General features: G+C 43.6%; 2 protein-coding genes across 4 annotated transcripts; both read right to left on the reverse strand.

Annotated features, from left to right (window-relative positions):
* Positions 1-4,789: 4,789 nt before the first annotated feature.
* KCNE5 (potassium voltage-gated channel subfamily E regulatory subunit 5) lies at positions 4,790-6,693 on the reverse strand (the record flags this gene model as incomplete). Its single annotated transcript, XM_083371840.1, is given in 4 exon segments — positions 4,790-4,931; positions 5,647-5,714; positions 6,335-6,403; positions 6,406-6,693. Coding segments are annotated over 4 exon segments (567 nt in total).
* Positions 6,694-10,245: 3,552 nt separating this feature from the next.
* Positions 10,246-57,363, reverse strand: ACSL4 (acyl-CoA synthetase long chain family member 4). 3 transcript variants are annotated; one of them, XM_083372025.1, is made up of 16 exons: positions 57,278-57,363; positions 34,329-34,402; positions 31,637-31,876; positions 30,432-30,609; positions 28,985-29,094; positions 28,213-28,351; positions 27,092-27,242; positions 23,446-23,569; positions 22,834-22,905; positions 21,149-21,288; positions 20,214-20,386; positions 18,925-18,999; positions 17,478-17,669; positions 17,007-17,121; positions 16,129-16,286; positions 10,246-12,313 (listed from the first exon to the last, which is right to left on the reverse strand). In XM_083372025.1, exons 3-16 carry the CDS (start codon positions 31,862-31,864, stop codon positions 12,156-12,158), a joined length of 2,013 nt encoding a protein of 670 aa, XP_083228151.1. In that variant the 5' UTR covers positions 31,865-31,876; positions 34,329-34,402; positions 57,278-57,363; the 3' UTR covers positions 10,246-12,155. The 3 variants fall into 3 exon arrangements, with proteins under 3 accessions (XP_083228151.1, XP_083228152.1, XP_083228150.1); XM_083372026.1 differs by lacking the exon at positions 57,278-57,363 and adding an exon at positions 43,593-43,609; XM_083372024.1 differs by lacking the exons at positions 34,329-34,402; positions 57,278-57,363 and having other exon boundaries at positions 31,637-32,343.
* Between the last annotated feature and the right edge of the window lie 14,726 nt (positions 57,364-72,089).

A 72,089-nucleotide genomic window follows, 5' to 3' on the forward strand; every position in this document is an offset into this window, starting at 1 on the left:
TGCCGGGCAAAGGGGGAGCACAAATGCAGGTGTGCAGAGGCAGGAGACACACCAGCCCATGGGAAGGAAAGGTGTGCAGTGCAGTGGGAGCCCTGGTGGCGCAGTATTGCAGTATTGCAGGCTGACTCTGCCCGCTGCCAGGTGTTCAATCCTGATGGAGCTCAAGGTTGACTCAGGCTTCTATCCTTCCAAGGTCTGTAAATGGACTTAAATGGACTCCAGAAGATGGTAGAGGACAGGAAGGCCTGGAGGAGCGTTGTCCATAGGGTTGCGATGGGTCGGACACAACTTCACAACAACAACAAAGGTCGGTAAAATGTGGAACCAGATTGCTTGCATTGTAAACCACCCAGAGAGTGGTATAACACACTATGGGACAGAATGAAAGTCTAAATGCTGTTGCTATTACATAAGATCCAGAGGTAGTAAATAGAAATTCTGTCATCAGATTTGAGATGAGCTTGGATTCCAAGGAGAATCTGCCATGTTTTACTTACTCAAAAGTAATAGGAAAAAAATAACTTTCCCAGGGCAATAAATACCTAACTATCATTATATACAATTACTCCAAAGCTTTATTGATAGGAAAGTGCATTGAAAGATTTCTGAAACCAGTCTGTAAGAGCTCCAGGGGAGATTCCGGCATGTCCTGGATGTTGGTATAAACCACTAAGCTATTTATTACCAATGGATTCCATTCTGTCCATGAAGAGATCTTTGTAGGCACATTTTAAGGTTTTATTTTCAGTGTGTAGCTTCTTTTTAACTATGACAAGCTTCTCCCCTCCATATGTTCCTACACTTATGTAGAAAATGTATTGTACCCCTCTGAATGCTTTTGAAGGTACAAGAAGAAAGCATCCTTACGAAGATTAAAACGAAACAAGTCTAAAGAAGGCAAAAGTCTTGGAAAAACAAACATGTTCTGAGCCACCTGCTCAACTGTGAAGGGGTTTGCTTCCCTCCAGTGGAAATTTATTCTGTAATATTGGGACTGATCAATGCTGAAGCAAGACATTTAGAAGGGGGAGTAGCCTATCCAGTGTTGTTGGGATGTCATGATGGAGAATGTACCGTTCCAATAAATATCCACACCTAAGGGCATTGCAATAGGGATGCGGTGGCTCACTGGGTTAAGACGCTGAGCTTGTTGATCAGAAGGTCGGCAGTTTGGCGGGTCGAATCCCGAGTGCCGCGTAACAGAGTGAGTGCCTGTTACTCGTCCCAGCTTCTGCCAACCTAGCAGTTCGAAAGCACGTAAAAATGCAAGTAGAAAAATAGGGACCACTGCGGTGGGAAGGTAACAGCGTTCCGTGCGCCTTTGGCGTCTAGTCATGCCGGCCACATGACCACGGAGACGTCCTCGGACAAGCGCTGGCTCTTCGGCTTTGAAACGGAGATGAGCACCGGCCCCTAGAGTTGGAAACGACTAGCATGCATGTGCGGGGGAAACCTTTACTTTTAAGGGCATTGCAAAAGAAATTTAGTTGACGAATGTGAAATTTGTACGAGAATATTAGGGCCCTTTGTTGATGGATGAAAATGGGATCTGCCTCCCAGAAGACCATTAAAATCATGATGGGTCCTTGGTGCTCTCTGAGCTTGCTTGTTTTCTTGCAGATGTTTCATTACTCAGACTAGGTAACATCAGTGCTAGCGATGAAAAGTCACTCGGCACTTGAGCAAAGCACGTGGTCACCACTAAAAACTGCACAAATATATTTTAAGACTGCAAAACACAGCTGCCAGTTCTTTAGCCGGTGTTGCTGTGATGCACATCAAGTCCTTCCCAAGAGCCTGGGATGTCGCAATGCAGGGGTCTCCAACCGTGGCCATTTTAAGACTGCCTGAGGAATTCTGGGAGTTGAAGTCCACAAGTCTTAAAAGCTGCCAAGGTTGGAGACCCCTGTCGTAATGTGTCGGCATCGGTTCACTGCACCCTAGAAAGCAGAACTGTTCATTTCCAGATGCTCATGTAAATGTTATTTTATTTATCCTGGAAATCTACCTCTCAAAAATCATTAAAACATGGAAAGTCTTTTCATTAGCCCTAGTTAACAAATTCATAGCATTTACCATTTAATTTACACCAAAGACAACCCCTTTGCTAAATTAAAACAGCAAGAGATTTCTGTCCGTTTGCTTAAAATTGGTTCATTAACAGAAATGGCCTCTCCACTGAAATACTGCTTTTTAGGATTTGAGGATCATCAGAAAAGTTGTTGTTTTTTGTTTTTTTAAAAATAATGTTGACTGAAAAATAACCAAGAAGAAAATCAGCATCTCCCAAAACAGAAGTGGGCAGGGGGTCTGGAGTAACTCGCCACGGCCACCTCGCCATGGGACAAGATTTGCACTCATATTGAAGGAATGGTGGGATAGAATCATTAAAAGATGCAAAAGAAGGGACAACGTGTAATGTGAATGACAAAAAAAAAGTTTTTAAATGATGAAATTGAATTGTTGGATTGTCCCACAGCACGTTGTCCCATTCTGGTAGACAGGACCCCTTTCAGACTATGAATGATTGAGGACAGAACGTTAAGGTGAGATGTGAACCCCCACTCACTGTGTCCTTTTTTTTCTCTCGCTCTCTGGATTTTATTTTCCACTAAGGCAGGCATAATGTTAGGGGGGAAACAGTGAAAGTCTACTTTGCAATTCACTTGGTGTCAAACTCTCAAATGAATTTGGCTCTATCTGATTATCTGAAATGCTGATAAGTTGGGTGGAGTCCCTTTAGGTGTAAGGCTAATAAATGCATCAAAACAATTCTGCAAAATAGATTGGAAATACTTTAGGACAGGGGTCCCCAACCCCCGGTCTGTGGACCAGTACTAGCCCGCGGCATGCCAGCAACCGGGCCACGCAAACAAGCAAAGCCCCATCTGTGGGATGCAGGCAGCACACAAAGCCACGCCCCCTCCGGTCCGTGGAAAAACCTCCCTCCACGGAACCGGTCCCTGGTGCCCAAAAGGTTGGGGATTTTAGGGCACTGTTTCTCAATCTCCTGCTGGCCAGAGAGAATTCTGGGAGTTTGAAGACCAAACATCTTAAATGATGCCTGTTGGGGAATTCTGGGTCTTGGAAGTTCATTTATCTTAAAGCATGCCGTCTGGGAGAATTGTAAGAGCTGAAATCCACAATTCTTAAAGCAAGCTGGGTGGGAAATTCTGGGAGTTGAAGTCCACACATTTCAATGGCGTCGAGGTTGAAAAACACTCAAAAACACCTAGGGGGTTAAAAGTTTCAGCCCTTGCTTAAAATGCACACCTGCACACCCCACCGTCTCATAATATGGACACGAAATGAATCTCTTAAATAGCCAATTCCAAAACAGAAGATCCAGAGGTGAAAAGACCCCCTTCCTCCATGGGACGTGACTTTTAACAGAGACCTGGTAGGGAAGCAATTGGCCTAGGGCAGGGGTAGGCAACCTTGGCTCTTTTATGACTCGTGGACTTCAACTCCCAGAATTCCTGAGCCAGCCGTGCTGAGGGGAAAGAGAGGTTTCCAAGCTGAGCCATGCTGGTTCAGGAATTCTGGGAGTTGATGTCCACGAGTCATAAAAGAGCCAAGGTGGCCTACCCCTGGCATAGGGCAAAAGGCTTTTTCTGAATGTCCCGTCGTAGTAACAACAACTTGCACCTAAACATCAGCAAGACGAAAGAGATGGTGTTAGACTTCCGGAGAAAAAAAGAGGAACCTGCCCCACTTTACATCGGGGAGGACTGTGTGGAGAGAGTTCCCTCCTTTAAATTTCTGGGAGTCTACCTCTGTGAAGATCTCACCTGGAAAGTTAACGCAACCCAGGTGGCTAGAAAGGCCCAACAGAGGCTTCACTTTCTTAGGGTCTTGTGGAAGAACAGGGTAGAACAACGGCTAATGACCCTCTTTTACCGGTCTACCATAGAGAGCGTCCTCTCATATGGTATTGTGGTTTGGTATGTCGGTCTGACAGCCGCGGATAGGAAAGTATTACAGAGGGTAGTGAGCACAGCACAAGACATTGTGGGCTGTTCCCTGACACCACTGGATGACCTTGCCAGGGCTCTTTGCCTTGGAAGAGTGAGGAAGATTCTCAGGGATGACTCACACCCTGGACGGTATCTCTTTACTCTCCTACCATCCGGTAGGAGATATAGGAATATAGCCAGCCGTACGAACAGGCTGAAGAACAGCTTTTATCCGTGGGCTGTTAGGCTTTTGAATGGGACATAATCTTATGCAGAATTGACTTGGGAGGCCGGTGTGTGGTGTAGTTGGTTCACGTAGTGTGGTGGGATGGAGGGTTTGTTGTCACTGTGTGTTGGGGGGAGAGAGCAGGGGGGGGAGGCTCAGCTAATCTCAATGTACACATGTTGTACTTTGACAATAAAGGTTTATTATTATTATTTATTATTATTATTTAAGTTGGGCAGAGAAAAGGACTAGGAGCCAGCAATATCTTTAGGTCAATTCCCCTTCCCCTCTGTACTTCCCCAATGCCCTAGAGTAGACCTATCTGCTGGGAATTGTAGTCACCACCCAGGTTGGGGAATACGGGTTTGAAGCACAACTAAGCACTGCCAACTACACAAAATACTAAAGGCTTTGGACCAGCCCTACTGTTCAAAGAGATCCTTCCATCTTCTCATACCTATATTTGTTCTCCCATGCCTACATTTTCCTTTGAAAAACTTTTTAAAAAAAAGCGAGAGAAAGACGCCAACTAAACCCAGCAGGAGAATTTTGGATGAGGCTTGAGGCCGCTCTTAAACCACACTCGACAGTCCTGCTTTTTTAGTCTTTATCTTGAGGACTTGAGGATGTCCTTTCCTGATGATTTGGGAGCAATCGGAGGCTTGAGTTTCCTGAGGTCCAGCGTCACAGTGCGGTCTTGAAAACCGGAGCTGGCCACTTCTTGCCTTAAACAGATGTTGAGCTGCATTCTGTGCCAGAGACACACAGCCTCTTGGCTTTGCGATTGTGAAAGCCAGGAAAATAACGGCACCCTTTGGAAACACCCTTTGCATTTTCAGGTCAGTCTCTGGATGCGGCTGCCGCCCCTTTTCCACCTCCTTTGACAAAATCCAGCCATGGCAGCTGCCGGGAGGGAGGAAGAAACGCCAGCCACTGCACCGGGCGCCGACTTCCAGGCTAGCATTTTCTCCAAAGTCCATGGCAGAATACATTTGGCAGCCAAGCCGCCTGGAGGAGCAGGGGGAGCTGGCTGGAGAACTCACCTATTTTGCAGAGCCGGGCCAGGCGAAGCAGCCAGGTGGGGTTGGAAGCAGTCAAATTAAAAATAAAAAATAAGTTTGTAAGCCGCCCTGAGTCTTCGGAGAAGGGCGGGATATAAATGGAATTTTTAAAAAAAATAAAAAAATAAAAAAAAAATCCATGAGGCTTTTTTTTTCCTCTTTCCAAGGCGCCCACGATTTGGGGCACGGTAGGGTGAAGCGGGACCAAAAGAGCGAAATTCAACTCAACCCGTCCGCCTTTCTTGCACACAGTCACTTTCGTGCTGCTTCTCCGCTGTGGACCGTTGCAATTCATTGGGGTGGTGGTGGTGTTAAACAGAGGGTGGGGGGCTTCGGAAGCCAGTGGCCTGCCTTCCCCAGGCCGAAGAGGAGTCCTGTTGAATCCTGAAGCCCCCCACCCCACCTCCCCATGAGTCGGGGGTCCCAGGACGTCTTGCCCTGTTGGGTGGGGGCTTGAGAAGGGAGTGGGGGCTTGAGAAGGGGGTGGGGGCTTGAGAAGGGAGGGGGGGCTTGAGAAGGGAGGGGGGGCTTGAGAAGGGAGGGGGGGCTTGAGAAGGGGGTGGGGGCTTGAGAAGGGAGTGGGGGCTTGAGAAGGGAGGTGGGGGCTTGAGAAGGGAGGTGGGGGCTTGAGAAGGGAGGGGGGGCTTGAGAACGGAGGGGGGGCTTGAGAAGGGAGGTGGGGGCTTGAGAAGGGGGGGGCTTGAGAAGGGGGGGCTTGAGAATGGAGGTGGGGGCTTGAGAAGGGAGGTGGGGGCTTGAGAAGGGAGGTGGGGGCTTGAGAAGGGAGGGGGGGCTTGAGAATGGAGGTGGGGGCTTGAGAAGGGAGGTGGGGGCTTGAGAAGGGGGGGCTTGAGAAGGGGGGGCTTGAGAAGGGAGGGGGGGCTTGAGAAGGGGGTGGGGGCTTGAGAAGGGGGTGGGGGCTTGAGAAGGGAGGGGGGGCTTGAGAAGGGAGGTGGGGGCTTGAGAAGGGGGTGGGGGCTTGAGAAGGGAGTTGGGGGCTTGAGAAGGGGGTGGGGGCTTGAGAAGGGGGTGGGGGGGCTTGAGAAGGGAGGGGGGTGTCTGGGCTCGCTGCCTCCCCCAGCCCCCCTCACAGAGGCTCGCTCTCTCCGCTGCTGCTGCTGCGCTCGCCCGGGCTGGCGGCGACCCCCTTGCCCGCCGCCGCCCAATCGCTCTGGATGTAGAGGTGGTAGGGGTCGTGCTTGGACTCCAGCTTGCGCGAGCGCGTGTAAGCCAGGATCAGCCCGCCGGCCAGACAGCCGTAGAAGATCATGATCAGCAGGATGTACAGGTAGGCGTCGTCCTCGCCCGGCGGGCGTGCGGCCGGCCTGGAAGCAGCAGAAGCGCTGGGGACGGGACCCCCGCCGCCCCCGCCGCGCAGCTCCTGCCACAGCCGGCCCAGGAGACGCTGCAGCCGCCGGCTCTCGCTGCAATTCGCTCCCGGCTCTTGCATGGCTCCTGTTGCGCGCCCGGGGCTCCCTCCGTCTGGCTGGCTAGCCTGCCGGGCAGAGAGAGACAAAGGCTGCAGCTGCTGCGCTTGCCGGCTTTGCAAGGGGCCGGGGGAGCCTTCTCTCCCCCCCTACTCCGCCTTTCCTCCGGGTTAGGAGGAGGAGGGGAGGGGAGGGGGGGTCGAGCCAGACTTTCTCCGCCTCCCGGAGGCGCCTTTGTTCCTTAATGGGAAGTCCTGAAGCCCGAGCTGGTTTGGGAGGGATTTTGGCCTGTCCCCCCCCCCCCACACACACACCCAGCCCCCAGGAATTGGAAGGAAAGCTGGGGAAGTCCAGCAAGCCGCTTGGACCCTCGCGGGGCGTTTTCAGGGAGGGCGCAGCCTTTCTCTTCCGCCTGGCGGATCTAAAGCAGGGTTTTCCAACCTTGGCAATGTTAAGACAACTGGACTTCAACTCCCAGAATTCCCCAGCCAGCATGGCTGGCTGGGGAATTCTGGGAGTTGAAGTCCAGTTGTCTTAACATTGCCGAGGTTGGGAAACTCTGATCTAAAGAAACGAACCAGAGGGTTGATCTTGGCTGGATTGGATGGAGCAGGGGGTCTTCAAACTCGGCCCTTTTATGACTCATGGACTTCAGCTCCCAGAATTCCTCAGCCAGCATGCCTGGCTGAGGAATTCTGGGAGCTGAAGTCCATGAGTCATAAAAGGGCCGAGTTTGAAGACCCCTGGCGATGGAGGAACCGTGCAGAAACTCCAGATCTGATTGATTAGACGCCCTCAAAGGTGGCTCTCGACTTTTTTTTAAAATAGGGGCCAGGTCGATTTTCTCCACGCTGATCCAACCTTCAGGGTCTTCCAAGGGTGCATTCACTGCTTCCTTTGCCGCTGATGGTCCTTTTCTTCTTTTTCCTTGCTATTAGACATAGTAAGGATTGTGCTTCACGTTTATCCGTTTTATTGATAGCCATCAAAATTATGTCAGGGCTGTTTCACGTACCGCCTATTTAGTCATGGTTAGATGGGAACCTGCAGACCAGCTCTGACGCAGGGATATTGAGAGTTGTAGGCCTGCCCTAATATAACCAGAGAGCAATAAAAGTTGGAGACGGCTGCCTGGAGTTGAGAAACAATGCAGGGAAAGCCACCAAACCTTTGGATGACGTTACTCTTCAACAGAAAATAGTGGCTTTCATTTTACAGATGTAAATGTGTAATATCCCCATTATTTTCTTTGGGAAACTTTTTTTTTTTTTTGGACCTGTCTGTGGGTAGATGGGAGCTGGAATTTTGAGCACATGATAAAAGAAAAACAGGTCAGCTTGATCTGCTCTCCATCAACCAGTTCAGAGTTCAAAACAAGTAACCCAGAATGACCAAAAAAGGCCTAGGCTGCAAACATGCTGGAATCTGTTTCTTGTAAGGAACCACATTATTTCTTGAGCCAAATCAGGACACGTAATGGTGGGGTTTTTATTTTGTCCGGCTTGCAAAACAGCAACCGCGCCTGAAGCGGTTTCCACATTGGGTGATGGAGATGGATGATGCTTCAATGCCAGAATTGGCTCAGCAGGCTTCTAGGTATTTTTCAACTCTGGATGCCTTAGGTGCAGGCAGGATTGCGTCATTAGCTGTAGATTTTAGAGATGAGACCTTGTTTACAGCAAAAATAGACGTGAGCCAAGGACATGTTGACAAAAGTTGAAGGCAAGCAAGGAAATCTTACTTTAGATGCTTCAGGCATAGTTCTTTGGGAGGAGTGAGGCTTCTGAAACATTAAATACCCTCATTTCCACTTTTATTTTTATTCCAACGTTGCGCCGCTGAAAACTCAATGCTGCCATTTTCCACAGCACAATTACAGAGAGCTTTAAAAGCCCTTGGTTTATTTTTCGTCTTTGGTGAATCAAAAGGTATGAGCCGTCTGTTAAGATGGCCCCAGAAAGTTACTTTTGGGCCTTTAAGATGATCTTAGATCCGTTGTGTTTTCTGTTTTAGTCAAGTTGCAGAGTACCAGGTCTGATTCTGGTCTAACTGTATATTTTAAAACTCTGCATATGAAGAAAATAGCACTTAGATTTATATACTGCTTCATAGTGCTTCACAGTCCTCTCTTAAGTGGTCAGAATATTTGCCCACAACAATCTGGATCCTCATTTTACCGACTTCAGAAGGATGGAAGGTTGAATCAACCTTGAGCCTGTCAGGATCGAACTGTTGGCGGCCAGCAGTTAGCCTGCAATACTGCCTTCTAACCACTGTGCCTCCACAGCTCTTATAAAGTTGGTGTTTGGGATAATGGTGGCATCAAAATAAAAAGTATGGCCAGTGGAATCATTTCTGCCAGGCTTAGTGAATCTGAGCAAATAAGTTTATTGCTGTGCCCATCATTTTAGAATTACAAATGTCTACATATTATAGTTAGATCCTTATTCCTGCTTACCCGAGAAACTAGTTAAGGGAGGAGACATCCAACAAACTTCCTTAAGATACGGTGCTTTGTTGACCTTGCTGAAAAATGGAGGAGTTCTAACTTGGCTTCCAAGTTGAAATCCGTTCTGGCTTCCCTAGAAGACCACTTCCTCGTTCTATTTGTCTCTTAGCATCTCTAGATAAGAGAGTGTAATATTAATTTGTTCTGATACGAGGGTGAAAGGCAAGCCTCGTGGTGTGCAGAGATGTGTTTCCCAGTTCTAGAAAAACGTCTCCATAGTAAGGAGTAACTTATTCACGGGACAGCAATATAGGGTACTCTCACTTACGAACAATACACACTTAGGCTTGGAAAAATCCTGGAAAATTACAGCCTTAACGACCATGTGAATGAAGAGAAGGGAAAAAAAATGTTTTGTTGACCTTCTGCAGCAAGTTCAGTCATCTGCCATCTTGGAAAGTTTGTTACAAGAGCACCTCCATCTCCTCTGACACCGGAAAAGGTCTCACGGGTCAGAGGTAGACTTAATGCATATCGAGCAGGGGTCTTCAAACTTGGCCCTTTGATGACTTGTGGACTTCAACCCCCAGAATTCCTCAGCCAGGCACGCGTGCCTGGCTGAGGAATTCTGGGAGTTGAAGTCCACAAGTCATCAAAGGGCCAAGTTTGAAGACCCCTGCTATAAAGTAACTGTGAGTGGCTAAAATCACACATTAGGCGTTTCCTTCCTGTGCATATGGGCAGATTAACCTTTCGTTATGTTTTCAATCAAAATATCTTTGTACATCGGAGTTTTACCCCCATCTGAAAAACTCCTACAGCATTTGTTGTTTCTGTAAATAAGGATTTGTGTTTGTGCTCTTAAGAGGCATTTTTCTGGGCCCATGACTATATTTACTTGCTGTTCAGCCAAACTGTTTTCAATCATTCTATTTTCAGTCAATAGGAGGGGATAAGCATGCCCAGAAGCTACGTCAGAAATATTCCCCACGGCTTAAAACTTGGTCCACACGCACAGCCGATTCTGATTAGGCAGTAAGAATAAACCAGGACTTAATAATCTGTTGCTGCTCTAGAAACTGGCTCACCCACACACATAGCTCGCAAAAGGAAAACCTTTCCCAAGTTGTGTTTTAAAATCGTTGTGTATTGGACATCGTATACAAAACTCCTTCGTTCTCCAAACAATATCCAATTATTTTTTCTTTTTAACCGTAATATACACATGAAAGTATAACGAATAAAAGAAAATCTATTTCATAAATACTCTGGAGCCACCAAAAGGTTAACACAATGCAACCGAGAGCCACATCTGTACAAAAATGGAAGCCACATACAGAAACAGATCAAAAGTGCACAGGAGAACAGCATCCCAGAGTTGCCACGTTCTTCTCAAGTTTTCATTTCAAGTGTGAACTACTAGGAGGAGTAGTGCACAAAAGACGTTCTGTGGAATAATGCCCACACCAATGCAGAGGAGACTGCTGCTCCCTCCCACCCTCCGTACATTGAGGATTTCCAGTTTTTAAATAAAAATAGCAGACAAAAAAGCTTTCCCTTTGCAAGCATTTTAAAACACAAAGTTCCCGAGGCCACGTCCATCACTCGCCTAGAAGAGAAACTCGTTTTAAGATTTTGTTTTATGTGATAATAGTCAAAAATAAATTAAAATGTCCCTTTTAAAATTTAAAAAACAACAACAACCAACAATAACCAAATATTTTATCTGTGGTGTGGGTGTGCTTAGAGGAAAGCGGTGCATATATTCCGAAAAGCAGAACACTCTGCAAAAGCAGACAGGACATAGAGAGTAGCCACAGGATTTCTTTTGTTCCGCTGATAGATATATATTTTAAAGGTAGTGAGTGCAAAATAAATGATCGGAAAAGAGGCCGGCATAATCGTGACAGTAATGCCAGCGTTCTTCGTACAAGCCAAACTGATGCTAGACATGGCCAAAGTCATCCACTTGTCTTCTTCCAAAAGACGGCTTGAAATGTTTTGATTGGAATGTCTTAATTTACCTCTGCTCGGCTGTGAGGATAAGTTTCTTTCTCTTTTCTTTTTTTAGGCACCCTAAATGTTTTCATCCTACCAACCATCTCTTTCCTCTTTCTGTATGGAACACAACAATTTGAGAGAGAGAGAAAAAAATAAATAAATACAAGAGAATCCATCCGGGCTCACCAACTGGCAGTGAAAGCGGGTTTCTCGCCCCCCTTCTTCTTCTTTTCAATGCAGCAGCAAATGTGACTTTTACAAGTACCAGGGGTTTTCTCTTGAGCAGTGGAAACTACGGCCAACTGCCTATGGCGCCTTTTTGCGGAATGAGCAATTTAAAAATAAAAATCAGAAAATGCAAGGAATAATTTCATGGCAGAGACAGGCAGGATGGTGCCGCTGAGCACTGAACTGCAAGGAAAAGGAATAACTTGGCACATCGGGCGTTATTTGTTGCGTTGGGAGTGTCAGTTTACGGCTGGGTGAGAGTACCGTTTTCACAAGAGAAACCCCTCCTCATCTTTTTGTGCCACCGAGGACGAGTCGCCTTCAATCGAGCAATTTTGCAAAGGACCTGAGAGAGAGCCATTTCTGGAGCAGCGTTCTGGAGAGACTCGGTTCTAGCCCACCACCCTTACAACGCCTCTTCCGTGTTGCCTTCTCAACCAGCTAGCTTTCATCCGTTTCGAAAACATCGCCCTGGACTCAGCCCAGATGATCTAACTGCTTCCGAATCAGAGAGGAAGCCGGAATAGAAAGATAGAAATATTGGTTTATCCAGTGAGGGAGATTCCATACGAACACAGCCATTTGGAACTGGAAATGCTCTAATGAAACCCTGGCAGTGGGTCAAGTCTTTTCGACAGCATCTTGGAAAACTGCAGGGCAGAAAGCCAGCGCAGCCGTTCCTTCTGGGTAACCGGGAGCAAATGTTGCAACTGTTGTGTGAAACGCCGTTTTCGTTTGGAAACGCAACCGCTCGACTCCAGAAGAAACGACGCACGCTTTCTGACGCAGGGAGGTTGGGGGGGGGGCTTATTTCCCTCCGTACATCCGCTCGATGTCATTGAGGTAATGGTTCTTCAACTCCTTCCTTTTCAGCTTGAAAGCATCGGTGACTAAGCCTGTCTCGGGAGTCCAGGGCTCCGGACTCAGACGGACTTTGATGGGCACTTCAAATCTTTCCAGCTTCACTGAAAAAGCAAGGGAGGAGGGTGAGGGGTGGAGGAGAAGAAAACAGAGATCAGAACTGGAAGAGAGAGAGGAGCCAGGCAGATGGACACAACCTACAAGCGTCATTCATTTATACGTGAATGCAGCAGGCCTGGGTTGTTGGTTTTTTTCCTGTTCAAAAAGGGTTTTTTTAGCCACAAAGAAGGGGGTCAATGAAGAGTGGGGGGGGGAATCAACCTATTCTCCAAAGCACCTGAAGGCAGGAGAAGAAGCAATGAAGGGAAACTACACAAGGAGAGAAGCAATCTTGAAGCACGGGAGAAATTTTCAAACGGTGAGACCAATGAACCAACGGAACAACTTGACTCTGGAAGTTGTGAATGCTCCAACCCTGGAGGTTTTTAAGAAGAGTTTGGACAACCCTTTGTCTGAGCAGGGGTGGGGGGTGGGGGCTGGACTAGAAGACCTCCAAGATCTCTTCCAACTTTGTTCTTCTAGTCTAATTTGACAGGAACAGTTCTGCAGGACTCCTACTGGCTAGGGACCATCCAGATCTCCCTTGGAAAGGACGACTTAAAACATCCAGAATCCAGAACTCCGCGATTACCTTTCATTGCCAGATGGGCAGAGATAGTGAGCCATTGAGACCTAAACTCTGAAGAGTCTCGTTTTTCTGTTACAGGGACTCCCCAACTTACAACCCCTCGTTCAGTGACTGCTCAAAGTTACGATGGTGACTTACTACTTGGTCCTCACAATTCCAACCATCATGGGATCCCTGCGGTGCCAAGATCGCCATTCAGGCCTTTGGCCACCATCATGCCTTTACGACAGCTGCAACGTCCTGAGGTCATGTGATCACCCTTTGCAAGCAAAGCCACATGGGGAAGGCGGCAGGGAAGACCACAGATCTCAGTCGAGCGTTATCTTGCTTCGTGTTCACAGAAAAAAGGTCCTAAAATTGGGTGGGGATTATGTGATGCCTCACTTAACGACTGCACCACTCAATGCCAAAAAAAATTTTTTGGGTCCTTACTGTAGTCGTAAGTTGAGGAGTACCTGTATTTCTAGGCACGCTTCCACCGCTACTGAAGCCTACTGGACTTCTTCTAGCCAGAAAACATTTCAAATAAAGATACAAGGCAGGGGTCCTCAAACTTGGCCAGTTTAAGACTTGTGGACTTCAACCAGTCATGACTGGTTGGCTGGGGAATTCTGGGAGTTGAAGTCCACAAGTCTTCAAGCGGCCAGGTTTGAGGATCCCTGATAATAAGGCTATCTGTATGCCTGGCAGAGATGTCACACCAACACAACGTGCACGCTCCAAATCAAGTGAGCGCTGATGATGGCACCTAGTTTGGGTAATGAAAGGCCTGCAGGAAAACAACCCAGCTTGGAGAGCACGGAGGACCCCCCCCCTCACACTTCACAGCTAAATACAGGCAGCCCTCGACTTGCAGCCATGATGGAGCCCAACATTTCTGTTGCTAAGTGAGACAGTTGTTAAATGAATTTGGGCCCGTTTTACCATCTTTCTTGCCACAGTTGTTAAGGGAATCGCTCCGCGGTTTGTTAACTTGGTAACACGCTTGCTAGTGTGAATCTGGCTTCCTCACTGACTTTGCTTGTCAGAGAAGGGGATCCCGTTGCCAGAGTCTGGGACCCTGCAACCGTCATAAATGTGAGTCAAGTTGCCCAGCATCTGAATTTTTCATCACGTGACCACGGGGAGGGCTGCGACGGTTGCAAATGTGAAAAACAGGCATAAATCACTTTTTTCTTAACGACGTCGTCCCCTTGAACAGTCGCTAAATGAACCGTGGTCGGCTCCAAGAGGATTCTTCCCGATGGCCAGCAGATGGCAGAAGAACAAATGCAGCTTCACAAGGCCATTTCCTATCCAGGAAAACACTTCCCTGAATCTGTTCTAGGGTTGCCTGTCTTTTGAGTCCTCAATACATGGCAAATATTTCCTTAATACTTGGGGAGGGGGTGGGGGCTTAAATTGGTCAGAATCTTTTTTTTTTGTGTTATTGGAAAAAAAATCTGTTTGTTTTGCGATAAGTCTCATCTCCTTTTCTTTCACAGCACCAGGCTTTGTACAGAGGTCACGTACGAAGAAGCTCAGCGAGCTTGCTCAACGAAGCTACAGTACGTAGCTCGTCAGGCCCAGGTGCTACAGCAGTGTTTCCCAACCTCGGCTACTCCTAAGAGGTGTGTGTGTGTGTGTGTGTGTGTGTGTGTGTGTAACTTCATCTCCCTAAATTCCTAGCCAGCTTGGCAATTCTGAGGTCGAGAAACGCTGTGCTATGGCATACCATTCCATACAAAGCAGGCTGGGCCCTGTGCAGTTAATCTTCTCGAAGGCCGTCACAAAAGGGCCCGCCCTGCTCTTTCTAAGAAATGGAACGCTGTAGCGACAGGGACCGGTATGGTACGTAAGAGGCAAGATCCTGGGCACTGAACCTGTTTTTTTTCCCCCCTCTTCATTTGGGGATCAGAAGGCGGCTCGCTTTGTTCGTAAAATTACGCTGAAACTATTTCAGGACTCCTCACTGAGTTTTTATGGGTCTCCTACTTCAAAGCAACAAGGCTGTACCCCGTCAATTTTAGCAACAGCCGTAGTGCAAAAGGAGAGGCGGTTGGAAATTGCACAGGGGAGTCATAGCTTTATCCCTCTTACAAATTAGAAGTAGCAAGAAGCAGGGCCTGACTGTCCCCTTGAAAGAGTAATTAGATACGTTTGGAATTAGAATTGTTAAGTTATTTGTCACCCACGAACAACCAGGCCACATGTGCAAAGTGTGAACTAACTACTTCATTAGGTTCTGCCTATAATACAGGAATCTCCCCAGTCTAGCAGCCTTTTCTTGGAAACAATGAGATAAAAACTCCAAAGAATTCAGGGAGGGCTGGTTTTACTGTTGCGCGGAGATCCTAGAGTAGCTCCGACTGATCCCTCCTTGGGTGCTTCCCAACTTTAATTCCACTTGGTTTGCAATCTTTAAATCGCTCGCTTTTCTAGACAACATAGATTGGAAATACAGCTGTCGTTCACATCCAGGCACTTCTGATCTAACCATACAGTTCTTGGCTTGACACTGTGTACAAAAATGCTTGTACTGATTAACAAAATTAATCAACATTTTCATGTACCTTCAAGGAAAGTAAAGGGCAGTAGGATGAGACTTGATAGAACAGTCTTGTGCAAGAACAATTGCCAAAACTGAAGTGGGCTAAATAAATACAGACCGATTTCTATGTCTCCATCTTTGGGAAGCAAGAAATTTTGAAAATGGATGAGAAAGTAGTCTGGGCAGTGGAATTATACATTTTTGAATTCTCTTATTTGGGTGTCCGCAGGGGATAATTGATATGGGTTGTACTGTTTTGGTACACGCTCTTGTGATATATGTATGGGAGGCTTTCATATAAGGTATACTGACATGATGTCACTGCTCATGGGAATGCAATCTCAGTTTGCTGCAGATAGCCATGATTCCATTGAACTTTCCCTATCTTTAAAGGGAAAAGGAATGGAACAGGACTTTTGGAATGGCAGCTATCAACACATGGTCAAAACCCAGCCAGGATGAAACTTTGATCAAGTGCCTTCAGCCATCTTTCTGACAATTCTTCTTGCCTTACAGATACTCTTAGGGAGATTGAAAAAAGGGGGAAAATGCAGTGAAAGGGAACTGGCTTGCAAAAGCTCTTAACAATTTCTGCTATCATTAGTAAGATACTGCGTGATACTCGAGCAGAGTACCTGCTGCAGATAAGATTATGAGTTGCAACCACTCTACGGTTCACAAAAGCATCTTCATTTGCTTACTTTTGTTAGCCATGTCTTTAATCTCTTTCAGAACTTCTGACTCCATGATAGGATTGTTACAGAGGTTGATCCAGCTGTCAGACATACCCCTCTGTTCGGCAAGTGCCGTTAGTTTCTTCTGATTGGGAACCACAAAACTGATGACGTAAGACTGGTTGCTAGATTGAAACACAAGAAAACACTATTTAGTTTTTAGTGACATTCGACTAAGCAAAATGTTTTACCCTAGTCTAGCCCAACCTTTTTTCAACTGGGGTTCTGTGAGAAACTGTCTTTGGGGAAAAAAAATATTTTCAATTTATTTCCTTCAAAACAAAAACGGAAATTGAGAAATGTTGCTCCAGCCATGTTCTCACAGTGGCCATCCTTTACTATGGCACGCAGTTCAGCACCATCTGAAGGCTGGTCAGCTCCCTCACTCAAGATATAGGGCAGGGGTCCTCAAACCTGGCCCTTTTATGACTTGTGGACTTAGACTCCCAGAATTCCTCAGCTGGCTGAGGAATTCTGGGAGTCGAAGTCCACAAGTCATAAAAGGGCCAAGTTTGAAGACCTCTGATATAAGGCAACCTTCTCTTGGCTACTTTATAGCACCCAATGCTTCCCAACCTGAGCAAGATACTTGAACTTCAACTCCCAGAATCCCTCAGCTGCAGAGGTTGGGAAGCCCTGAGTTATGTGCGTCACGCCTGCTGGGAGGGGCCTACCTAATTCCAGCCGTTTGAATCCTGCTGGAGCAACGGTGTTGGAAAAGTGGAGTGCGAGATTCTTAGTTCCCAACCTGTTCGATGTTAACTTGATGATTTTGTGTTTTTGTTTTTTTTAAAAAAAAACATCCCACAAACTTGTGTGAAAGATCACATATATGTAAAACTCACCTTTTCGCATATGCACAGATATTGTCAATCAGGGGGCAGTTTTTCAAGGCTGCCTCAACTTTGCCAAGAGAGACGTACTCTCCGGCTTGCAACTTCACCAAGTCTTTTTTACGATCTGGGGAAACAACCAAACACAGTTTGGGGTTTGAGAGAACCGTCCTCCTCCGACGGAACACCCCTTCCCTCAGAAGGCACCCTCAGCGGAGCCAGAGACTGGGCAGTGACAAGCCAGCATTCCCCAGACATTCTATTTAAGAGACCACGATGCCAGTTCTCACGCAAAACCAATTGCTGAGATGACATCTTTTACCTTTGCAAATGTGTGTTACAAAAAGAGAAGACCGTTTACACAAACAAGGCAACTTGTTTTAGATGGCTGTGAGGCGTATAATTCACGGCATGCTTGGAAGAGCTTACTAATATAAAAACAGGGCCAGGTTTCTTTCTGAGCAAACAAAGTATTGTGCCTACCTATGATTTGCAGGCACCCGTCAGAATGAAATTCCCCAATGTCTCCAGTGCAGAACCATCTCTGGCCATTGCCATCGACAATGAAATCTTCGGCTGTTTTTTCATCATGTCTGAAGTATCCCATAGAGACATTGGGCCCTCCAATTATAATCTCTCCCCTAGGGTGTGGCAAGTCTCTTGTTGTGTAACCTCCTGGGGGGGGGAAGCAGAAAGAAAGAACAAACCAGTGGCTACACGATTCCTTTAAATCTGACCAAAATGGTCATCAAGAAAGAAAAGCAGGGTAGTGCTGATTAATTATGTTAGGTCACTAAATTCATACGGGCAGTAAAATGCAACGATGCATTAGGTCCAACCAGGATCACAAAGTTTCGGGACCAAAAAGCCTTTGAATCGAGAACCGGTGCGTCCAACCTTGGCAATGTTAAGACTTGTGGACTTCAACTCCCTAGCCAGCATGGGGCTGGAAGCAAGCATGGGAGCTGAAGTCCACAAGTCTCAAAAGTTGCCACGGTTGAAATATCTCTGATCTACAACATACAGAGGCATGTATGGGACACAAACAATTCTAACTCTTTCAAGTTGGTTCGGAGGTAAATCCCACGAAATTGAGGGGGCTTTTTCCCAGAGCCAAGCGAATACTGGATCGCCGCTTCTCTCAGCAGATTTATGCAATTTATTAGGAAATGGATTCACCCAATAGATCAGAAGGGTTTTTCAGTATTGGCAACTTTACGTGGTGTGGACTTCAACTCCCAGACTTCTCATGCTGCCTGTGTTATTCTGGGAGTTGAAGTCCACATCTTGTAAAAGTTGCCAATGTTAAAAAAAACACACTGGTTTAACCAAAGCAAGTTAAATGTATCTCTAGCCATCAGCCTCTTAAGCCAAGGGATTTTAAAGGTACGTGATTTTCTATGGGGAGATCTCCCTGGATATGATTCGTCTCACAAGTACACCACAAGGGCAAAAGAGTTTCGGAACTGGGAGATCCTGGACCAAAAATAATCAGTTTTCCCAGATGGGGCTGTTAGGTAAGATAAGATAATCTTTATTGTCATTTTTTTTACTGTGGGCACAATGGCACACATCAAAAATGACATTTAGTTGCCCGCTCTCAAAGTGAAACACATACACGACACACCTAAAACATACTATTAACAACGTATGTATAGACCCACACCCCTACATATACATAACAATAAAATATTAAATACTGTCCATCTTGAATATGGAAGCCTGAACCATAGCTGGCTCAGGAATTCTGGGAGTTGAAGTCCACGAGTCATAAAAGAGCTGAGGTTGCCGACCCCTGGTATAGGGTCTCCTGCTCGAGCAGTGGGCTGGACTAGAAGACCTCCAAGGTCCCTTCCAACTCTGATATTCTACTCCTATTTCAGCCATGGAAACAGATTAAAGTCTATTAGAATAATGGGATTTTTCTCACCTTCTTTCCAGTCCCTGAGTTTAATCTCACAGCAGATAAGAGGAGCTCCTACTCTCCCGGTACTGTAGTCAGTTACTAGGGAGAAAACATCAAGAAACAAGGAGTGAGAAAGGAACCAAATCGTAAGAGAAGAGCAGGCAGAGCGGAGGGCCGAGTTAAGCATGTCATCAGCTTAGAGCAGGAGTCTTCAAACTTGGCCAGGCAGGCTGGCTGAAAAATTCTGGGAGTTTGACATCCACAAGTCATAAAAGGGCCAAGTTTGTAGACCCCTGGCTTAGAGTTATTACGTGGCCACAAACGCTGACCCTTATTTGGCACCAATTTAGTCTTCAAAGTTTAGATTTTTCTGTCTCGGCTTGAGCGATAAATCTTGAGCGGCAACTTAATGTGTGGTCCTGATCCTTTGCAGACTAAATTAACGTCAGGCACAAAAGAGCAGGACCATGTTGTAATTCAGGGTCAGCCTGTGGGTTTGGCAGTTGGGTTGGACGACTCAGAGGAGGAGGAGGGGGGTGTTGAAGACCTTGCTGAGGGGGTTGAAGATCTTGCTGATGAGAGCCCTCAGCCAGGCCCCTCCCACTTGGTCACCACGGAGACCCAGCTGTGTGAGCCTGACAGCGTGGATGAAGATGACCCACAGCTGGCCCTGTTCAAGGACGCCCGACGCAGTAGGCAGTCAATCAGGAGTAAACAGAGGAAGGCAATGGGGCTCCTCAGAAGGAGGCAGAGAGAAGCCACGCCCTGAACTCTATATAAGGGGAATGTCTGGGAGGGCTGGTTTGCTGAAGGCAACCGCTTGGATAGTTCATGTTTCTTAAAGCTCCTGTTTCTTGGTTTGTCTTGTTCCGTTTGTTTTTGTGGTAATAAATTTGGCAGGCGTAATTCCAGCCTCTTGCCTTCTTGTAAAAGGGGTTGTCCCTGCCTTTTCTGCAGGGCCGGTAGCAGGCTGGTACAGAACAGACCATACATCAAGTTGCAGTTCGGAAAATCGATCACTCGAGGAATCTGGTCCACTAAAGTTCAAATCTGAATCGGCGCCAGATAAGGGTCAGTGGAATTTAAGCGGTGGGGCGGGGTTTGAACTTCCCACTGTTTTTGGCAGCGTAAGGACTCTGAGCCGATGAGGTGCTTATCTCCACGCCCCAGCTTTGCCTGCTCTTCTATACAAATGCTTTTCAAGTTCTTTTAATGTAAGTGCAGACTAGATTAAAGACGGCCCTGCAGGCTGTTTTCCGAGGGCTCCGCACAAAACACCTTTACGGTAGAAAAAGCGAATCATAAACCCTTACCTTCAGTAATGGTGCCCGCTCCACAGGTTTCCGTCAGGCCGTAGCCTTGGCCAACAGGGCAGCAGAAGCAGATGTTCATGAACCTCTGGGTTTGAGGTGAGAGAGGGGCCCCTCCAGAAAGCATCATACGTATGTTCCCTCCCAGCAGAGCCTTCACTTTTTTAAACAGCAGTCTTAAAAGGAGAAGAATCCACAATGATAACAATGAAAGGGCACAATAAGAGGATTTATAAACAGCCGTTACCGGCCCCTCCCTGTAATACCCATTAATCCACCTGTTGTGGATTCAGCCCAATGTTACAGGTCAGACTGGCTTTCTGCTCTGTTCAGAAGTGAACAGGAACCAGTTTTTTTCCAACCTCCAGGCCCCAGATTTACCTGATTCATTGAAATGACTAACCCTCCCCCCCAAAAATGACAGACATGGCTATCCTTCAGATCAGAGAACTCTAGTTCAAATCTGATTTTGTACAAGTCAGGGTGATTTCAACATACCCATCAGAGGTTCCAGGATTTTTTTTAAAGGATTAGATATTCTACAATCACCCAAGGGTTTGTTGAGTGGCAAAATTCAAGGATAAACCTGAGGCCCTCCAGATAACCTGGACTGCAACTTTCAGAATCCCCTCATGGCATGGTAATTGATCAGGGATTCTGGGAGTTGGTGCTTAATATATTAACGATAGCAGTCTGGCAAAGGTTACCTTAGAAAAACCCCTAAGATAAGTGATGTCACTGCAGCAGTTTAAAAAGCAGTTCAACAACCTACACTTAAGAGCCACTGATTTCCATGATGAATGAATGTACTCCTGAAGGGAAGGTTAGGATTTAGACAAAAGTTTATCCAAACTGGTTGAACCAGGGCTCCCCCCACCCTCAAATTTAATCCTCAGCTATGTCTGCCACAAATATTAAAATACGTCAACTGTACTTACAAGTTACAGAGAGGTGCGTCGTAACCTCTTTTTATTTGTTCCAATTTATAGTCATATCCTATCTTGAACAAAGTTTTCTGGAAATAGTTCATCTCCTGAACTTTACTCATGACGTTCTTATAAATTCGATCCATGATTTCCTACGAACAATTGAAAGGAAACAGCTAAGAGACATTTTATTCCTGAACTGGCTTATACCAGCCCAGACCAGTGACAAGAAAGGAGCAATTCATTCCATGTCAAAAAGCTATTTCCTTAGTTGTATAACCCTTAATATGTAATCAGGCTAATCTATTGGCAGTCAATTTTAGCTGGGGGTTATTTGCGTAGGCACTCGGTGGAAAGCAAGGGAAATATTGAACACCCTTCTCGTTTTGAGCTATTTTAATGAGGAGCTGTCAGAATAAAAAATAATTCTGTGGCCATATTTAACCAGCCGAATGACGATCTGACGCTACTTTCAACCTATGCCAAAGTTACATTTAGATGATGTATGGATGATTATAATGTAGCATGGCCAGCTTTATTGAAACCGTTGTATAGCGTCATGCCCACGTATGAGAATTTTTGTTTTTGCTTGTTTCTTCTCTATTTAATTAAACAAATAAAAGCTATTTTAGAAAATGATTGTGAATGTTTTGTTCCCCCCCCCAAAAAAAATCATGTGAGCAAAAGGGTGGCAGGAATCTATCGCATGGGTCAAAAGTCTGGGGTTCTCAGGGCAAAACTGAGATATTTTAAAGATCTGTGGTCTTGCCAAATTATATTTTATTTATTTATTTATTTATTTATTTATTTATTTATTTATTTATTTATTTATTTATTTATTTATTTATTTTAATTCCATTTATATCCCGCCCTTCTCCGAAGACTCAGGGCGGCTTACAAGCTTAGCAGTAGCCTTCATTCTATGTACATGCCTGCTTATTAGGGCTTTCACACACACCCCAAGCGGCATTATTACAAAGTCAGCTTATTGCCCCCAACAATCTGGGTCCTCGTTTTACCTACCTCGGAAGGATGGAAGGCTGAGTCAACCTTGAGCCTGGTGGGATGCGAACCTGCACTAATGGCAGGCAGCTGGTGTTACTTAAGGAGGCATTAGCCCACTGCTCCACCAAGGCTAGATTTCCCCCACCCACCCACCAATAAATTAAAATTTTTGCAGCCAATTGCATTTTGTCTAACTACTGGGTGCGCTTAATAGGGTTTGATGAGGGAAGGTGTACAGAAAGAAAGACAGATTTCCAAAATATATATTCTGAAACATGAGCAACATGTTTCAAGCAAACAAAGCTGTAGATATAGGCATATCTGCAACTGGTTTTATAAGATCCAAGACGTAAAGGGTTGCTTTTTTTTTTTTTTTTTTTTTTTTTACACTTGTGAGGCTAAGATGGGTGATCTATATCAGCGTTTCCCAACCTTAGGAACTTGAAGATGCGTGGACTTCAACTCCCAGAATTCCCCAGCCAGCATAGCTGGCTGGGGAATTCTGGGAGTTGAAGTCCACGCATCTTCAAGTTCCTAAGGTTGGGAAACGCTGATCTATGTAAACCAATTGGGAAAAATAAGTTACTGTACTTTTTGAAGTTTAAAAGTCAACATTTAAACCATTTTTAATAAACTTCCAGTGTGAAATACACCAAGAGTTTCACAAGCATCTCGTCCTTACTGATACTTACTGGCACAGCTGCCATCAAAGTGGGCTTCAGAACACTGCAATCTCCTTTGCTTCCCTTTTTAATTTTGCTTGACTGAAAGAAGGGGTTAAAAAAAAAAGAGAGCGAGAGACCAATTTTAATTTCAATTATTTTCACAGAAGAATAAAACCATGGAAAGATGCTTAGGGCTACTGAATTTTGCAAACTGAAATAATAGGCCAAAAGGAATGAAAGGTAGAGCGTTTGTCATATTTTACTGCCCGAGGGTCAAAGAGCTGATCAGATTTTAAGGCTGAGGGGAAAAAACAGAACACCCGCAATCGAGAAAATACTTCAGGAGCGTATTTTTAAGATGTCCTTATTTGTGAACGTCACTTTGGCTCTAAGACTACTTCTCACCGTAAGGCTACACAATAATATTTTAATCTGTGTAGTTTTTAATGTTTTAACATTAAAACATTTTAATAATTTTTTATAACTTTGTTTTGTAACGTTGAAACTGGGCAGAGTCACCTGGTAGGGGATAAAAAATTGATGAATAAACAAACACACAAAGTTCTATCCAACGTTTGCCATTAACTGAACACTTTCCCCCTTAAACAATTTACAAAGCAGCTCCATCCATTGGCTTACCTGGTCTGACAAGGTGAGCGGAGAGGAATATCCAATCCTGCAGCCGTAGGTAATACAGGAAATTTCTGCCGTCAGCTCTAATACATGAGCCAAAGGCAAGTAGCCAATATACGTGTCGTTGGGTCTAAGGGAGAAAAATGAAAATGGTTTCAATGTGGCAGTCAGGATAGCTTGGTCTAAACCAGGGGTAGGCAACCTCGGCTCTTTTATGACTCATGGAGTTCAACTCCCAGAATTCCTGAGTCAGCTATGCTGACTCAGGAATTCTGGGAGTTGAAGTCCATGAGTCATAAAAGAGCTGAGGTTGCCTACCCCTGGTCTAAACAAACAAAGAACATGGTTTGGGTTTTTGTCTCTTAACCGGGGAGAACTGAATCCTTGTAGTTTAATGCAGGGGACCCTCCAACCTTGGCAACTTTATGGCTTGTGGACTTCAATTCCCAGAATTCCTCAGCCAGCCTAGTTGAGGCTGAGGAATTCTGGCAGTTGAAGTCTACCAGTCGTAAAGCTGCCAAGGTTGGAAGTCTAATGGAGACCCTTCGTCTAACGTACATTCAAGCTGATAAAACGTCACCTCAGACTGACTTGAGTTAAAATGCAGCTTCGGCTAAACTTGAGTGGCCTCCGGAGGTAAAGATCTCAACTTGCTCGTGCTAGGTAGAGAATTCTGGGAGCTGACATCCACACAGCTGGAGAACTCCCAGACTGGAGAAGCCTGCTTTGGTAGATCTTATACCCAGTGGTGGGATTCAAATAGGAGAACCACCGGTTCTCTGCGTGGATGCCGCTTCCGGAAGTCCATTCTGGGCCTGGGCAACAAAAATAATTACCTACCGGTTCTGCCGAAGGGGTGCGAACACCGGCTGAATCCCACCACTGCTTAGACCTGTCCTTTCTAGTTACTATGGTGCTTACAGAAATGTTACCTTCTACACAGAATGGCCTTTCAAGAGCGGTTTGCTTAGGGTTTATCCTTCCAGATACTTGAGATACACCTGGCTGTTCTGACATGTTAACATCCCACATTATTCTGTGGCCAGGCTTGACTATGATTCATTATCAACCCTAATGCTCATTTTATTTTTGGTTTTAAACTTCTATAGATTATACGTTAAGCAATTCTGTGCCATGCTTAAAGACATGACGCTACCAGGTAATCCAGAAACAAGTTGTGCACAAACATATTAATTCGCTCCAGCCTCCAAGTTGTAGCGGTCAGGAACATCAGTGCTTTTTCTGCTGGACTTTTGGACAGCTAACGGGCCTAAGAAAAACTTGAAAGGCCACTGTGGATTTGCTTGAATCGAACAATAAAAGTAGAGTACAGCTCTGAAGCATTTGTTCCGCTCCTTGAGCAGTGTAACTGCATATTTCTGTTTCACTTGCAGCAGCAGAAACACAGGACTTATCTTTACCCTATAAAGATTAACCTTATTGTTTTGATTGCTCAATTAGTGGAAAACCATCTTGGGAAGCATATCATCAAGAAGAGCGTAAGCTATAACGTTTCCAAAGCCAGAAAACCATATTATCTCTTTGAGATAAATCTATTTATTTCTAATTATACATATAAGCAGATTATATAATTTATAAATATAAATATAACTATACATCTGTTTATTTCTAATCTCGATGACTAATCTCTTTAAGTTTATGGCTGGCTCAGGAATTCCGGGAGTTGAAGTCCACGAGTCATAAAAGACCAAGGTTGCCTACCCCTGTTATAGACCAATGGTTAAGGTACAGGTCATTGATTCTGAACAAGCTGAATATATTCTTCATAGCTATGATGAGCACCATTACATTTCTAGCATGAGTTGGATAAAATACAATAGCGATGTGTATATAAGGAAGGAAGGAAGGGCTAGATGGTAACATGGATGGATCATTGCTAAGGCTCCAATAAAGGAGAATATTTGTAACTGTCAGGACCCACCCCAAACCACGTCTTAGGAAGACAAAACTCTTGGAGCCAAATCTAGTCCAAAACGAATCTTTACTATGACATGCTTGGCTGTAGGAATACAAGACAGGACTTAATATTGTTCCACGAACTAAACCCTTATAAAGAGTTCCCGGTTTAACCCCCCCTTAACCCCATTTGGTCAGTCCCCCATCACTTACCTCGTATCATCCCTCTCGTGGGAAAAAGGAACTTAGGACCTTTTATGTTTATTGCTCTCTTCCGTGACACAAGCCAGATGGTAGGCCCCCCCCTTTGTTTCCCCAGTTCAAAAGGCTTCTCTTTTCCTTTGAAATGCCTAATACCGGTTCAATACACATCCGTTCCCTCCTCTTCGGGAGATGGCAGAATCCATGGAATAATGTTTTAAACATACATTTATGAATATGATATAAATGGATTCTGACAGTAACTCAGGATTGAAATGAGGGATCCTTGGTGCTCTCTGAGCTTGCTTTTTTCCTTGCAGAGGTTTTGTTACCCAAACTAAGGAACATCATCAGCACTGAAGTTACCTAGGTTTAGGTAATGAAACGTCTGCAAGAAAACAAGCAAGCTCACAGAGCACCAAGGACCCCACAGTCTTTCTTCTCTTTCATCTCCACAAACCTCACTCCCTTCTAGCACTGATGATGTTACCTAGTTGGGTAATGAAACGTCTGCAAAAAAACAAGCAAACTCAAAGAGCACCAAGGACCCCACAGTCCTTCTCTGCCCTCCTTTCTAGCACTGATGATGTTACTTAATTTGGGTAATGAGCAAGCTCAGAGAGCACCAAGGGCCCCTAAATGCTAAGGCTATTGCAATTAGGATCGCAAGGTCTTAATCCAGAAATACATAATTCTCCTAGTACCCGATGTTATTGTGTCCTAACCACAATCCAAGCCCGTTTCCCCAAAATCTCAAAATTATGCAAGTTGGGCAAATATCTCAGAAGATCTGGCAACTATAGGATAAGATCTTGCACGAGACACAATGTTTGGGACGTTACCACGCCAAACCAATGGGAAAGGGAGGACTGATGGCATTCTTACGGGTCCAACAGATTCCTGGGAACGTGGCAATATCCATCCCTGATTTAATCTCTTAACATAAACAGCTGTTACTACCAAAAATCAAGGAAGGATGATAAAAGAACTGGGCCAGCTCAAAATCTGTGTCTTCATTCTGTTTACAGACTCATCTGTAGCTGGAGACGGCAGCACACAAAAGGGAAGATTTACCAAGGAATGGAAGGTCTTGGGTTTCTCATCTGGTGGACCGTCAGCTGCTGTCCCAAAGGTGCTTTTTCCAAAAGGCAACTAACTAGACTGTTTTTTTTTTCTTTGAAAACGTTTTGCTTCTAATCCAAGAAGCTTCTTCAGTTTCAACTACTAACTTCTTGGTTGAGAAGTGAAATATTTTCAAAGGAAAAAAAACACACACAAGAAAATCCAGTTGCCTTTTAGAAAAAGCATCTTTGGGACAACCATGTCCTGGATGATTGAGAATCTCCATGGACACGTTGCCTCTATGTCAGCCCACCTGCCCTGTTAGTGGAAAGAACCGAATTATTTATTTATTTTAATTCCATTTATATCCTGCCCTTCTCTGAAGACTCAGGGCGGCTTACAAGCTTAGCAGTAACAAGTGCATGTATTTAAAGGCAGGAAGTGCATGTATTTAAAGGCAGGAATTGCTTACCCCAGGCCAGGTATTCGCTCACACTGTCCAGTCATTCCAGCTATCAAGTTTTTATGGACCATCATGACCCCTTTTGGCCTCCCTGTGGAACCGCTGGTATACATTACTAGGGCCATGTCTGTAGGAACAGGGCGGCAGGGAGGGATGCTTACTAGACAAAGATAAGAAGGCAAAACGGTCAGATTACAACATTGAGGAGAAAATAAAACTTGAGTCTAAAACTAATAAAATGTTTTATACTGTGAAAAAACTGGTAAAAGTGCGTTAAGTGCATATAGACTTGCAAACCAAGCAGGGATAAGCCTTGCGGGCTACATTGTACTAAAATGTTGGCAACAGGGGGAAAAATTCTGATCGCTTTTGAGAAAGGAAGATGTAGGCCTAGCTAATCAAGGCACTGCAACGATGGCCGTGCAGTCATGACACCATTATGCCAATTACCTCATTCTGGTTTGTGTTGGACAGCAACTGTGACGGTGGAGAAAAATGCTTAAGATTCTTCCCTAACTTTTTCACCTATGAAAAATCTGCAATGATGAAAGCCAAGACATTATTATTATTATTATTATTTTAAACTGTATTTGGCACTTCTACTGCTAGCAAATGAGCTCATGATGTTGGCGGTGGTGATGCACCTTGTTTTAAGAACCCTCTAATTCCAGAAAGTCTCAAAACACAATGATAATATATATTCCCTCGTGGCACAGCCTCGTGCACAATTTAAGCTGCTGATTAAGATCTCTTCTCTTGCTCATCGGAAGGCTAGTAGCCACACTGGACTTTCTTTCTCAACAGAGATTTGAGATGGAATTTCCAAAGCCACAGCTACTCTTCCTGTGAGTTATGACATTCTCTCCTCATCACAGCAGCAAACAGAACAGGCCCTTTTGACTGGTTCAGCTCCCTTTCAAGTCCAGAGCATACTTTTAGAGAAGCGAACTTATTGTGAAGCAAGAAGAAGCAGTCTTGAAGATTGCTCAAAGTCGAAAGGAGTGTGCTCTTGTGCCGAATTAAAGATGAGCTTATTCAAATGATTTAGAATGTTGCTTGTCATATAAGAAAAAGGGAAAAAAAACCCACGTAACATGATTGTGGTAAAGGATTTCAGCCGGTCTACTTACAATGTTCTGGTTTGGCTCCAAGTTCTTCTACTGCTTGCATGTTATAAATCTCCAGCCCTTTAGGATAGTCTGATTTATTGATGGTCTTATTATCTACATAAATGATGTGTTTGAGGCAGGGAATTTTTGACAGTACATTCTGAGGAACAAAAACAGTTGAGAGTTGATTGTATAAACCCAAGCAAAAGTTTGCAATGTATGACATATGCTAGCATCTACTTCTTGTGATTGTGAAAGTCCGTTGTTGTAATAATGTTTTAAAAATATATTCTTCCTATTTCTGACTATTCAAAAACCACCAAAATATGGGGAAATCTTATTTATAGAGTTTTTCTGTTTCTGTTACAGCTACAGCATTTCCAAAACAAAGAAGTTTCATGCAAACGAAAATGGCTGGTTTTCAAAGTTTAGTATGGAAATTATGTCTGTGATGATTAATTTCTGACAATTTTCTGATAATTGTTATGACCACACACATTTTATAGTCTCATTGCAAATTACCACTGACTACAGCTTTCCACTATACTCAAAGTTCAGCCTAGTAAACTTTAGAATGTCAATCTTTAGTCAATACAGTACAAATACCAGTACATCAAAATAATATACTATATGTTTCACAACAAAATATAAAAAATCCACCTAGTGTAGGGATTGTTTCCTTACCAATTAAATTATGTTAGGCCCCATTAGTATTCCCCAGTATCTTTTAGAAAGTCAGTTTTGATCTTAGAAATTTATTTAATTTTACTATTGTGTTGACGAAAAGATTTACCTTTAGTTTGCCTTCCAAAAGATCTAAGCTGGTGATTAAAAATGATGCTTCAGATTCATTTAATCCATAGGTTACTGCCTCTTCTCCAAGGGTTGCGTATAGTGTAACAACTATTTAAAAGGCAAGAAGTTAGTAAGTAGCTCAATAACTAATTCAGCTGAAGCAGTAACTATTCCATCTTCATTTTATATTTCGTATATAGGTAGGCCTCAACTTACCACAGCTTACTTAGTGAACATTCAAAGTTATGACAGTGAAAAAAAGTCGCTTATGACAATTTTTCACACTTAACGACCGTTGCAGCTTCCCCACGGTCACGTGAGCAAACTTCAGATGCTAGGCAACTGACTCATATTTATGACAGTTGCAGCATCCCAGGGTCATGTGACACCCCCCCCCCCCTTTTGCAACCTTCTGTCAAGCAAAGGCAATGTGGGAAGCCAGATTCACTTAACAACTATGTTACTAACTTAACAGCTGCAAGGATCCCCTTCACAACTGTGGCAACAACGGTTTAAAATGAGGCAAAATTCAATTAGCAACCGTCTTAACAGAAATTATGGACTCAGTTGTGGTTATAAGTCAAGGACTGCCTGTATACCAACTACTGTAAGATGAACAATGTATTTCGAATAGAATAGAGCTGGAAGGGACCTTGGAGGTCTTCTAGTCCAGCCCTCTGCTCAAGCAGGAGAACCCATACCATCTCAGACAGGTGAATGTCCAGTCTCCTCTTGAAAATCTCCAGTGATGTAGCACCCACAATTTCTGGAGGCAAGCTGTTCCACTAGTTCAGGGGTAGGCAACCTCGGCTCTTTTATGACTCATGGACTTCAACTCCCAGAATTCCTGAGTCAGCTATGCTATGCTGGCTATGCTGACTCAGGAATTCTGGAAGTTGAAGTCCATGAGTCATAAAAGAGCCGAGGTTGCCTACCCCTGCACCAGTTGATTGTCCTCACTGTCAGGAAGTTTCTCCTTAATTCCAGGTTGCTTCTCTCTTTGATCACTTTCCAACCACTGTTTCTTGTCATGCCCTCTGATGCTTTGGTGAGCAACCTGGTCCCCTCTGCCTTGTGGCAGCCCCTCAGGTGCTGGAACACTAATATCATGTCTCCCCTATTTCTCCCTTTCTTTAGACTAGCCAAACCCCAATTTTAAAAAGTAGGCAACTACTTTGTCAGGGCTATTATTTAAAGGCATAAAGATTTTTGCCCTAATAAAGTCACTGGTCTTAAAACAAATCATTTCATTATTTTATGTTGCATATATCTGAACCAGGGGTACAAATGTTGCCACTAATTCATCACAGGCACTGGCTTCCAAGGCACCTTTGTGCTGGACATTTGCACTTGAGGGCAAACATCATTTAGGAGTGATGACACCCTGCAGAGAACCAGGACTACGGCCCTCGTTGATGTAGGCGGAACCTGGCACAGATACTCACGAGGGAAGTTGTACCGGAAGCAAGACTGGGTGGCGATGAACCACTCAGCCCGGGTCTCGCAGAACACGGCCACGATGCTCTTGGGCTGCAATCCGAGCGCCACTAACCCGCTGCCAAAGTGCTTTACTTTCTGGCTGGTCTCTTCGTAGTTCAGCCATCTATAGTTTCCTAGGATTAACTGGCCAAGATTAAACACTTGATCAGTGAGCGTTAAAAGCAAGGAGATCAAAACAAGACTTTATATATATATATATATATATATATATATATATATATATATATATATATATATATATATATATATATATATATATATATATATACATACGGTTCAACGACTGCTGACGTAAATCCATTTACACTGGATCGGTTTATTGTTTTAAGAAACTGTCCAAGCCACACTAGATTTCCCTGTTCCGTGAATGGCTCACTTGGTTCAATAAAAGGGGTTCCCTCTGAAGCCCCTAACCCTCTGATCATATAATCGCCCTTTTCCAATCTATAGGACAACAGCATGCGTGATTAAATGCATTGTGTCTGTATCAGCAAAGTAACTACGAAAAGGGCCATCCGGAATCCCTATTTTCATGATGGCCAATGTGGAGCAAACGGGAGAGTTTGAAAGGAAATGGGACAAGTAAGATATAGTACTAGCAGTCTTCAACATACAATCGTTCACTCAGTGACTGTTTGCACTTACAACAGCACTGGGAAAAGTGACTTATGACCGTTTTTCACGCTTACCACCACTGCACCATCCCCATGGTCAAAACTGATGAAAATTCAGACGCTTGGCAACCGACTCATATTTATGACGGCGGCAGTGTCTCCCGGGACTACGTGATCCCGTTTTGCGACCTTCTGACAAGCTGATTCAATAGGGAAATCGGATTCGCTTAACCACCGTGTTGCTAACTTAAAAAATGCAGCGATTCTCTTTAACGACTCTGACAAGGAAGGTCGGAAAAGGGGGCAAAATTCACTGAACGACCATCTCGCTGGGCAACAGAAATTATGGGCTGCTTCGTGGTCATACCTCGAGGACTGCCTGTGCCTCTCTTTCAGAACTGACTTTAGAGCTTTCGCCTCGTCCTGTTGGAAATCGAGACTTCTTATCTTTTCACACCTCCTGAAGATCTTTTGGGAAGGATGATTTTTTTTAAAAAAACAAAACAAAACAAAACACGTGCTCAAAAGTCATTTACCTTTTTGAATACTTTTCCGTTTGGCTGCATTTCGTTCTCTTCGCTCAGGACCTCTCTTGTTCCAAGACAGTCTTTCTTCCCAAACTTGGTCACAGCAAGGTCAAACAATTTGTCCAGTGTGTCCGCTCCAGGGAAGTCTATATTGGCTAGTGATTCCATATGTGAAACGGACCGATACGGACCTCCGGGGCTGTCGGAGACGGCCTTAGCTTTTAAGCGCTTCGCCATAGCTTTTTTCTTCTTCACATTTGTAAGAAAATACCAGGGTATGAATACGAGCGCGCTGTACACGTTTATCAAAAAATACAGGGGGAACCACACAAGGGTCCAGAGTCTTTGTTTAAGATTCATAATGGACAGCTTTCTTTTTTTAAAAAAAAAAATCTGTCACCTGTCCTTTTGGGGAATCCAAGTTTCTTAAGGTTGTTTTTTTTTTCCCCCCTCAAGGACAAAGCAGCAGCAGGAGCAGCAGGCAAAAGCAGAAACGAAGGCTTTAGGTGATTGAAGTTTAGAAGAATCACTAAAAGGTTAGAAACCATCAGCAACAATCAGCAATAGCAGCAGCAAATTATTTGAAGATCACGGCTAATCAGAGAGCAGTAGGGAAGAGAGAGAAAAAAAACAGCAATAATTTGTTAGCTTCGGTCCTTGATTGGCTTCATTTCAACAGGCAGCTGGACCCTGGACATCGAAGGAGCTGCTCTAACATTTGGCAAACAGTGTCACGGAATTTAAATCACTGCATCGGAAGGAAGCGGATCTGTTCAACGGATCTTTGCCCCCACTCTAAATATTTGGGAGGTTTAGGTAAACACTTTGCTCTTAAAATGTCATGCTTTTAATCCAATTGAGCAAGATGACCATTACATCATCGTGGCCAAAAGTCCATGGATTTTCCCCACCCACCCAAATGTAGAAGGGCTAAGAAAGATTTAGTAAGGCGGTTTATGATTCTGACAAGCATTTCTCTTTGTCCTTTATTGAACAGGTTGATTTGTAGGATTTTTGTTATTGTAAAGGAAACTGATGTGTTGTAAACTGTTAATTATTACATAAATTCTTTAGAAAGTTAACTTCAGCAGACTTTTTTTTTTAATTAATTGCCCCCTTCCAAGTAAATGTTCAAGCTAGCTCAAACTAAAAGATGAAAGTTAATAAAAAGGCAGGAAGAGAAAAAAAACAAAGACGAGACAAGGGGTAGGGTTAGGAGCATTGAAATCAATGTCAACATTTAGAATTTCAATCCGATCTATTTTCAGCCCTCTGCTAATGATCAGAGGGCTTCATGTTGCCAATATTCAGAAGAGGAAGGCCTCTGAAACAAAGGACGTGTTTTCTAGAACTTTCCCCTAAACCTGGCATTCAAATGGACAGGGGGAAAAAAGGGGAAAGAAATTATTTGTCAACTGTTTCTTCAGTCTAATGCCCTCCAAAGGTTTTGGACTGCAATGTTCATAATTTGCAAGGGCGAGGCAAAATATTTGGAGGGCACGTATGGCAGGAAGGCAGTTCCAGGGGGAAACTGTTAATGACGTCGTAGCCTTCAAGCACCGTCTTAAAGTCTAGGCCAGTGTTTCCCAACCTTAGGAACTTGAAGATGCGTGGACTTCAACTCCCAGAATTCCCCAGCCAGCATAGCTGGCTGGGGAATTCTGGGAGTTGAAGTCCACGCATCTTCAAGTTCCTAAGGTTGGGAAACGCTGGTCTAGGCAACCAGTTCCATCTTGAAAATACTTCCAGGCTGTAGACTGGATTCTCCCCATCCCAATAATGGAATAGGGTTCCTTTAAAACTTCTGCCGAGCATTGTGGCTGTTTAACTTACTATAACTAGTTATTTTTGGTACAACAGCAGGGTCACGTATTTGGTTACAGTGCTCAAATCATTGCATTAATCATTAATGCTCTATAATAGCTTCCGAGGGAAGTTGAGTGACTGGACTTCATTGAAAACAAAGGCATGATGAGATCTAAATCCCAGCGACCAGAACAAAATGTCATTACGGCATTCTTCATTCTGCTTAGCATAGTATTTGTCAGGCGAGAAATGGACGACATGTTACGTTCCAATTATGTTGGTTTATTGCTCATGCCTATACACAAGAATATAGTCAACTAAAGGTCAGCACTAAATTGGCACGAGGTAAGAGTTAAGAGAATTCAAAACTTAGACCGTTCGTGGGAACCTAAGTACTCCAGGGTGATTCCTCTCCTGACTTTGGCCCCAGGATCTGCCTGTCCTTCTCCTACAGTATCTCCGTAATGCTATTTTGATAATTTTTTTTCCATTTTATTCAACACTCCAGAATAGTTTCCACACGAAGAACATACACACAAATATGTTAATATTACAATCAGTGCTTGACGTAACACATAACATAAAGTATTATCTAAGATTAAAGCGCTTAAGAGTTTCTGAAAAGAAGGAAAAATTATGCAGGAACACAGTAATTCATAGAACCAGCTCCAAATCAGCTTCCTCTGCCCATTCATTTGGATTGATAGGAAGCAGCTCCCAGACACAGTCTCAAATTTTAATTTTCAAACGCGCGGTTTTCTTCATTATTTCCCCAAATTTGAAAGCACAATGTATTCATGCATTCTGCAAAAACCAAGACTGCCGAATTATATGGGTAATTAACAGATGAATAAGGACAGGCTCCAATTAGAAAGAAAAGTGACACCCTACTTACGTTACTTCCCAGAGAACTCGAAACAAATTCAATCCACGGCAAGGATGGAGAAACCGTCAGGGTTCGTTTCTAGGCTAAGAAAAAGTTTTATGTAAAAATTAGTAACTTTGTCCACTAGCAAGTTAGTAACTTTCTTTCTTTCCCATCCTGTTCTGAACCTTTGGAACATGTTGTGTCAAGGCAGCGTCAAAGTTCACACACAGTTATATAAATAACTTCAATCAATAAGTCCTTCGGGAGAAGGGCGGTATACAAATAAAATTAATCATCATCATCATCATCATCATCATCATCAGCAACAGGCTAAAAACCAGAAGCACAGAAAGAGATGTACATTAGGTTCTTACTGCAATCTGAAATAGGACCGTATCAAGTGGCAAAACTAAAGACTTCTAACTTATATCTTTATCCAAGCTTTGTTTGAGCTGAAAACAAACAACTGGGTACAAAAATGCCCAATTTGTTATTAATGTTATTGAGCCACTGAGAATGGCCACATACTTCTCCTCAGAACTAGCAATACAAATCACCGTCCGTAGGTTAGAAATGGAAGCTTCTAATCCTTGTTCAATTTCAAAGTTAACACTAAACTCAAAAGGGCAGAGTACGCAATTCTGCAGTGTGTGGCCAGCAAAGGGCTAAGGTCAATCAAGCAAACCAAATAAAACAAATTTTTACCTTAAAACAATGTCATGATGACATTTAACCTGACCACTCCATAAAAGAATGGTAAGGTTGTATTTGTCTTCTGTCTCTCTTTCACAAACACACAGAGAGACACACAATGTGTAACTATGAGTGTAGCTGTAAGAGATTCAGCTTCAGGAAGAAAGACAGGATGCTAAAATGGTACCAGACGCTCATTGGAGGCCTAATCGAAGAGAAAAATGAGTACATGGAACTGGTTAAAGAACCAAAAAGTATGCAATCAAATGGACTTATTGGTAGCATTATTGTGTTATTGTCGAAGTTTGGTTCGTGATCTATATATGTGCACAACATATATGTCACTGCATATGTGCATGAAAAATATAAGGTGTGAATGAGAGAAGGGGAATATGAAGGGAAAAGGTAGAAAATGGCTGCATTGTGTGATTTCCCAAAGTAAGATTATTTATTTTATTATATTTGTATACCGCCCTTCTCCCGAAGAACTCAGGGCGGTGAACAGGCCAGGAATTTTAGCCTTAGCAAGTTTAACTAGATCTGTCTATGTGGTTAAGAGTCTGATTCAATATGGTAGATGCAAATTTTGATAAACCATGGATATGAATAGGAATAGAATAGAATAGAATAGATTAGAATAGAATAAAGCTGGAAGGGACCTTGGAGGTCTTCTAGTCCAGCCCCCCACTCAAGCAGGAGAACCTACACCAGTGATGGCGAACCTTTTAGAGACCGAGTGGCCAAAATGCAACCCAGCGGCAGAGGCCTAAAGCGAAAAGGTTTTATAAAACCCAGCTGAAGGCCTAGGACTGAGGCGATGGTGCACATGCCCACAGAGAGGGCTCTGCGTGCCAATTGTGGCACACGTGCCATAGGTTCGCCACCACGGACCTACACCATCTCAGACAGGTGAATGTCCAGTCTCTTCTTAAAAATCTCCAGTGATGGAGCTCCTTGATTTCTGGGGGTAAGCTCTTCCACTGGTTGATTGTCCTCACTGTCATTGTCCTAACTGAATGCCGTTATTGCACAAACACAGCCAATATGATGGGAGAGTGAAAAAAAAAGAGAGAAAATGTATCATGCAGACATTCACCAGCTCTCCACTTGTAAATACTGTAATCATTGGAATAATTACGGTCACTGACTCCTGACAAGCTAAGTTCGGTTCAGGACCCCACTGCATTTTTTCCATCTGAGTCAGCACTTTTTACTGTCTTAAGCATGTAATAAGCAAAATGTAAGCTGTCTAGACTAAAGCTTATTCACTTTTCAAAAAGGCTACAATAATATTTCTGTCTTTTATTTAACTGTGTAGTCACCCAAACAATTCCATTTCTACCATATACTGAAACCGCATGAACATGTTTGTTGTTAAAAGCCTGCGGTACAGGTAGTCCTCAACTTATGACTGATTGCTTAGCGACTGTTTGAAGTTCGGACGGGACCTCCCTGGGGGTACTTACAGCCCAGATTCTGTTTTAATAACAACCACCCGCGTTCCCATGATTGCACTTTGGATGCTTGGCAACCAGGCCACATTTATGGCTGTTTGCAGTGTCCTATGATCATATGGTTGAATTTTTATGATAGTTTTGCTGAAAACTGGCATTTATTTCTGGGGGGGTTTTTCGGGGGGGGGGGAAATGGGCCATAGCAAACCACCGGTTAGCTTAATAGCCATGAACGACTAAAAAGTGGGTAAAATCAAGTCAGTCATGTGGGTGACCTGATTTACAACCATCATGAGTTCCAACCACGATGGTCAGGCTCCACTGAGTCACAACGTGAAGACTGCCTGTAAATTCTCTTATAATTTGGTGTTGATGTTTCATCTTTCCAGTAGCTAAATATATTTATAAGATACGCAAGAACTGGCTAAAAATATAACAACTTAGAAGGCCAAGCGTATACAGCCAAACAATATTTTAAAAACAATAACTACAGCAGAACCAGAATATTTAATGACACTGACTGTGAGAGGGACCTTGGAGTCCTAGTGGACCATCACGTGACTATGAGCCAGCAGTGTGCAGCAGTAACCAAAAAAGCTAATACAATCCTGGGTTGTATAAACAACAGAATTGAACCAAGACCACATGAAGTGTTAGTATTAGTTCCGCTTTATAAAACCCTAGTAAGACCACATCTGGAATACTGCAGCCAATTTTGGTCACTATATCACACAAAAGATGTTGAGAGTTTGGAAAAAATTCAGAGAAGAGCAACTAAGATGATCAAAGTCCTGGAGACTAAAACATATGAAGAACGGCTGCAGAACTTGGGTTTGGCTAGTCTAAAGAAAAGAAGAAATAGGGGAGACATGATAACAGTATTCCAGTATTTGAGGGGCTACCAGAAAGATGAGGGGGTCAGACTGTTCACCAAAGCACCAGAGGGCAGGACGAGAAACAATGGTTGGAAACTGATCAAAGAGAGAAGCAACCTGGAATTAAGGAGAAACTTCCTGACAATGAGGACAATCAACCAGTGGAACAGGTTACCCCCAGAAATCGTGGGCGCTCCATCACTGGAAATTTTTAAGAAGAGACTAGACATTCACCTGTCTGAGATGGTATGGGTTCTCCTGCTGAGCAGGGGGCTGGACTAGAAGACCTCCAAGGTACCTTCCAACTCTATTCTATTCATTCAAACTGCAAATGGATAGAAAGACAAAGATTGGCTATTCGTGCAGGGGGGAATTCTTCAAATGTGACGCAAGTCTATGTGTTTCACAACCTACAAAGCAACAAAAGCAACATGTTTCTTTGCACAAGAAGAATCTCAGAAATGTTCTGTGGGGAACTGCAAACATTTTGGGGAAATCATTTAGAGTTCACCTACAGATGTGAATTTTTACGAGAGGTCAAGCCAAGGTAATTTCTGCACTATACTTAAGTGTTACTGGAAAATACAGAGGAAAAGTTTTAACTGTCTGCAGAACAGGAAAGCAACAATAGTCTATTTCTTGAATTATTTTGGAACAAGTTGACATATGTTTAAGTTGACTCACAACTTAGATGCAATTTTTCTCAAGTCACGTTTTCTTTCTACTCTGGCTTTTTCTACTTTCAGGTTCAAATTGCGTTGCTCAAAATACATTTTATGGCCAAGCAATCTAAAAATACTTCTACTAACAAAATGAAACCAACCCAGCAGATCGCCCATTTTCCAGAGAATAAGATTGCTGGGCAAAAATATTGTTAACTGTACCTAAAGGTTTCTCTGTATTACTAAAATTAATCCGTGCCCAGCTGTGTGTTTGGCTGCTGCTGTCACACCATCTGTGGGTCACGTTCTTGGGTTAAAAGAGTGCTGAGCCAAGAATTCCATTTGTTTGAGGCACTGGGCTTCATTTCTACTGTGTTAGTGCTGTAAGCTGCCAATGGGGTGGGAGTCCTCTAAATCTTATACAGGCATTTCTCCAGTGGTGGGTTTCAAATACCTGAACAACCGGTTCTCTGCATGGATGCAGGCCTGGGCCTCCGAGGCCTAGAACGGGCTTCAGGAAGTGGCATCCACGCACTTCCGGCGAGCCGTTCTAGGCTGAGAGACCTCCTCTAAGGCCTAGAACGGACTTCTGGGAGCAGTGTGCATTCAGTCGGTTCTCCAAACTCAGCAAAATTTAGCTACCGGTTCTCCCAAACCGGTGCGATCTGGCTGAATCCCACCGCTGTATTCCTCAAATTACAACATTCCCTACCATTCCCCACCTGATGCCAGAGCTTGGATGAGAAGCAAAACGTCTTCAAAGAAAAACAGGAAAGTCCAGTTGCCTCTTGAAAAAGCATCTTTGGGACCACCATGACCTGGATGACTGAGAATCTCCACAGTCAACTTACAACAGTTCATTTAGCAATGGTTCAAAGTTACCGGGGCACTGAAAAAAGTGACTTATCACCATTTTTCACACTTACGGCCATTTTAGCATCCCCATGGTCACATGATGAAAATTCAGACACCTGGCAAATGACTCATATGCATGACAGTTACAGTGTCCGGGGGTCATGCGATCCCCTTTTGCAACCTTCTGACAAGCAAAGTCAATGGGGAAGCCAGATTCTCTTAACAATCGAGTTACTGGCAGTAACAATGGTGGTGAGACAGGGACAAAATTACTTAACGTCTGTCTCGCTTAGCAACAGAAATCTTGGGGTTAATTGTGGCCATAAGTCAAGGAATACCTTTAATGAAATAAAGAAAAAAGACCCATCTCTCTTGCTATCTAAGTGGAGCCTCATTCATGGCCTACAGTAACCCTGTACTGTTTCTTATTATAGGATCGTAAGCCGAGGAATCCAGGTTGTTTTATGTTCCATCAGCACTGGGATTTTGTGAGGACTTATGAGCTGCAATCAAGGCTCAATTGTTTCATTGTCATGGAATCCAACCTTATCATTTGATTAATCCCTAGAGACAGGGGTTTAAACCAATTCTGATGGCAAAGCTATATTTAAATATTAAATATTATATTTATTTTTAGAAACTCATCAGAGGTCACTTTAAACCATGAAGGTTGATATCAAATCAGGTTTCTGTGAAACTGGAGGGCAGCAAAACATAAACAATTGGCAGAAGGATAACGCTAAATTGCAATTCCATTTTTACGAACCAGTCCCAGCTGCTGTATGAAAAAAAATGCAGCTAAATATTCAGAAGATGTCTTTGCCAGGTTATAGCTTGCCAACATCCAGTCTGATATATCATTTTGCAAATAAAATCTGGTGCTTCTGCACCAGGAATGGGACAATTCGCCATGGCCAATTCTCTGAAGCCAGCTGGCCAAAGGACAATTCAACAAATACAGGTAGGACTTAACAACAGTTTGCTGAATGTCTGTTCGAAGTTACAACGGCACTGAAAAAAGTGACTTATGACCATTTTTCATACATAGGACCACTGCAGAATCCCCAGGATCACGTGATCAACATTCGGATGCTTGACAACTGGTTCATATCTATGACGGTTGCAGTGTCCAGAGGGGGGGTCACGTGATCCCCTTTTGTGAACTTCTGACAAGCAAGGTCAAGGGGAAATCCAGGTTCACTCAACAACAGTGTTACTAATTTAACACCTGCAGTGATTCACTTAACAAATGTAGCAAGGAAAATCACAAAATGGGGCAAAACTCACTTAGCAAGTTTCTCACTTAGCAACATAAATTCTGGCCTCAGTTGTGGTGGCTTACCTGTACAAAAGTTAACTTAATTTCCAACGGAACCGTGGCCAATAAAAATAAAATTAAGAAAGTCAATCCAGAAATACAAGAGTTACAATAATTTCGATGAAAATGTGGCCAACAATAAAAGTAACTGAAATGATCAATACAACATTGAACTGTGGAGCAGGGGGCTAATGCCTCCTTAAGTAACACCAGCTGTCTGCAATTAGTGCAGGTTCGAGTCCCACCAGGCTCAAGGTTGACTCAGCCTTCCGTCCTTCCGAGGTAGGTAAAATGAGGACCCAGATTGTTGGGGGCAATTAAGCTGACTTTGTAAAAATGCCGCTTGGGGGTGTGTGTAAAAGCCCTAATAAGCAGGCATATACATAGAATGAAGGCTACTGCTAAGCACATTGATTTGTGCTTCTTAGATTGTAAGCCGCCCTGAGTCTTCGGAGAAGGGCGGGATATAAATGGGATAAAAAAAACCCCATTGAACTGTCCTGTGGCAGGTTCGCCATGGAGAGTTGCCCTAGGCCCCATCTGCACCCCAAAGAACCATTCTTAAATGGACTCAGGTTGGAGCAAAGGGACATGATGTCCATTTTCACATGAACTTGATATCTTTAAAATGTCTGGAGTCACAGCAAAAGGCCATGATCGTTAGCCTGCTGTATTAAAAAAAAAATCACCTTTAGGAACAGTTGAACTTAAAAGTGGCATAATATTACATAGACACAGGATTCATTATTTTCATAGGCCATTATAAGACTTGATGTTTTGCGTCAGACTCTGAAATAACAAGGTTTTTAAAATCAACTGCCACATTAGTTGCTTCTAAATCACATCAGATGTGCACAAACTGATTTGTCATGTTGATTTAATTTGTTAACAGAAGAGTAGCCAAATTAGACTCAATTTTCAGGATCAAAAACAGAATACATGTTTACATGTATACATCTCTGCCTTTTTGTAGACAATCCAAGATGGTGAACAAAAGTGAACCTACTCAAAGTAGGATTGATTCTAATCACCCCATTCTGGCGGAGGAGGCTGACAGGACACCCAGGGAATCTTCTACCATCCAGACAACCCGTCTCAAGATCCAGTCTGGCATCCTGGTCTGATTTTTTTGTTGCAGGCAATGATCACTTTTGCTTTTTTAAATAGCTAAGGCGGGGGGTGGGAAATACTCACATTAAGTTGTGTATCGAGAAAAAAACACACATAACCTTGGATTAATGGTATTCTTTTAAATGATCCAGCTGCAATATAATTAAGGCTACTAGAAATATGCTGTATGTAGATTTCTTTAGAATAGCCCACTGCTGTTGCTAGCAATTTTAGATACTTGTTCACCATCGATATACTTATGATATGCTTCCATCTGCACACTCACATCTTAGCAATGTCCTATTGTAACCTTTCAAGTTGAGGAAATGAGTAAGCAAATTACTCAGAGAGAAACTCAGCCATGCTATATACAGTCAAATAATCAAATGACGTGGGATGGTGCAAAATAAAATGTCCAAGAATGGAACTGAGGTCTCTATTCGGTCCAATGATGTCCACCTTCATTCTTCATGCCAGAGGCTCCACAATATTGGGACTCTGCTGTTCCTCGTTAACAGTACACAACCTCGTTGGGCTGGAAACTTAGGGAAACTGGCTTGGATGAATCGAGAAAGCCATCTAATGCAGGGTGCACCACTATTTCTCAATTCACTCTCTGCATTTACACCCTCCCCCCTGCGCGGTATATAATTGCACATTTCAGTTAAAAATGTGTTGCGGGGAACGTACAAACTGCAAAACCAGTTATGCGACCTTAAAATCATCCTTTTATTTTTCTGAAGCGGTTGCCACATCTGAAAGTGCAGAGGAGTTTCAAAACCTGCTAGTTTGAGGGGAAAGGAGTCAGCGGTTTCATGGAACCACCATTTGAATAAGCTTCTAGTGCTCTTTGGATGACATGCTAAAAGCGTTTGCATGTTAAGATTGGCTTGGGTTTGGGCATTTAACAGCCTAGGTCAGGGGTCGGCAACCTTGGCTCTTTTATTTATTTATTTTTTATTGAAAAGTTTTAAAAATACAGTTTTCCTTTAAAAAACCCCCTATGCTGGCTCAGGAATTCTGGGAGTTGAAGTCCGCGAGTCATAAAAGAGCCAAGGTTGCCTACCCCTGGCCTAGGTAGTCCAAAGGTTACTATGGGATACAATCATAAATTAGCCATAGGTCTGTTCTTAATAGAATTGCAACTGCAATTCAGTGCAATCAGTCCTAAATCAACAATTCAAAATAGAAAATGAGTTAAAGAGCCTGACATAAAAGGGGGAAAAAATGAATACAGGAGGGAAAATACACAACTTCTCCTGCCCTTTTCAAGCACACAGATGTTCACACAACAAAGCACCAAGAACGGGGATAACATGAAGGAAAGCAACACCAAAAAAAATCAATTAAGAGAGTGACACAATTCTTAAATACCACGGGGATGGAAACATCTCAATGAAGAAGTGCCATTATCAATTTCCAACTTTTCTTCCCCAATCTGGGAACCCAAAGATGGGGAAGCAATACCAGGTACTAGTGACAGTACTGCTCTACACCAGGGCTCTCCAACCCCCGGTCCGTGGACAGGTACCGGTCCGTGGCATGCCAGCAACCAGTCCACACAAACAAGCAAAGCCCCATCCGCGGGATGCAGGCAGCACACAAAACCACATCCCTTCCAGTCTGCGGAAAAACATCTCTCTCCACGGAACCAGTCCCTGGTGCCCAAAAGGTTGGGAACCTCTGCTCTATATACTCCACTGGTGAGGCCACACTTGTGTCCACTTCTGGCCACCAAGATGAAAAAAAAGAAGATGCTTACAAAGCCCTTCATGGCATGGGTCCGGATTACCTATGGCAACACCTGCGGCCGGCGTCAACTTCCCTCCGTCCAGTGCGCTCCCACAGAGAGGGCCTCCTCAGGGTGCCGCCGATCAAAGAATGCCGATTGGTGACCCCCAGGGGGAGGGCGTTCTCTGTGGGCGCCCCGGAACTATGGAACCGCTTACCGGTTGAGCTCCGGATGGCCCCCGACCTTCGCTCCTTCCGGCGCGATCTCAAAACATTCTTTTTTGAACAAGCTGGCCTGGTCTGACGGGATGGGGTTGGGTTTTTAAAACTAGTTTTAATTTTAATATGGATTGATTTTATGGGCATGATGTTTAATGGTTTTTTAATTTTTGTATTCGATTTTTACTGTGTATTGCCCTGTTCACCGCCCTGAGTCCTTCGGGAGAAGGGCGGTATAGAAATCAAATTATTAAATTAAATTATTAAATTAAAAGGTGTCGAGGGAAGAACAACAGAGATGATGATAAAAGGTCTAGAGGCTAAATCGTATGATGAACGGTTAAGGGAACTAGCTTAACGAAGAGAAGGCTTACGGGGTGACAGGATAGGCTTCTTCCAATATTTGAGGGCTGTCACAGGGAAGAAGAGTCAATTTTCTCTCGTAGCACCTGAGGGCAGGGCACGAAGCAATAGGTCGAAACTCATCCACAGGTGAGCCAATCTGGAACTAAGCCGCAATTTCCTGACAGTGAGAACAGCTTGCCTTCAGAGTTCAGGGAAAGATTGGACAACCATTTGTCCTGGATGATGTGAGGTCTCCTGCCTTGGGGCAGGCAGTTGGACTGGAAGACCTTCAAGGTCCCTTCCTGTGATTCTACGATTCTAGGTTACAGTTAGTCATTTCCCATAGGCCCGCCCAACTGTTACTCCTGTTTTCTCTCCTACAGCCACCTTTGACCCATTCACCCCTTCTTCCTTCCAACAAGCCACTTCTGCTGAACCTTGGCACAAGACAGCCCCAGACCAGTGGCTCAATTACATGGTATGATACACACACACACACACACACACACACGGTATACTTGGCAGGGATGAAGCAAAGATCAACTCCCACTGTTCACAAGCACACCGTGACCCACGGGAGCATATTTGTTTTAAGATCTGCGTTCCCAGCCCTGTGTGTCAACATCTTTCAAAACGCAGTTCAACGATAATATATCGGGATGAAAGAAAACAAAAGTTTCACACTGATATTTAATAAAGTAATATATGGAATGACACAAACACACAAATTAAAACTGCAATCATATATAGTTTCCCCTACCCCCCACCCCCACCCCCAAGGGAGCCTGTCTTTTAAATAAATATACAGAGGCACATTGTACTGTTAACCTTCTGGGGAAATCACCATTAATAGGAAGGAAACGCTTTTGAAGAATACATTGAAATTCAAATTAAAAACTACCAGCGTTGGTGAGTCTGGATACAATTCTGTCTGCAAAATCTGTAACAAGGCAGGTGATTTAAAAAAAAGAAAGAAAGAATGTTGCTGTAAGAATGATACAACAGTTGAAAGGAAATCAATATTTAGAAAGACTGGTTAGGCAATATAAACCAGCAGCAGATAGCATTATTCTGTTATGTTCCAGGAGCCAATTGCTCCTAAACAGAATTTCCCAAGCATTTTATACTGTGGGGATGGGTAAACTTTGTGGTGATTTAGGCAAATGAGAACCAGGAGTCCTAAAGGTCAGTCTTGGTAGATAAAGGCAAATTACTCTTTTCAGCCCCATCCGGAGGCTAAAAGGAAGCCCAGGGCAGTGAAAAGATGCCTTTTCAGCAATAAGAGGAGCAAGTAAAGGAATCTGGATAATAACAAAGTTGTTGGTTAATTGTTCTGCTAAAATGGTGTTTTCCTAAGAGAAATATGTGTGTGGGCGTGGACGGATGGACAGACAGAGAGCGATGCATAATCCAGATAATCTGGATTTTTTTAAGTAATCCCAGATGGTGAAAACTGGTTCCTGTATCATTCATGTCTAAATGAAGCATAAACACGGCCCTTGGTTTTTAATTGATTTGAGATGCTTTGGGAAATAATTGCTCAAAGAACAGGATAGGGGTGAATCAGAACAGGCTTTGACCAACCTTCTCTGTAAAATCATTAAAAGCTTTTGCAGCTCCCCTGCCCCTTGGTTTTCTATTCTGTACGCTCTGAAGTCTGCAACCAATTACCTGGGAGTCACTGCAAGTCTGAGAACAAAAGCTAAAGAAAGCTCAAACCTCATAAGCTCTCCGCTTCCCTCCCCTTCCAATTTAATGGTGAACAATGGCTTGCTCAGTTTGGATGCAGCTACAAGCTACGGTTTACACAAGGCACAGTCTGCCTACAAAATCAGGTTAAATTGAAACAGATTCCTCACTCTTCGTGTAGCAGGAGGGGAAAAAAAGCTTGCTCTGGGAATTAAAGAAGTTTAATCTTGGAAATGTAAAGTAAGTACTAAACAAAACAAGTATGGTAAAGGGATATTTTTTTGAGAGAGAAAATAAACCATGATGTATGACTCTCTCGCCAAGTCCATAATGACCTCCATAACTTACATGAACCTCGGTGTCAATTTCTCTTCAGGGCAAGTTTACTTTCCTGAACTACGCAATGGACTCAATTAATTCCATGTTACACAGGAAATGTACAGATATCTTCAGGCTTCTATCCAAAATATTCCACCAAAACTACCATCTATAGATGTGCTTTTATGCTACAGGTGCATTTGTCCTGACCCTTCCTGAGAGCTCTGCTCCTCTAATCAGTTATGTCTAAGGCAGGGGTCGGCAACCTCGGCTCTTTTATGACTCGTGGACTTCAACTCCCAGAATTCCTGAGCCAGCATAGCTGGCTCAGGAATTCTGGGAGTTGAAGTCCACGAGTCATAAAAGAGCCGAGGTTGCCGACCCCTGGTCTAGGGAGTCCAACCATTAGTATTATACAGGTAGTCCTCAACTTACAACTGTTCATTTAGTGACCGTTCAAAGTTACAACAGCACTGGAAAAAGTGAACTTATGACCGTTTTTCACACTTTCAACCTTTGTGGCATGTGATCAAAATTCAAACGCTTGGCAACCGGTTCATACTTACGACCACTGCTGTGTCCCAAGATCATCTGATCCCCTTTGGCAACCTTCTGACAAGCAAAATCAATGAGGACATCAGATTCACTTAACAATCAGGTTACTAACTTAACTGCAGGGATTTACTTAACAACTGTGGCAAGTTAAGGTCATAAGACGGGGCAAAACTCACTTAACAAATGTCTCATTGAACAACAGACATGTTGGACTCAATTGTGGTCATAAGTTGAGAACTACCTGTAATTGTTAAAAAGCATTCTTTTAACTAAAGGAAGAATGCATTTTTTTTCCAGAGCAGAATGCTTTGCCCACCGCAAAAGGCTGGGAGGCTGAGTCAAGATACCATGAACAGGTCCAAAACTCATATTTGATCAGAATTCTCATATGGTTTAAATCGGTGGCAAGGGATCTTTATCGAATTTGCATCAAGGGCAACTGTGGGGTTTGGTTTTTTTTAAGTATTGCTTCACCTCAGAATCCTCTGTTCACAAACACATCATTATTCATAAAACTAAGCTTTAATTGCTATGCTAATAATCCGTTAGATACTTTCCCCCCAGTTCTGATTGGTTTCATACTGTCTAGACCTGTCTCAAAGTACCTTAGAGTTAGTAGACCTGTTCTCAATAAGATTGCACAACAATTTCATGCCCCTGGGTTTAATTCCAAGCTGATAAATTCTGGCAACCGTCTCACATGACGCATTTTTAATGAAACAGCGCATTATTTTTCTGATGTTCCCAAAAACTGATTTATGTTCATTCCAACTCACATTATAACATTATGCTTTATTATAGCAGTCAAAAAAAATCAAATCTAAAAAATCAAGGTGCAATCCTTTCTGTCTTTCAAAAATGAATGTATCAGAAGTGAATTAGGGTCCTACGTTTTTAAAGGTTTTGGTTATGATCTTTAAGTCCCTACATGGCATGGGTCCGCGATACCTCGAGGACCACCTGCTGCCGGCGTCGACTCCCCTCCGCCCTGTGCGCGCCCACAGAGAGGGTCTCCTCAGGGTGCCTCCTGTCAAGGAATGTCGACTGGTGGCCCCCAGGGGGAGGGCCTTCTCTGTGGGTGCTCCGGCGTTATGGAACCAACTGCCGGTTGAGCTCCGGATGGCATCAGACCTCCGATCCTTCCGTCGCGGGTTGAAGACCCATTTATTTGAACTAGCGGGTCTGGCCTGATGGGGGTACTTGGGTTTTTTATTGGTTTGTTTTATTATTCTGGTTTTAACTTGGGCATTAATTTAATTATCTTTTAATGTTTGTACTGTTGTTTATATTTATGCCCTGTGAACCGCCCTGAGTCCCTCTGGGAGAAGGGCGGTATAAAAATCTCAAAATCTCAATAAATAAATCTTAAAAAATTGCCTCCAAGTTTCTTTCTGTTCCCTTTGGTGACTTGAAAGATACAAAATGTTTGTCCCATTTAAGGTAAAGGTAAAGGTTCCCCCACACATGCGTGCTAGTCGTTTCCGACTCTAGGGGCCGGTGCTCATCTCCGTTTCAAAGCCGAAGAGCCAGCGCTTGTCCGAGGACGTCTCCGTGGTCATGTGGCCGGCATGACTAGACGCCAAAGGCGCACGGAACGCTGTTACCTTCCTACTGTCGTGGTCCCTATTTTTCTACTTGCATTTTTACATGCTTTCGAACTGCTAGGTTGGCAGAAGTTGGGACGAGTAACAGGCGCTCACTCTGTTACGCGGCACTTGGGATTCGACCCGCCAAACTGCCGACCTTCTGATCGACAAGCTCAGCGTCCTAACCCACTGAGCCACCACGTCCCTTTGTAGGTAGTTACAATAAAGAATCCACTTGGGGTTAAAACAACAAGAAAAAAAAATCCTTGAAATTGAAGGAGTCATAACAGCTTTTGCACTCTGGAGGAAGCAATCTTTCCTCTTATGCTTGAGAAACTGTACAGTTATGTTAAAAAAATTGGCATAAATGCTCATAACGGAACTAAAAATAAAATGGTCACTACCATTTAAAATGAGAAGTTATGACGTTTTTGTTTTGTTTGTTTGTTATCATAATTTAATGCTGCAATGTAATGGAACTGACGCAAGAACCAAGACACTTCTGATGTTTTTTAAATACTTCTAAAAGGGTTTATCAATTATAACTCCATGATTGTTTACAAAAATGTAATGAAACACTCACCAGAGAAAAACCAACTGATAAGAAGAAGAAAAAAAGAGAGAATTGTATACTGATACACAATGAAAACATCCCCCTATTTGAAAACACAGACCATCACGAAGGGAAAGAAATCTTTTAAAAAAGATGAGTTTATCACTATAATTATAAACGTAACAGCTGGCTACCAAGTAGTTTATTCCAGCAAGTTCAAAAGCTTGTTGCGTCATGGGCCAAACCTGGAAGAACGGATGCTGTGCAAGACGACCGGTGGAGGCAGGCTGCCAAAACAAGTGCGACGGTGCAACAATTCAACAGTGTGTCACCACTGAAGGAGGCAAAGGTAGAAATTACATTGAGAGAGCAACACACGCAAAATCTCTTCCCACGCATTTAAAAGGGGAAGGCCTCCATTGCAACTGTTCTCTTAAAGATTTTTAATCCCGCACAGATTGCTACAATAGTTCTTCAGTTGGCATAACCGCAGTTTGGACTTTTGCCTCCACTTCATTATAACTTAAATACCGATTACATCTGTGCTCCGTAAGTCATTAACGCAATTAGCTGAAATTGGTGTAATAACGCTACTTACAAACATTCTTATTTGTAAAGGACAACTGGATGTGGGAACCGCACAGGACGTCTGTTCCCAGCCTGGCTCTGTTATTTTCCCTGGAGAAAGCGGTATAAACACAACTAGTCTTAGTGGCTTTGAGTAAAGGTGGTCCTTGACTTTATGAGTTGCATTGATTGATGGTTTTGTTATTGCTTTAATGTTTTTATTACTTATCGAATGTAGAACGCTAATGCTCCTTTCTGCAGTGTAGAATTATAGCTCAAATCATCAAAACTTAAAAACATCTATAAAAACTTCTGGCCTGTTCTTCACACATTTCAATACTTTCTAAAGAGTTAAGGCCCAGAGCTGAAAAGGCTGCCATCCTTTCTTAAACACAAATGCAAAACAAATATTTACCTGCTGCTTAATGCTGTTAAGATGTTTCTGAAAAACAGTTGTGCAAAGCCCTCCAAATAAAGAGTAAGGAAAAAAAAGTTAATTAACAAAGGAAACAAAACATTCAAATATTTCCATGTTCCCCATTAATAGGTTCAATATGTCCTAGGGAAAAAACAGGAGTAATCTGTCAACTCACACAGTCAAACAGAATTGTTACAAGACCAGCTCTGGCGACTTGAGAACAAGCCAGAAGCAAGAGAATGGTATTGTTAGTTCAGCTTGCCTACAGCATCTGATACTCAAATTTATTTTACATAAAAATCTAGCAAAGCAGGAAACAACATCCTGAGTTAAACCACATGTTTTGGAAAAAAAAGTTTAAAGAACAGCATTTGTTTCTTTAAGAATTAAAGCTTATAGCCTGGATGTTTTCTAAAAAAAAGTATGTTTCCCTCTAAAATTAGCTGCTGTATTATCTCCATACTTTACACATTATCAAATCCATAGCACTAGCAAAGGTTAATATTTTCTTTGAATAACCAGCATATTAATCTGGAGTCAAACAAATCCTGTTTATCCAGAATGCTTTTTTTTTAAAAAAAAATAGTAATAATCACTTACTCCTCAAAACATCAATAGATTTATCCATTTTTCTGTTAACTGGCTTATAGTTCAAAACGTACCTTCTTCAATTTTGAAGATGTACGTGATGAGCTAATGTAGATTCCTGGATGCATTCACAACAAGTTTTCATTCATGTACCCTACGGTGAAGTCCCTAACTTATGGCCTTAACTAGTACTAGAACTTTCACTGCTGTGCAAGATGGTTGTTAAGCAAGGAGTGACAGGTTTTTAAACTTCGGCACCAGCTTGTTTGAGGGATGAAAAGAAAAAAGAAACACAAAACATGCCTACCTGCAATTATTTAGTCGTTTAACAGAGAAGATTCAACTGCAAATTGAAAGAATAGAAAGATCTTTCAATAATCCTATTCACTTTCTGTTTATTTATGGTTTGAATGCTATAAAAAAGACGTGATTCTATTTTCCACCTAAAACAAGTGTCAGACTTCGGTAGGTGCCTAAATTGACTGTGATGGTTGCATTTCCTCCAAGCTTAATTTTTATGAACGTAGATATTTAAGGAGACATACTAAGATAAAAGCTGAAAATGATACAAGAATTCTAGCTAGTGAGTTATTTTCAGTGTGTATTATGCGTATATTAGGGCTGAAATTTTCTTGACCTTTTCTCTATATCCTTCTGATGCACCGAAGGGTGAACACACACCTCTCCTATGATAAAGCGACAGCTATGGTTTCTTTACACGTTGGGTGCTGCAATTTTTATCAGGCTGACAACCAACTCCTGTAAGCACAGTACACAGCTTTTTTTCTTTTTTAAAGCAATTAATTCCTATGTTCTGAGATATATCATACTATGCCTTGGTGGAGCAGTGGGCTAATGCCTCCTTAAGTAACACCAGCTGCCTGCAATTAGTGCAGGTTTGAGTCCCACCAGGCTCAAGGTTGACTCAGCCTTCCATCCTTCCGAGGTAGGTAAAATGAGGACCCAGATTGTTGGGGGCAATTCAGCTGACTTTGTAATAATGCCGCTTGGGGTGTGTGTGAAAGCCCTAATAAGCAGGCATATACATAGAATGAAGGCTACTGCTAAGCTTGTAAGCCGCCCTGAGTCTTCGGAGAAGGGCGGGATATAAATGGAATTAAAATAAAAAAATAAAATAAAATAAATAGCATCTCCCTTTTTATGACCCTGTAATCCCTTAATTCAGGGTAGAGTGGGGGAGACCGGATGAAGCTGAGCATTTACTGGCTGGATGCCCTTCCTGACACCACAGGGAGTTTACAGCTTCTTTGCACCCTAAGACAGGGCTTTTCAACCAGTGGTACGGGTACCACAAGTGGTACATTGGCACCTGGCAGGTGGTACGCGACCATCCTAGAAAAGTGGTAGCGGGGGAGAGGAATGAGCTGAACCGGTGGCAGCACCGCACAAGCCTGAGCAAGAGACGGCTGGAGCTTCAGGGCTGTCAGGGCTCAGTGGAAGCGCCAGGATCAGCGCTTCTTCAGGGCTGTCAGGGCTCAGTGGAAGTGCCAGGATCAGCGCCAGGCTCCAGCTGGAGCTCAGCACTGATCCTGGCACTTCTGAGCCCAGAAGAAGCGCCGATAAGCTTGAATGTTGCAGCATCTCCAGGGTCTTGTGATTTCCATTCAGATGCTTGGCAACTGATTCATATTTATGATGGTCATAGTGTCCCAGGGTCATGTGAAGTGACCAAAACCTGCTGCAACCACCCAGCAGATGGGAGTAATAAAAACCCAACACCCCCCACCCCACCCCCACTGCCAATCCTCAACAGAAATGCTCACAACAATGAAAACCTTGGACAGGAGGAAGAGCGCCGCCGGGTGGGCAGGCAGGTGTCTTGCTCGGCTGTGGCGTGTGGGGCACTTTTTTCAGTACCATTGTAACTTCGAACAGTCACTAAGCGAACTGTTGTAAGTCGAGGACTACCTGTACTTCATCACTTTTTTCCTTTTTTTTTTTTTTGGTCATCAAGGTTTTGACACCTTGCTAGGCGACTGGTGGTACTCGGATGTTGCCAATATCCTAAAAGTGGTACAGTGGGTGAAAAGGTTGAAAAGCCCTGCCCTAAGAAACATCTGCAACTGCCTAGGATTGAACTCTCAACCTTCTGAGTGAGAGGCGAGCATCTCCACCACTAGGCCACCGCACTGCGCATGTCATACTAGCAACATCTAACCAAATTTGGTGAATCCTTCGAAAAGCTAAGAATGATGAGAACTAGTTGGTAGTTGGAGAGGAGACACACACCTCTCAAAAAATCCTATAGCTCACTCAAAAGCCAGAAAAAACATCCCACAAGAAGGAAAGGGAAAAAAATCCATAGGGTTACTATGAAAATTATATGCTCATCTGCATATTATCTCCAGGAATCAAGCTTGGCTTAATTGTATGCTTATTGCAAAGACATGTTCAATCCCCTATCTTTATACTGCGATGCAACTTTATTTGAATAATTGTTTGATGATGCTTCCTCTAAAGGCAAGATGACAAACAGTAATAAAAACAAAAACCACGCAGTGTTCATCAGTAATGCAAGAGATAATGTGTTTAATAACATGCTGGCACAAACCAAACTATCCTGCTACTTATCCACTTTTCCAAAATACAGCATCTATGCCAAGCTGAATTTTTTATATTGTCAGATTCAAAAGGCCACTTGAAATCTATTGGTTCCCAATTAAAGGTAAAAAGGCAGCTGAGGTTCTTTTATCCTCGGAGGAAGAAAGCTCCTTCCACTTGTTAAATCGGCAGTGTTCTTTCTTATCTTAATCGACAGGACGACAGGATGAAATACACAACCTTGGATTCTCCTAAGAAGTGAATCACTTTTTCCAGGTCTTTCCCCCCCCCCCCCAGCCTGTTACATCAGCATCAGGCCACATCCGGGAGAGCTACGTCTAGGAAGGGGGAGTGAAAAGAGATTGTGGCGTGAGCAACTAAGGACACGAGGGGGCCGGCCGGCTCATCTGAATTCAGGAAGATGTGACCATCTCTAAGGATGACAAAGAATGGGTTCGCCCTCCCCACCCTTGAGAGCAGAGAAATGAAAAGACAGAAATCCAGATCCGTTCACGGGAGAGGAGGAGGAGGAGGGGATCTAGTCTGGAATCTTATTAAGACCCTGCCTCAATCTATAGAAGAAAATGTAAAACTGAATAAGGTCCAACAGAATAAGGAAAAATAGCCATTACAGCAGGGCACAGTAATGAACGAACGAGATCTAAAATAAAAACAGTCCTGATTTGCATCCTTCATTCCATATTGTAAAGCAGAAAGGCAAAATTTCCCAGTCAAATTCTGTTTTCCATAATACTGTCATTCCTCTTTATCTCACAGAGAAAACAGCTCGGTTACATCTACTCGTATTTTTCATACTGACAAGAATATTCTGCTTGTATAGTGTGATTTTTGCATATTATTCACTCAGCTACTGGATCAGTAAATCACCTGGAAAAGCAGCTGGGGCCAGATCTAGAAATACCAGCATCAATCCTGGAGGAGCAACACATGCGTCCCCAATAGCTAGAATGCAACCCCTACTCCAGCTTTGCTCATTACACGATGCCTACAGTTGTCCTCACTACTTACGGTGTTCTCATGGCTCTTCTCTCAGGCTGTCAATCATCTTCTATTCCTGCAGTACAGGTACTCCTTGACTAGTGTCAATGGAGACTGCTCATTATGGTAATGACAGTTGTGATAGTTATTAAGTGAGGTGACTGCGTGATCGCCTTGCTTAATGATGAACCCCCACTGGAGTTGTTAAACAAACCTGGTGAGGTGTGTGTGTGTGTGTGTGTGTAAGCAGACCCCAGGCCTGCAGAGACCTAGGGTGGGGGATATGGAGGAGATAAGCAGGGGTCTGTTGCAGCTTCTCTGTAATCAGTCATAAGGAAGAATGGCTGGGGCACTCCAGCACCTGTAAGTTAGAAATGGGGTCATAAATAGCTTTTGGGGGGTCTGTTGTAACTTCAAGTGGTTGTCTAGTGACCAATCATAAATTAAGGATCACCTGTGCTTTCTCAGATTTGCTCCTTCCTCTATTCTGCTTTCTTTTCTTGTTCTTTTTTCAACCAGTTTTCACATCTTTAGAGGTGGTGTCTGATTCTCCCTCTGTACATTTGTTTCACCTCTCATTTCCCACCATTGTTTTCCAACTGAACATTCCTATTATTGTTTTTTTTTATAAACCTCATTATCAAATAATCTGAGAGCCCTTTCGAGAACAGGGAAGGGTTTATTTTAGCCCTTCGTTAGAATACTCAATGGAGCCCCATTGCTACGAAGACAGCACCTGTTTCTTTTCCCTCCTCAGAGCCGTAATAAAACCTGAGTAGGTTATTAAAATGTAAAGAACAACATCCACAAATGACTTTATGTATTAATTTGGAACTAAAACGACTTGGCTTAGTGGGTCTCACTCCGGGGTCAACGGGCACACAAAATGAAATCTCCCTCCAAGTCAAGCCCAGCACTTGATGACTCAATGACCATTCCCTGGGAATAGATCCCACTGAGGTTAGGCAGGGCTTCTAAGTAGACCTCTGCACTGCTGTTAACTCTCCTTAGTTAAAAGAAAACCTCAGGTGATTGACATAAACAAAAATCATTTTAGTAAGAAAACAAACAACATAATACTTTTCTCTTGGACCTTTAAATACTGCTTACTGTTGCTTTAAGTATATGCTCTGTTGGAACAGAAAATTCATTTCTTTCAATTGCAAGACAGAAGAGAGTATCCATTTATTCCCCCTCCCCGGGCGTCCTCTATTGTATTGTAGTTATTGGTATCTTTTTCCAGGTAAGATTATGATCAGACTGGATGTATCAGCCATTCATAAGTCTACCAAAACTGAAAGATCTGTTTTATAAGCGCATTACTATGTCAATGACTTGGCTGCAACATCAGGCTTTATCTCCAAGCAAGCATACAAAGGGGAGAAGTACAGGAAGGATTTTGAACCCCCCCCCCAAAAAAAACCCTCCCCATTTTTTAAAAAAACTACGTAGGGGTAGGCAACCTTGGCTCTTTTATGATTCGTGGGCTTCAACTCCCAGAATTCCTGAGCCATCCATTGAGATTAGAAATAAACAGATTTATAATTATACGGCTCAGGAATTCTGGGAGTTGAAGTCCACGAGTCATAAAAGAGCCAAGGTTGCCTAGCCTTGTACTAGAGTATTCTAAATAAAAATATACTCTAGAATGGCAACTTCTGAAACTTTCTGTCTTCTCAAAATGACCAGATTTATTTTGATATGCCAGGATATTAATACATCCTGGGTATTATGCCAGGATGAATTAAGAGTTTAAGTTACCACAGTATCTTTTTAAACATTCCTGTTGCAATAAGTTAGCATTTCTCAACCTTGGTAACAGGAAGATGTGGGAAATTCTTGAAGCTGAAGTCTACCCATCATCAAGTGGTCAAGGTTAAGAAACCCGGCAAATATCTTGTCTCTTTTGAAATTGCTCTCTTAAAAAACTCACTGAGACAGGAAACAGAAGACAGAGACAGGAGCAAGTTCTACAAAGTCATGTCTTATCAAAAGTTCTACCAACGTTCTGGTAGGTTCCAACCTTCAAGAGAAGGTTCAGATTCCTCCCAGATATTGCGATGAGAGAAAATTAATATACCTCCAAGGCTGGCACAGATGCGAGCTTTCTGCAAAACCTTTATGGAGGGGTTCCCTCACCAGCAAAGCAATAGACTTCATCAGACAAACACATACAACATCTGTATCTGAACGAGGAAGCATTTAATTTTCAAAAGTTTCTTTCTTCAGGAAACAAAGTCTACCTTTCTGCATATGGTTGAAGTGGACTCTTAGGGGATGGATGGACAAACATCAGTCTGCACTTTTCAGCTCATTAAACTATGGAATTTGCCTCAGAGTAGCCAGATCTTCTTTTAGCATTAAAGGGGTTAAAAGCCATCCATACAAGATTTTTTTAAAAAAATTAACAAGGCGCGCGCTCGCTCTCTCTCTCTCTCTCTCTCTCTCTCTCTCTCTCTCTCTCTCTCTCTCTCTCTCTCTCGTGTGTGTGTGTGTGTGTGTGTGTGTGTGTGTGTGTACACAAACATCACACACACTTGTCAAATTCATATGGCTGCTTATTTCACAAATGACAATGGGCAGCGTACAACCAAGCTAAAAACAATATTTACAAAACAATTATTCATATAATTAGTAAAGGCTTTAAAATGATAAAAGAGCAAAAATAAACAAATATTGGGAGAAGAGCAGGTGTTCATAACAATGCAGCCAGCTCAATATTTCACCAGTCCTCTGGTGTACGTTTGTATAAAAAAAAGTTTTTTGTTTCTCAGTCAAATCAGTCAAAGCCCATCTCATAAAAGGCAGCAAAGAACATGGTAAAAAGTTAACCCATAAGAGTTATAATTGTTTAAACAAAAATTATTACAATGCAACGTTTCGACTCCTAACACAGGAGAGTTAGTTTGTTCATGAACATACATACATACGTGTGTGTGTGTGTGTGTGTATATATATATATGTATGTATGTATGTATGTATGTGTGTGTGTGTGTGTATGTATATACATACATACATACATACATATTTATTGCCCTGTTCACCGCCCTGAGTCCTTCGGGAGAAGGGCGGTATACAAATAAAATTATTATTATTATTATTATTATTATTATTATTATTATTATTATTATTATTATTATTATTATTATTGTGTGTGTGTGAGCACATATCTCTGTACCTGGCTGCCCATGCAAATACCTCCTTTGCATGCCACCTTACATCCTCTGTATTTATCCGCACCCGTATTGTCTCCTCCGCCTGTATCTCCGCAGAGATCAAAGCCTCTGTCTACAGGTAGGAATAACAGAGGCTGACACCTGCAGGCAAATCCACACCCATCGCGGCATATGTGCCCTACGCTTAAAAATTTATGGGAGCGTGAAATGTCCCTATTCCTGCCGAAAACAGGATTTGTCCTCGGTCAATGCATAAAAATAGATCACCTCTCGGGCTCCTCGCCAAATTCCTCCCGCAACCCGGGAAAAAGCCGAGTTCCTACGTGCACCCACTCGGGTACCCAGCATCACCCGTGAACCAGCTCGCCTTTCCGGGAAGGAGCCGGTTCAGGGGAAGCTGGAGGGGCGGGGGGGAAGGGGGTAGCCCTGCCCGGAAAAGGCCTTCCAGCCACCCCCGCAGCCGCCTGGGCTCCATCCGCCGGCGCCTGCCCCGAAGCTCCCACTTGCTGCCCCCGCACGTGGCGGGGAGACCCAGCCAGCCGGGTCCGCCTTTCCCGACCGACGCAGACCCGGGGACGAGCGCCGGCTGCCCCATCCCGACGACCACGGGAGATGCGGAGACAACCCGCCGCCCGCCGCCCGCGCCGCTTCTCCGTCGCCCACCCGCCCGCCAGCCAGGCCTCCGCTTTAGCCCCGGACTGACCGGGAAGGGAAACGGCGTCCCCGGAGGTTCGAGCGGCTCTCCCAGCGGCAGCGACGCGAAGCTCCCCTCGTCCGTCACCGGCGCCGCCTCGCGCCGTTTAAAATGGCTGAGCCAGGGCGCGCGAGGGAGGCGGCGCGCGCGGGGGGGGGGAGGGGGGCGGGACCCTGCGTGGTGCGCAGCCAAGCGCCGCGGGGCTCGCCTGATGGACGTTCCCGGTGGCCTCTGGGAGGAGAAAGGGGCGGGGCGGGGCAGGTTGCCGGGCCGGCGCGAGCCCGGAGCCGGCTTTGCAAACGTCGGAGAGTGCAGGTGGCCAAGGCGGGGAGCCGCTTCCCCGCGTAGCCTGGGCTGCTAAAGGCCCTGCTTGGGGGGGGGGGAGTCCTTTGGAGTAGGGAGGGGCGGGAGTTGAGGGGGAGGAGGAGGAGGAAGAGGAGCCTGCAATCTTCCTCCGGGCAAGAAAAGGGCCCGTTGCAGCATCCTCTTTAGGCGACCCCCCTCAATGGGCCAAGTGCGTCGTCGTGCAATCGCCCCCCAACCCGTGCAACCCTTCGGGGCAGCCGCCCCGAAGCCCTTCCCGGGGTTGGTGCCGGCGGGGAGCTCCGGGATCGCTTTGGAGGGACTGGAGATGCTGCTGCAAAGCGCAACTCCGCCACTCTTTTGCAAAGCCCCTTCCACCCCGCCCCGGAAAAGGGCCACCTGCCCAGGGCGAGGAGGACCCATCGCCAGGGCTGGATGGCATCCTCGCCTCAGTTCCCCCCCACCACCCCCCACAAAAAAATTCCCCTCTCGCTGCTCTTCCCAGAAAGCCCCCTCGTCCTCCGCCTATTCGGGAGCCGAGCATCACGTGCCCACGTTCCGGGGATGCTGATCCTCCCTGGCGTGGATCGATCGGCGTTCTCCAATCAAGCCCCGAGGAATGGTGGCACGAGGCTTCACGATCCGATGAGGCGATCGGGCGGTCCCCAGGGAAAGAAGAAAGAAAAATGAACGTATTTCTTTCTAGAATGTATGGCTTCTATAGGAGCCGTTCCGGAGCTGTTTCTTTTAACGTTGGAAATGGCTGTCAGTTCTGAGTTCGGGTGAATCAGCTGCATAACAGCCCCTCTGTCCGTGTCTGTGTTGTGTGTGTGTGTGTGTATCTATGTATGTATGTGTGTATACACATACACACAGAGAGAGATGTATACACACAGATGTGTGTGCACACATACATGATAGGCACAAATTACAGTGAGATCTTGACATCTTAATTTAATTACTTAATGACTGCAAAAGTTGAACAGCTCAAACAGAAACTTGCAGAGAGAGCTGATGATCTCAAATATCCTTCATGACCGGCAGTATAAATATCTTTTTCAGTTAGATGTTGATATATTTGTGCACCTTTGGATATTTCGAAATTGTCCATCCACAAGCACAACTGAATGCTTCACCGTGGTTCAGACGTAATGAATGAGCGAACGTTCTACTCAGAAGTAAGTCATGCTGTGTTCAATAGCATGCCAATAAAGGGGAATATTTGTAGCTCAGGGTTGAAATGTGGGGTCCTTGGTGCCTCTGAGCTTGGTGGGTTTCTTGCAGACATTTTGTTACCCAAATTAGGTAACATAATGTTACCTAGTTTGGGTAATGAAATTTCTTCAATGAAACCACCAAGCTCAGAGAATACCAAGGACCCCTCAGTATTCACTGTAACGTGTATATGTATCCTGTAACATGTAAACATTAAAATGTATCTTTTGTCCTCCAGATGACAACTAAGGATCATAATTAGCCCAACAATGTGGAATGCTGGAATTTACAGTTCGAGGGCTAGCCTTCAAAACATACTTGAAAAACCGCATCATAATAATGGCTCTGGAACATTAGATACTCACTAAAACGAGTGTGCTTGTTTAAACCTTGTGTACAAAACAAGTCCCAATTAGCTAGATTTGGATATTGTGCTAAGCAATTCCTCGTGGTTTGACATCACATCTGTTAATCCACCTCATGGCTTAGTGGCACTGTGTGAAGGAAGCTCCCTGGGTGTTGAGGATGATGGAGCCAGAAAAAGAATGCAACTAAACTAGAATCCCTCGTGATCAAAAGCAAAGTTTCATGGTCTCCAGTTGTCTGAACAGAATGATAAAGATTCTCATGTGCTGCATCACCCCACTGAAGGAAGTCCTTCAAAATGTCCTTGTAGATAACTGGGATGAAATATAGGGTGCTAGATAAACCCTGTTGAAGCATGAACTTCCTTGAAATGGGCTCTCTTGCTGTTTCATCCCCCCCCCCCACTTCCACTCTTCAGATCAAAGCACCATATTTGGTGTGTGGCTCCAGAGGTGCCTCTTTTGTGTTGAGTTGAAGTTCAAGCTATGATTAAAGACAAGGAAACGCTCAACCCCCAAAGATCAGCTTCAGATTTCATCATAGTCTCCCGATCTGTGCTAAACTTTGCGTTGTGTTATTTTCTTGAATCTGACCACAGTAAAAGGGCTGCAGGAAGTCCACAGCGGATCTAGTGATTCATTTTGGGTTACCATGCCATTTCATTAACATCAGCAGGATATCTTACACAATATTTTTGGATATGGTTGCCATTTCTTTCAAGAAATAAATGTTCAACTGACAAAAGGCAACACACTACACAGCCTGATGCTATCTAATGAAATTGGTTTGTTGGAAAAGGCGCAACCAGACATTAGATTTTTGGCTACCATATCCCTCCTACTACAGTGTCTGCTTTTTGCCAGTCCTCGAAAAGCAGCTGAAAATGTAACTGCTTGACCTTTTGGTTCCTATTGTTTAGATTTTTGCAGAAATTCCATACAGAAGTTTCACTTTCCGTCCTTTTCATTGGCCAAGAACCAGCACCCTTAACTGAATAATTCCTGCAGCCTGTATAAGGTCGTGACCTTGCTTCGTGAACAGAGAAAACAGCCATTTGGGGTTGAAAGGAAGATAGGACTTACCACCAGGAGGAAGATATAGCTCTTACTGGTAGCTAAAGAGATGTCCTTATGAAGGAGTCACCATTTCATAGCAAGCTCCCTAGTGTGGCATTCCTAAGTTTCCTAGACTGGACACTGTTTCCTTAGGAAACTCAAAGGACACCCCATCCATGCAATTGGGTGATGTGATGGAGAAAAGAGAGTGAAGATGACCAGTTAGGGCAGGGGTAGGCAACCTTGGCTCTTTTATGACTCGTGGACTTCAACTCCCAGAATTCCTGAGCCAGCCACGCTGAGGGGAAAGGCAGAGGTTTCCAAGATGAGCCATGCTGTCTCAGGAATTCTGGGAGTTGAAGGCCACGAGTCATGAAGGGGCCATAGTTCCCCCATGCTGGCTCAGGAATTCTGGGAGTTGAAGTCCATATTTCTAAGGCAGGGGTAGGCAACCTTAGCTCTTTTATGACTCGTGGACTTCCAACTCCCAGAATTCCTGAGCCAGCCACGCTGAGGGGAAAGGCAGAGGTTTCCAAGATGAGCCATGCTGGCTCAGGAATTCTGGGAGTTGAAGTCCACGAGTCATAAAAGAGCCAAGGTTGCCTACCCCTGAGTTAGGGGAAGGTATCTCCTCAGCTACAGTTTTCCTTGTAGGTCTGCGGTGGGACTTTTCCCTTTATCCTGTGCCTTACATCTTATGCAGAGCTACTGTACAACAGCACAACATGGCCCCACTTGGCAGTGCATGTTAGGGGCAATTGAATTGAGCAGCCCAATGTATATCATCCCTGCAGAGAAGTGCGTTATCCCCACGAATCTTTACTTATTAATATGAGAGAAGACGCCAATATCCATGGGCTGTTAGGCTCTTGAGTGGGAAATAATTTTATAAATTTTATGTATGATTGACTTGAGAGGCCGGTGTGTCGTGCAATTAGCTCACATGGTGTAATAAGATGGAGGGTTTGTTGTCACTGTGAGTTGGGGACACGAAGGGAGGCTCAGCCAATCTCAATGTATACATGGTTGTACTTTGACAATAAAGGTTCATTCATTCATTCATTCATTCATTCATTCATTCATTCATAGATAGCCAAAGTGTGTCTGTTTGTACTTCCAATGTGAAAATTGCTGTCAGATACTGAGAAAGGTTTTTCAAATCTTCTGCGTACATTTTTAAAACTTGTTTTCTTTTAATCTGTGGCAACTTTCTTCAGAAACTCTTTCTTTGGAAAACAGGAGGAAGAACTAAAGAAACATTCCCAGATTCAGGCCTCAGCATCTCCCCTCCTTCCATCGTTCCTTCATTCCTCCGTTCCTCCCTCCCTCTATCAAATGGCTTTCTGACTGTTAGGTTCAGCAGTGCAATCTCTACAACATTGTGTGAGAACAGGAACAAGACCTTTAATTTCGAATAATGACACCTTCCCCCAATAGCCCAGATGCAGTCATACTGATGCTGAATTTTCTCTGCTTTATTTCAGGTTTTGGAAGGGCTATAAATAGCATACCGGAGGAGTCACAGTAGCCAAGGTAACATTAAATATTGCCTATAAACCACAATTTAAATCCTTCCTGGGCTAAAGCTATTTGGTGACCAAGGTGCAATCATTTAATAATGTTCACAAACCAGTGCAAGCTACCTGCGGTGCCTCTCTCACGATTGCCATATACACAGCTTCAGATAGAATAAGGAGTAGTGGAATTGGATGTTAAGAATAATTTGATGAGAGAAGGCCCTTTGTATGCAAGCTCTCCATGGCTCTGCTCTCCAGGATGTTCTGTTTCTGGTGGCTTAAAATTTTCATAGTGAAAGAAGAAATAAAGATAATTGTTTAATAAACAAAATCAAAGAGCATGGCTGAGGGTGGTTGGGACCAAGAAATGTTGGGGTTTTATAAGGAAGGGAGCTACACATTTTCCAGAAATTATCATTTATCCAAGTCCTTTGGTATATACAAGTAGTCCTCAACTTATAACTTCAACTTATAACCTTTCATTTAGTGATTGTTCGATGTTAGAATGGCACTGGAAAAAAATGACTTACAACCATTTTTCACACTTACGATTTTTGCGGTTTCCCCAGCTAAGCAAGACATAGCAGCTTTCTTGCTTAGCCACAGAAATTTTGGGCTGGGTTGCCGCAACGTTGGGGATGACCTGTAATTAAAAAAACAACAATTAAACCCTGATCACCTATGACATCTTAAAGGAACCCTGCAATGGCCTCTATTTAAGTATTTCCTGTCACTGATGTAATTTCATGGTTGAAAATGCTTTGCCGTCTACTGGAATCCCCAGTGGCTACAAAACAGTCCTTTGTTCAGGAAAGAAGCAAACCCTGTTTTGCGTTTGTTGATTGCACCGTGTTCCCTCCGTTCCAAGGTTCGGCCTTGTTAAAAAATGTTAACTGTCCTTCCCACATTTTTAGCCTTGGGAATCTTTTATCATCTTCTAGTTTTAGATACCGTAAATAAAAGCCTTGTTCTAAGAAGCCGTTGGAGATAAATGTTCTTCACATGCAGGTAGAATGACTGACCGTTCAGTGTTACGGTGGCCCTGAAAAATAAGTTGTTTTCTTTCCCAAACTTAGGACAGCTGCAGCATCCCCATGGTCATGTGATTGAAACTGAGATGCTGGACAACTGGCATGTACTTACGATGGTTGCAGTGTCCTGGGATCACGTGATCCCCTTCGGTGACCTTCTGACAAGAAAGTCAATGGGCAAGTCGGATTCACCTAACAATTGTGTTCCTAACCGGAAAGCTTTGTCAAAAGATGCCGTAAAATGGGGCAACACTCCTCTAACTGTCTTGCTTTGCAACCGAAATTGTTGTGGTTGTAAGTCAAGGGTGACTTGCACTGCAGTGCTATGCTGACGATCCACAGATTTTTTTTGCAGGTGGTCTTCTTATGTGAAACAGGCACCATCACGAAATTTATGTCTCTTGTTTGTTTATTCACATTTCTAAACAATCCCTACTCCTTACATGCAGATTTGGGTTGAATTTGAGTTGAAGTGCTCTTTGTCAAGGACATTTGTTTACTGACCCACGTTACAGTGGTCCTGAAAAAAAAGTTCCTGCACTTATGACCATTGCACCATCCCCACGGTCTCAGCATCCTCAGCATCCGAATGGAGGCCCAGGGCAACTGGCCTCTATTTATGAGGATTGCAGCATCCCAGATGATCATGGTTTGGGACCCGCTCAGCTGGTTTCTGACAAGCAAAGTCAATGGATCTGCTTAATGACTTTGTGATTCATCTAGCAACGGCAATGATTCGCTTAACCACGGTGACAAGAAAGATCTTCAAATCGAGCATCTTCAAATCGACACACTTTAGTAACAGACATTGTGGTCCTAACTGTAGTTCTAATACGAGGACTACCTGCATAACTAATTCCCTTAGATATTGGTGACTTCAAGTTAGAAGCCAGGCATTTTTATACACGAGACACTCTGCAATTAATGTCAAAGCATATTTTGGATTTCTTTCGTTCTACTGAAGCGTGTTGGCAAGAGATTTCCAAGGAATTTCTTTTGATGCATTTTCTTCTATTTCCTCTCTTTCGGGGTTTCTAATAATTTACAAATAATGGTTTGGTTCTGCAACCAAATTATACTTCAGAACAATTCCGTTGAATTGCCTGGCTCGCATTTTAACAGCAAGCTGCTGACTTCCACTAACATCTGGTCCTAAAGTAGCCAATTTAATTAACTCTTTCCTCAACTAAAAAAAAAGTATGCAAACAGTACATTAATTACTGGCAAAACTTCACTTCAGTTTGAAGGATGATGTACAACTCTTTTAAAAACAGGACATTTTTAAATAAAAAAACAGTTAAGCAGGACTCTCATTCCCCTTTCAGTTTTAATCACTGAATTCAAATGGTAGTCAAACAATGTTAACCCCGAGGGAGAAACCCACACCTGCTCCTATCCATGACTCCAATGTTTATACATTATGCTAAGATGTGTAATTTATAACAGCAGCTTTTTAATAATCCATTTTCTTCGTGCAACCACAATGTTTCCAGAAACTGGCCTTCTACAGCTATAAACATTTTATTCACAAAAACAACAAACTTTGGGAGAAATGCACCTGAAAATCTTAACAGAATTACAGAATAACAGAGTTGGAAGGCACCTTGGAGGTCATCTAGTCCAACCCCCCACTGAAGCAGGAGTCCTTATGGCTGTCCAATCACTTCTAAAAAAATCTCCTAGTGTTGAAGCACCTACAATTTCTACTGATTAATTGTTCTCACTGTCAGGAAATTTCTCCTTAGTGGTCCCCTTGATATGTTTCCATCTGTTACTTCTTGTCCTGCCCTCCAAGCTCAATCCCCTCTTCTCTGGGATAGCCCCTCAAATATTGGAAGACTGCTATCAAGTCACCCCTAGTCCTTCTCTTGGTTAGACTAGAAAAAACCTAGTTCTTGCAAAAGTTCATATTTTTTTAACCTCCAGCTGTTTTTGTTGATCCTTTCCATTCTTTCTAGAATGTCAACGTCTTTTTTTTTCTAATGCAGTGACTAAAACTAGATGCAGTATTCCAGGCAAGGCTTTATAAAGCGATACTAACATTTCAGGTGATCTTGGAACTACCCTTCTGTCAATGCAGCCTACGATTGCATTAGCTTTTTTTGGCAGCTGCAGCACAGTGCTGACTCATATTTAAGTGGTTGTCCACTAGGACAGGGCTTTTCAACCAGTGATACGGGTACCACCTGGTGGTACATTGGCACCTGGCAGGTGGCATGCGGCCATCCTAGAAAAGGGGTAGCCGGGGAGGGGAATGGCAGCACCACACAAGCCTGAGTGAGAGATGGCTGGAGCTGCAGGGCTGTCAGGGCTCAGCTGAAGCACCAGGATCAATGCCAGGCTCCAGCCACACAGAAGCTTAGTGAGGCATTGCTGCCTTCCCAGGAAGAAACAATATTTGCATTTAGGCAAAGGTTGTGAAAATATCCAAGTGCATAAAGGAAGCATCTCACCTAAACACCCTCTGGCAATGTATTCTTAGTTTCCTAAGAATTTAAATGGAAGCAAAGTTGAACTGTGCATGGGGAAGTAAAACTCTTTAACACTTCCTCTCCACATTTAATTCCCCTTATTATTCAGATTATTGTCCTGCTTCTTTGCTCATGCAAGCGTGGGATGTCAGCCCCCCCCCCTCCTCGAGAAGGAAATATTAAAAGGGCAGAATATTATATTTCCTCAAAGGATCTTAAAGAAGCAGAAAAGCATGCCCGGTTTTTCTTAATGGCCCCAAGTCTCCCTTCCCCAAGCAGGATGTGATAATCCATTCAGGAAGGTTGTAGCCCTCCAGCTAGAACAGGGGTGTCAAACTCAATTTCATTGAGGGCCGCATCAGCATTGTGGTTGCCCTCGGGGGGGCCGGGGGGTCGTGGCCAGGGTGGGCGTGGCCTACTGGGTGGGCGTGGCTGGAGTGTGTATGGCCTACTGGGTGGGCATGGCCAGCTCTACATCATTGGCATCAAGGGTGCTTATGGAGGACTGGGCAGAAGTGGGGACAGATCTGGGGGTCTCTGGCAGAAGGAGGGTCTCTGGGCCAGGGCCAAGGCAGCGGGGGCCGTTCCCTCACTGTTTCCAGGATGGCTTCGGGGGCCACATGAAACCACTTTGCGGGCCGAATCCAGCCCCTGGGCCTTGTGGTTTGACATGTCTGAGCTAGAAGCTTAGGAAGACAAAGACATCTAAAATCTACGTACCCCACCCAGACTCCAAGACAGGACATATTAGGAGTAACCCACAGATGCCAAAGGGGCACACTCAAGACTCAGGTCAAAGTACATGACACAGGAAATACAAAGCCTCCAACCGGAACAGGAAACAACTCCAAACAAAAGCCCAAGGGGGTATAAAACCCACTCCCTACTACATGTGGTCACTCTTTTCTTCCAGAGCCATCTTTCTCTCTGGCTCTCCTCTTCAATAAACTGCAACCTTCTTTTCTAAAGCAGTCGCCATTTTGATTATTCCCGGCTTGGACTGAACCCTGATGGAAAACTTTTCCTTCTACATATCTATTTTTGCATTTATTATCTTTGTAAATGATCATGGATTCTTGGCAATCCACTGGACAGAAACTTCCTCTCTGTGCAAACGTTTTCCCTACATTCTCTACACAGAACACCCCCTCTTTATAACTTCCCCAGAGAATAATGATTAGTGCAATAGTGAGACTTTATTTAGTAGATAGTAACTCTATCCTGTTTATGAAAAGAATTAATATAACAATATTGCTTCTTTTTTGGGGACCTGTTCCTAATATTTTTTTTTATTCTTGGTTTTGTTGACTTTGCTTCTCTTCCTGGAGAGATTTTTGCAGAATATTTTGGCAATGAGACATGTGCAGGAAAAGAAACAAGCTCAGAGAACATTGAGAACGGATCACTCAGTCCTGAGCTACTTCTGTGCCTGCTTTTTTTGGTTTTTGCATATATTTTAATTTTCTTCAAGGCAAAGTTAAAATACAAAATACAAAACTCCGGAAAAAAAACCCTCCCAAAAGAAGTAAAAAATTCCAAAAATGCAGAAAAATCAAAACATTTGAAAAGAAAAAGGTGCATCAAAAAAAGACCAAACATATACACATAACTGTTTCCCTAGTTGAATATTGTTTAATACATTCCTACCCCTTGCAAATCAGTTTAATTTTTTAAAAACTACTAAACCTCTTTGCAAATTATTGACCTATGTTCTATATATTACATTAGCAACAAAATAGGTAACAGGAAAAATAGTGATACTAAAACAAAACAAAATTAAAAGTTTTGAAACTCTCTGTTAACAAACTCTTATTCTAAAGATGTTGATATTCCAGAAAGAGTACAGAGAAGAGCAACAAAGATGATTAGGTGTCCAGGCATGTCTAGTTTAATGAATGAAAAGAAGGACTAGGGGTGACATGACAGCAGTGTTCCAATATTTGAAGGGCTGCCCCAAAGAAGAGGGGGGGCGTTCAACTTATTTTCCAAAGCACCTGAAGGCAGGACAAGAAGCAACGGATGGAAACTAATCAAGGAGAGAAGCAACCTGGAACTAAGGAGGAATTTCCTGACAGTTAGAACAATTAACCAGTGGAACAGAAGTTGCCCCCAGAAGCTGTGAATGCTCCAACACTGGAGGTTTTTAAGAAGAGACTGGACAGCCATTTGTCTGAAATGGCGTAGGGTTTCCTGTCTGAGCAGGGGGTTGGGCTAGAAGACCTCCAAGGTCCCTTTTTGTTAATCCACTCATAGAAACGTTACCATTACCCGTGACTCCTTATGGCAACTGTTTTTTCCGCTATGCCCGTTTCATGACAACGTTGTTGGGGTGCACTTGGTTTTTTTCAGGTCTCAGGCCATTTGTTTTTGGTTTCCGTCGCAGCCCCAAAAGCCATGAGATGCTAACTCTGATTATGCTTGTCAATAGTGATTGTAGACATGATTTAATATAATCCACGCCTGATAAGATTAGCCTATAAAAGGAATGTATGGAACATCAGCCTCCATGCTCCATATTCCAGTTCCGTACTGGATGTGCCTGAGCCAAAAGCAACCATTCCTGCAGGTTGAAGAGTAAGGGGGCATCCAGTACAGGTAGTCTCTGTATTTCAGCAGGGGGCTGGACTAGAAGATCTCTAAGGTCCCTTCCTATTCTATTCTATTCTATTCTATTCTATTCTATTCTATTCTATTCTATTCTATTCTATTCTATTCTATTCTATTCTATTCTATTTTCAATTATTCTATTCTATTCTATTCTATTCCATTCCATTCTACAATCTTTCTATTCTATTCTATTCTATTTTCCATTATTCTATTTCTATTCTATTCTATTTTCCATTATTCTATTCTACTCTACTCTACTCTACTCTACTCTACTCTACTCTACTCTACTCTACTTTATACTCTACTCTACCTAGACCCTTGACTGTTGATGCCTTGAGTGAGAGCCTTGGGTTGTTTCATTCACTTTGGGGGCAGATTTTACTTTTGAAATTCTTTGTTGAAGATCCACAATTTTATACCACTTTTAGGATTTTTTTGGAACAAAAATTGTGGGAAAACCTTGCTTGGAGAATCAACTGGATAGATAGTTGTGCTTTCATAATGTATGGATTTTAATTGCCATTGATGATGTTTTTATGGTTTTTAATCTGGTGTTTTTTTGCTTATTATATCAAGCAGAGGTTTTTTTTCTCCACCCCACAATTAGAAAACTAATAAATCAAGGATGCCATTTCTCACTCGGATGATGGCCAGGAGCCAGCCTGTTTCGTTCCAGAGGCAAAAGAAATTTGGGTGTCTTCCATTTTTGCTACAAATATAGCAGACTATTATGCTTGATATATGTAAAGAAAAAACAAAATAACATAAAGTTTAGAAAAAAGCAATTTTATGTTAGAATATATGGTCAAACATGTATTTTATACTTAAGTTCCTATCCTTTTTTTCTAGCAGGTCTCTGTGCCTCTAAATCTCCATTGCACAAGGCTGCAGGCTATACCATAGATAAATCAAAACATGATTCTCTGGCTCAGAATAAAACACATCTCTACAAGAAAGGGAGAGAAAAGAGCCAATATAAAAGCCACAACTTCAGAGCGAGGTTGGTGTTTTTTTTCTCTATGTAAAGCCAAATAGACCACATCAGCTTGGACTGACCCTTCAGTTCCTGAACAATGCCCCAAATAGGAGCTTTCCTCCTGTCCTGGATTACATATAGTTCTTCACTTACAACTATTCCTCTAGCACGGGGGTCTTCAAACTTGGCAACTTTAAGACTTGTGGACTTCCAGAATTCCTCAGCCAGGCCGAGTCTAGCAACTGCTTTAAGTTACAAAGGTGCTCAACAAAATGACTTACAACCAAATCCACGCACAACCATTAACGACCACATTCATGTAAGCAAATAAAAAAAAATTGCTTGGCAACCAGCCTGTCTTTATGACGGTTGCAATGTCCGAGAATCACACTTGCAACGTTCCCAGCTGGCTTCTGACAAGCAAAGACAATGGGAGAAAGCAGATTTGCTTAGCGACCTAACGTGATTCACCTAACAAGTGCAGTGATTCCCTTAATGACCGTGGCAAAAAGGCCGTAAAATACAGCATGAGTCAGTTAACAACGGCCTTGCTTGGCAATGGAAATTCTGGTCCCAGCTCTAGTCATAGGTCGAGGACTACGTGTGTGCAGAAAAGGTCTTCAGGGTTTTGACTCCACTTTCATTATCCAGACCCAACAATTGTGCATCCTTTGTGGGTGATCTATTTCTGTGCTGCTAAACAGTTGCTTCTTGATGTTGCAGAGGCACAAGATGGGCGACATATATTTCAGGCCCCTCCTTTCCCTTCTGCTGAGTGGTTTGCAGAATCCCTAAGTTATTCTTGAGTCAGCCCTCACCCCCCCCTCCACCCCCACCCCCAAGACTGTGTGATCCAGTCTTTCAGACATCTCCAACTGGAAAAGATCCGATGGTCCACCTCCTCTGACCTCTCGGGAAGAGCACAGACAGCATCTACTTTGAGGTCATGCCCACGCATCTTGGCGCACCGTTGTGTGCGCTCCATAAAAGGGGGTTGCTATGGTTTCCTTGAAGGGCTGCCACGGATGGAAGGAAATCCATTCCCTGTGATGTTTGTCTCTGAGAATATGGAGAAGAGGCTGTGCGACAAATTCATCCTTTCCGATTAGAAGCTGGATAACTTAGCTGATGACTGTTTTCATTGGCTAATCAATCTCTTTGTGGAGCAGATAGAGAGAGAGAGAGAGAGAGAGAGAGAGAGAGAGAGAGAGATAAAGAGATAAAGATAGATAGATAGATGATAGATAGATAGATAGATAGATAGATAGATAGATAGATAGATAGATAGATAGATAGTGCAAGAGATTAGATAGACATAGGGAGAGAGATTAGATTAGACATAGAGATTACATAGATAGATTAGATATATATAGAGAGGGATACTAGATAGAGATAGATTACAGAGAGATTAGATCGATAGAGATTAGATCAATATAGACATAGAGATTACATAGAGATAGAGATTACATAGAGAGATATATTAAAGATTAGATCGATAGATTAGATGGAGATAAGATAGATTAAATGGAGAGAGAGAGAGAGAGAGATAGGATAAATAGGGGAAAGAGGGGGGGTATTTGTTGAAATGATAGTTGCTCTTTGGCATAGCGTAGAGGTTTGCACAATGCAGCTGAACACCCAGTGTGCGTCTTGGGGTGGGGCTCTGACGTCTGTCCAGGACACCCTCTTCTCTTTGAGGACAGGACTCCCCCTCCCCACTTCCTGTGCAATGCTCGGCAGCTGTTCACAGTCCTTCAACTTCCCCAACGCCTCTGAATGGAAACACCCAACAGGACCAGGCAACCACACGCATAACTCTGAATGAACATGAATCATTCTTGAGGCTTGCTTGTTTTGGGATGCCCTGCAGGCATGTTCATCTGAAATGCAGATTGAGAACCCCCAGGCCAGCATCTGTTCTACCTTCTCTTGCCAAGGGCCAAAGCAAGTTAGAGCATTCACATATGTATGCAGGGTTGAGTTTTCCCACAACCATCAACCAACTGGGGTTTTTTTTGCCGGGGGGGGGGGGAGAGAGAGGTGGGGAAGGGAGAGGATTTGTAATGTTTTGGGGGTCTTCCCTTTAACCCCAGCAACCAAAGGGGAATGAAAACAGAACTTTACAGAGGCAACCTAAGCGTGGAAAAGATTGCCAGCTCCTTTACAGCCAGGAATTCTAGAGAAGACTTCATAACATAGGGGTAGCTGACCTATTTTGCCTGCAGAATCATTGGCATTTCCATTTAGTAGGATGTGTCGCACTTTTACAAAACAAAAACCTGTCAGAGATTTGGGGGAGGGGGCTACCTTCCATAATAGGGTTGGCATTCTGTCCTCATAGTTGAATGATAAATATTTATTTATCTATTTATTTTATTAAATTTATATACCGCCCTATTCCCATAGGACTCAGGGCGGTTTACAGGGAAAATTAAAAGCATAACATACAAAAATTAAAATCAGTTAAAACAATTAATTAATTCAAGTCCCCAAAATTTAAAACTAAAACCCAATAAAAATTAAAACCCCTCAGCCTGGGCCAGACAGCTCGAAGAGCCAAGTTTTCAGGTTCCGGCGAAATGAGCGAAGGTCGGGGGCAGTCCTGAGTTCCATGGGAAGTTGGTTCCATAGGGCCGGTGCGCCCACAGAGAACGCCCTTCCCCTGGGAATAACCCGCCGGCATTCCTTAACCGGCGGTATCCTGAGAAGGCCCTCCCTGTGGGAGCGCACAGGACGATGGGACGTTGATGCCGGCAGCAGGTGTTCCCTTAGATAATCCGGACCCAAGCCATTTAGGGCTTTATAGGTCATCACCAGCACCTTGAATCTCACCCAGAGGGCAACCGGAAGCCAATGCAGCTCGCGGAGTAGAGGTGTTACATGGGAGTATCGGGAAACTCCCATCACAACTCGCGCGGCCACATTCTGCACCAGTTGAAGCCTCCGAGTGGTCCTCAAGGGCAGCCCCATGTAGAGAGCGTTGCAGTAGTCTATTCGAGAGGTCATGAGCGCATGGGTGACTGTGCGTAGGGCATCTCGGTCCAGATAGGGACGCAAATAGCATGTTAGAATGAAGAACATAGAATAATAGAGCTGGAATGGACCTTGGAGGTCTTCTAGTCCAGGGGTAGGCAACCTCGGCTCTTTTATGACTCATGGACTTCAACTCCCAGAATTCCTGAGTCAGCATAGCTGACTCAGGAATTCTGGGAGTTGAAGTCCATGAGTCATAAAAGAGCCGAGGTTGCCTACCCCTGGACTAGTCCAACCTCCTGCTGAA

Source organism: Vipera ursinii, assembly GCF_947247035.1.
Source record: "Vipera ursinii genome assembly, chromosome: 12".
Lineage (NCBI taxonomy): Eukaryota > Metazoa > Chordata > Lepidosauria > Squamata > Viperidae > Vipera > Vipera ursinii.

Coding starts and splice junctions, on each gene's coding strand:
- ACSL4 (XM_083372024.1), bottom strand. CDS start 31,987: ATGAATCTTAAACAAAGACTCTGGACCCTTGTGTGGTTCCCCCTGTAT. Junction 30,610..31,636: donor ACGGAAAAGTATTCAAAAAG/GTAAATGACTTT, acceptor AATCTTGGCCAG/TTAATCCTAGGAAACTATAG. Junction 19,000..20,213: donor AGCGGGCACCATTACTGAAG/GTAAGGGTTTAT, acceptor TTTTCTCCCTAG/TAACTGACTACAGTACCGGG.